Source organism: Loxodonta africana, chromosome 7 (assembly GCF_030014295.1).
Source record: "Loxodonta africana isolate mLoxAfr1 chromosome 7, mLoxAfr1.hap2, whole genome shotgun sequence".
Classification (NCBI taxonomy): Eukaryota; Metazoa; Chordata; class Mammalia; order Proboscidea; family Elephantidae; genus Loxodonta; species Loxodonta africana.
The window spans coordinates 85352596-85415017 of NC_087348.1; the positions used below are offsets into that span (position 1 = coordinate 85352596).

At 41.6% G+C, this 62422-nt stretch overlaps 2 protein-coding genes and 2 pseudogenes across 2 annotated transcripts; 2 read left to right on the plus strand and 2 right to left on the minus strand.

The window, feature by feature from the left end:
• The first annotated feature begins 9715 nt into the window (after positions 1 to 9715).
• Positions 9716 to 10755, plus strand: LOC100661601 (olfactory receptor 52P1-like). The gene has a single exon (XM_064289266.1). It carries the CDS (start codon positions 9716 to 9718, stop codon positions 10661 to 10663), a length of 948 nt encoding a protein of 315 aa, XP_064145336.1. The 3' UTR covers positions 10664 to 10755.
• A 9484-nt stretch (positions 10756 to 20239) lies between these two features.
• On the minus strand, positions 20240 to 22393 carry LOC100664433 (olfactory receptor 51G2-like; annotated as a pseudogene).
• A 15600-nt stretch (positions 22394 to 37993) lies between these two features.
• On the plus strand, positions 37994 to 46561 carry LOC100663011 (E3 ubiquitin-protein ligase TRIM21-like; annotated as a pseudogene).
• A 930-nt stretch (positions 46562 to 47491) lies between these two features.
• On the minus strand, positions 47492 to 49990 carry LOC100663294 (olfactory receptor 52M1-like). The gene has a single exon (XM_064288576.1). The coding sequence runs from the start codon at positions 49466 to 49468 to the stop codon at positions 48515 to 48517; it is 954 nt and encodes a 317-aa protein (XP_064144646.1). The 5' UTR covers positions 49469 to 49990; the 3' UTR covers positions 47492 to 48514.
• Between the last annotated feature and the right edge of the window lie 12432 nt (positions 49991 to 62422).

Consider the following 62422-nt stretch of genomic DNA (forward strand, 5'->3'; position numbering starts at 1 on the left):
AGTGTTGGCAAAGTATATTGAATATGCCATGGACTGGCAAAAGGGCAAACAAGTCTTCCTTGGAAGAAGTATAGCCAGAATGCTCTTTAGAAGCGAGGATAAGGAGACTTCATCTCACATACTTTGGACATGTTATCAGGAAGGACCAGTCCCTGGAGAAGGACATTATGTTTGGTAAAGTAAAGGGTCAGCAAAAAAGCAGAAGACCCCCAAGGAGATGGATTGACACGGTGACTGCAACAATGGGCTCAAGCATAGCAATGATTATAAAAAAAAAGATGGTGCAAAACTATGCAATGTTTCGTTCTGTTGTACATAGGGTTGTTATGAGTCAGAACTGACTGGATGGCACCTAACAACAGCAACATTGGACATGTCCACTTAGATGTCTCACAGGCATCTCAAACAAAATACGCCCCCAAACAGAAATCATATTATCTACTCACAATTTTTTCCTCCCCCATGCACTGTCCGACTCAGTAAATGTTACTGCCAACTGCCCGGTAGGTAGGTCAGAAACTGAAAAGTTATCCTAGATTCAACCCTTACCTCATCCTTCACACCCTTTCTTTTTTTTTTTTTTTGGTTTGGATCCCTACTCTTTTTCTTTCCCCCTTTAACTGCTCCTATTTAAGTCACATCATCTCCCAGCTAATGGTTATATTCTTGGCTGCCAACTGAAAGGTCAGCAGTTTGAATCCAGCCAGCTGCTCCGTGGGAGAAAAGACCTCATGTTCTGCTCCCACAAGGATTACAAACTAGGAAATCCTATGAGGCAGTTTCTACTCTGTCTTATAGGATCGCTATGAGTTGGAATTGGCTCAACAGTACTCAAGAACAACAGCAACATCTTCTATGTGGACTACAAAAGCCTTCTAATGAGCCTCTGTGAAGAATCTTGGACCTTTATAATCCACTCTTTATACTGGAGACAAAAAAAAAAAAAAACCAAACCCGTTGCTGTCAAGTAGATTCCGACTCATAGCGACCCCGTAGACAAAGACCACTTCAACAGGAAAATTGTATCATGCCAGGCCTTGCTTAAGATCTTTGTGGACTTATCATTGCACTTTGTATCTTCCCTAATTCACAACTCAACATCTCTTAACCTGCATCAGTATAAAAACCTCCTCTTTAGCTTTTCACCCCCCTACTTCAATCCATGCACTACAGTGTGACAGAACACGTATTTTACTTCCCTGCTGAAAACCATTTACGGGATCTCATTTCTACCAGAAAAATAAAAACCACTAGACATGTTTACAAGCTTCTTCCCTCCCTAAATCATTGGCTTCATCTCCTATCAAGTAGTATCACATCTTGCCTGAGTGTCCCTGTCTTCCCTACTTCCCATGTGCTCCTGCTAAACATCATCAGCCCTCCAGTTTATTTGCCCGTGCACCTCAATCTCACAATTTACCTATTCTGTTTTAGATGCCTAATGATTCATCAGTCTTCGCTCCTTCATTGTCCTCTGTTTTCCTGACCCTTTCACACCATCTGTGCCCTGAGGTATTCTCACCCCTCTGCATGAGGCTCAATTTTTGGCATTTTCCATAGGTTTCAGGAATAAAAAAAGCATGCAGTGTTCCTCTCTTAGTGAGAGAAGGGTGAGAAAGAGGGGTTTGGAAAGGGAGGATCTGGCTTTATCCTCATAATCTCTTACTTTTCCCAAAAGAAAAATAAACAGCAGCTCCCATCCATGAGGAAAAGAAGGACCTGGTCTCTTCTCCAGGGGTGATTCTAGGGTCCCTCTCTGCCCAAGTCTTCAGTCTTCTGGGACTCCTGACCCAAGCTCCTGCGTCTACTCTCTCCCCATTTTATGGCTTTCAATCATGCCTCCCTTGAGGCAGAGTTTAGTCTGCTCTCAGGAATCATTGAGCTTCTCTCCACCTTCGCCTACCTTCCTTTCAGTGCCTGCTGAAAAATAGAGCCTCCTTAGAATACACAAATGGATGCCTGTTTTGTGCGCTTTCTGATTGTGATTTGGAAAGGTGGGGTTCAGTCATAACTAGTCAAGGCTATCTATTATCTATTAGTTTTTGTTCTGTCTGATTTGTTTTGGAGTTTTGATGTTTTGTTTTGTTTCATTTTCTGTTTACTTAGGTGTGACATATGAGACATAACTGTGGGTGAAGGTTATGGGTGGGGATGTAGGCTGAGTCCCATATATGACCTTGGTGATGCCTTTAACCTCTGCACTCCTTGGACTCTTCCCTTGTCTGTTAAGTGGGGTCAATAATTCTGGTCTTGCCCATTTCACAGGATTTGGGAGAGGATCCAGTGAGATACTTGAGGATCAATGTAAATAATATTAATTATTACTCAGTAATACTGGGTGTGGAATTATTAATCATTAATACTAATAGTGAAGGTGGATACTTTCATCCCACAACTGATCTCAGCACCTCCTGTTCTGCCAGGTCCTGAGAGGGGAAGTCAGTTTTCACAGGAACTCTCTATGTGCTTTGACCTGAACTACTCTTCAAGATACATCCCAACAGCTCCTGTTGGGCCTGTACCTGGTCACTTCCTCCTCCCTTCCTACTTCCTCCTCTCATCCCACAGAGACATCCAGATCCTGCATTAGATTGCCGGCTCTTCTCCTCAGTGATAAGCTCATCTGTCTCACCTGAAGACTGGATCACATTGGGTTGATGTGGTGCTTCTTCACAGGGCCTGTATTGTTAATGTCTGAGTTAGGCTGGGGAGACACACACTATGTGGCAGTGGTAGTCTTGACTTGAGGTGCCACAAGCTGGTATTGGGAGCAGTCAAGATAGAAGATACCCAGGTTGGGTTAGGGAAAGATTCTGACAAAAGCTGAGAAAACACAGGCTGGCTTGGGCAGTTTATGGTTGACATTAAAAGTGATCCAGGTTTGGATCGTGTGATCAAGAGTGAGGGTGAGGTGACACAGACTGAGGTCATAGGGGCCTAGACAGAGTTGAAAGAGAACAGAAGTGGCAAGAATAAGTAAAGGCTGTGGTTCCAAGGAGTGTGGGCCGAAAACATAGGCTAAGGTAGGAGATATATAGCTAGGACTGAGGGGTACAGTCTAAGGCTAAGTGGAAACATGGTCATTTATTTTGCTGCTCCTTTTCTTTTGGATAGGCATCAGCAATGAGGCATAGTTTTCAGGGTTAACATAGATCCCAGGTCTACATCTAAAATTCAATGATCTGTTCTATGTTCTTTACAGATGGGGATTTGCCCTCATTTTTCCTCATCACTACATCCTATCCCATCTTGTTGAAAGCACTCCATATCTCTGGTCACTCTTCTTCATCCGTTGAAGATTTTAACAACAGACTCACTTCTACTTCTGCCTTCCACTTCTACTCTGTCATCATTCTCAGTGATTTCAGTATCCATGTAGGCAATCTCTGGTCTCTCAGTCTCTCAAGTTCTTCATATCCAATTATCTTCTACCTTACCTCAACCACCTACTGCCACTGTCATGCTACTGATATCATCACTACAAATAACTGCAGCACCAAGGTTTCCGATGACCACAGTGTTAACACACCCAGTAATCAATTCTTAAATTTCATCGTACTCAACCCTGTGGCAGTACTTGGCAGAGTGGAGTACTCACTATTTCCTAGCTTCCTGAACAACATTCTATGTAGGCTTTCTTTCTACTTTACTAGATCCTTCTTCCGAATATCCTTTTCTGACTACTTCATCTGTTCCCAACCTCTGATGTCAGAGTCTCTTCTCTATATTCATTCTTTAGATTATCTCATTTTTCAGGACTTTATCTCTTATTTGGTGACTCACAAATTATCAGTTCAGACATCTACTCTGAACTTCAGCTTGGTAAATATAAATTGCTGACCAGACATCTACTCTTGCTTATCTAACATACATTTCCAAAATTACATGTCCAAAACAAAACTCTGATTCCCCTATCCTTCCATCCTTATAAATCTACACTTCCCTAAGGGTTTCCCATGCAGTAAAGCTCTTCTACTCACTCATTTGCTCAAAACGAAGCCTTCCTTGAATCATATAATATTCTCATAACCCCACATTTCAATCATTTTGTCAGAAAATCCTGTCTGCTGCACCTTCAAATCATATCCCAAATGTAATCACTTCTCATTGCTTCCACTTCCACTGTTGCCACTCCAAACCACCATCGTTTCACTCTTTGACTGTCACAATAACTTTCCAACTAGCTTCCCACTCTCCCTTATCCCCCTACATCCCTATCGAGAACCCAGAGTGAATATTTTAAAACTTAAATCACAGCATGACAGAACCCTGTGCAAAATCTTTCAGTAGCTTTTCATCACACTTCAAATAAAATCCTGTCTAAATCATGTTTACAACACCCTTCAAAACTTAGACCTTGGCTACCCCTTCAAATTCATGTCCTACTCTCTCCTCTCAATCACTCCACTTCAGCAACGGGCTGATGGTCTCTCACATTTACCAAATATATTCCAGGTCTTAAGGTCTTTGGCATCCGCTCCTCCCTCTGCCTGGAGAATAGTCCTTCACATAGCTGCATGATTTGCTTGCTCACTTCATCCAGATGCCTGATCAAATGTCACCTTCTCAGAAAGGCCTACTATGATCACCCTGCCTAAAATTGTGCTTGCCGTCATTTTCTACTTCCTATCCTGCTTTTTTTTTTTTTTTCCTCCATGGCACTTTACAATACCTGTTTTATGTTATGTATTAATTTTTAATGAAAGTCTGTCTTACCAGCATAGAATTTCTGTGAGAATATGGATTTTGTCTTCTTCGTTCTTTGCCACATTTCCAATACTTAAATGCTGGAACATAATTTAAAAAAAAAAAAAAAAACCTGTTGCCGTCGAGTTTATTCCAACTCATAGTGACCTATAGGACAGAGTAGAACTGCCCCATAGAATTTTCAAGGAGCACCTGGTGGATTCAAACTGCTCATCTTTTGGTTAGCAGCCTTAGCATTTAACCACTATGCCACCAGTGTTTCCTGGCACATAATAGGTGATCAAAAATTATCTGTAGAATTTATGTTGTTGGCTGCATAAAATCTATCCAGTGGTACCCCAAGTTAACACTGAGCAGCCATGTCTGTTTCTGAGTCCCATCGGAATATTGGATAATCTAGGTTTGGCTCTGAGCACTGTGGGGCTGCTAGAAAACTTGAGTCATCTCGTTGGTCTGTGATTGCCACTTACCCTTAAATTTCGTCTATTAGAACCGGTTGTGTCTCTGGAAGAACTAAATGGGGTGGGGGCCATAACCCAGGATTTCTGAAACTTTTAATTCCTGAAGTAGAAGTCCTCTGTGAGGTCACCAGGGAAGCTAAATGCTCAGAGAACAAAGCCCTTTCCTTCTTCTTTATCATCTGGTCCATGCCAGCCCCCACTAGGTCTTCTCTCACCATCTTTATTTAATGCTCCTTAAAACCAAGAATCTTTTCAAATATCTTTATCTCCAGGACAATGTCAGGTACATAGTAAGTCACCAATATATATTTATTGATTTCTGATTGTCTTACATCAAGCTTCCTGGCCTACATTTGATTAGAATTCCATCAATTCATTCAGCATTCTTCCCCCAATTCCTAGTATCATGATGATCATCTTCTAAGCATTATCGGAGAAAAATTAATTCATCTCTTCCTTCACAAGTTCCATTGTGTAGGAAGCCAACTGAAATATAATAATAATAACAATCTACTGAAGACCTGAAGTCCCTGGGTGGTGCAAATGGTTAACATGCTCAGCTGTTAACCTAAAGGTTGGTGGTTTGAGTCTGGCCTAGTGATACTCTTCTGAAAACTCAGTCATTGAAAGTCCCGTGGAGCACAGTTCTACTCTGACACACTTGGGGTTGCCATGAGTCAGAATTGCTCAAAAGCAATTTTTGTTTTATCTGAGGACTTACTATGTGCTAGGCAGTATGCTAAATGCCTTTTATGTAATCTCTCATACGATATCTCTCAACAACCCCACAAGGTAGGTAATACATGCCCCGTTTTTACACATGAGGAACAAGAGGCTAAGAGCTATTACTTAACTTACACACCATCATTACATCAGCAAAATTTAAAGTGGACTGTAGCACAACAGCATTTGATAAGATGTGGTGTGGGCAAGAGGAGAAAAAGGATAGCCATCGGGGCTCAGAGTATTAGGAAAGATTTGTGAATATTTTGACTTTGAACTGGACTCCGTTGGTTCCCAGAACATTCCCATTGTCTCTTGCCTTGCACATGCTATCTCCTCTCTCTGGTGTGCCCCTCCCACCAAGTCCACCTTATACTTCTAAATTCTAAATCCTTAACTCTCTCTGACAGACTTAACTCTTCCTCAGACAAATGAGCCTCTTTGTCTTTCATATATCTGCATATAGCTCATTCAATTGTAATTAGTTTTTATATGTCTGCCCATTTCTCCAAGCCCAACTGTGATTTCATTAGACAGGGACACAATCCTTCATCTCCTTGCCCTAACATCTAGTATAGTTCTTTGCATATAGTAGAATGATCGCTGGGTTGGATAAAATAATAAAATAATTCAAACTTTTTATTGACTGCTTGGCGTACACAAGGCGAAATGGTACATGCTTTGCATATATCATCTTATCTTTATCACCTTCCCATTTCACAGATGAAGAGCTAACGTTCAGAGAAATTGAGTAGTTTGCCCAAAAGAAACACAGGGAAGCAAATATGTGGGGTGGAGAGAATTAGCAAAATATCCCAAATTAGGAAAATATCCCAAAATTTGTTCCTATGCTAAAAAGCCTTTTAGATTATTTATGCTTAGGGAATCTCTCTGCCTACCCCCTTCCTACCTGCACTAAACTTTCAAAGATCTTCTTTGCTATCTTATCATTCCCTCCCCCATCAAGGCCCAAAGTTCCTGGCCTCACTTTGCTAACTCTTTCCAGCATCCGAGAGGTCTTTTTTTAGTGTCCCCAGAGAATCCCCACTCTCAACTGGGGCCTTAATAACAGGATAAATACTCCAGCTTTTTTACTCACTCCAACTCTAAACCCTGCAGGACCTGAGACTCCACTACTACTCCCTGGTCCTAGATATAGTAAGTTTGTCTGTGTGCTCAACCCTACAATAGGCACACTGTGAGCAGACCAAAGACCTGACCACCACTAAGATAATTTTCTCACTGAGGTAGTCTCCCCTTCACATAAAGGGAATTTAACAGATAAATTATACTTTTTACCACTGCTGTGTCCCATGTAATGTGATTGGCTCTTCAGATGAGCATCTTCCATGATAATCTTCATACGGAAGTTCCTTGATAGCCTATGAAGTAAGAATAAACCTCTCCAGATCACAAGTAATAAATCAGGTTGAGAGAGAGGTTGAGCGAATTGATCAAGATCACACAGCTGGAGAGTGATAGAGCTGGGATTTGAATTGGTTTACCCTTGGTCTTCCATTAATAAATGCTGACTTCTTGGCAGGTGGTTTCTGGGTGCTCATGAACACATATGGGAAAGTGATGAAGAACTTCTTCATTTCCTTATGAGGCAGCCTTGTTCTTGGTATTTCAGCTCCTATTATTATATATTTTAGCTAAGATCTTTCCTATACCAAATGCCAGGATGTGAAGTAGCATTGTTTGGTGAGAGTAATCTGTAGAAGTCTGGGAGTCTTTCCTTGTCTGATCTCCAGAGTTTGTATAGGTATAGGTGAGAAAGTCAGAACCTCAAAGTCCTCACTTCAACTTCTTTTATGGGCATATCCTGCTCAACATGTGCTCTTCCAAATTCTGTTTTCCCATCCGTACAAATGGGGCTAGGGCAAAGGGAGTTTATGGCTCCCAGATCAAGGAGGGAATATAAGTTCCTTGAGTGGCAGCAGGAGCTCAGGAAACCTGATTCAATTATGGAAATACAGAGGTAGAGGAAGAGAAAGGAAAGGAAACAATGCATGGTTGTCCCAGGAATGACTGCATTATTCAGCTCTCAATTCTCTACGCCAAAGGAAGGGCACCTAGAAGCCCATGCTTCCAAAATCATGACTCCAAAAACAATGCTCACCTCCCCTATGGGGAGCTTTGAACCCAGGCTGGGTGGTAGAAACTCAGGGGGGAGCCTAGCACAGAAGGAAAAACAGGAAGCATGTGGCAGAGGGGATGATGAGACAGGAAGTGGTGAAATGGTTTGTTTCAATATCCCAGTGACAGCTATAGTAGACACCCAGCCAGACATCCTGATCCGGAGTTCCTTCCCCACATCACATTACAGTCCTTTCTCTTTCCTTTCCTGCTTCTGTCCCCAAGACAGTTTCCTGTGATCTTCGGGTATGGGCACCTGATGCTAGGCATTACAAGGAGTATTGAAGCTTAAGATAAGGAACAGAAATACTCTGTCTTCATAGGGTCCAATTGGTTCCACAATCTCCGTTTCAATTGGCAACTAGAACCCAGTCACATCCCATTAGAAGCCCTTGGAAGAAATGTACTTTTCTCTCTTTCTCTTTACTTTTCTACCCTCTTCTATGTGTTTTCTGATTCTTGTTCTCATCTTTCCTTTTTATCTTTGTCGCCTTTCCATTTCCACTTTTTCTTGTTTACTCTTTCCTTCTCTCTCAAATCTTCAATTACTGACTGGCTACTGGACTGGTGGCACAGTGGTAAAGAGCTTGGCTGCTAACCAAAAGGTTAGCAGTTCAAATCCACCAGGCGCTCCTTGGAAACCCTATGGGACAGTTCTACTGTATCCTGTAGGGTCACTATGATTCAGAATCGACTTAATGGCAGCAAGTTTTTTTTACTGGACAACGGACAAATGAGAAGGAACAGATGTGTGAGGGGAAGATCCGGGGAGATAGATTGTGTGGGTAATGGACAGAAGAGATGGGGTAGAGATATGCTCAGTACTGTCATTTGACCAGTCTTGGTCTCTATATTTGCTTACAGGAAATAATTCTCTGTTCCCAGTGACTAAAATTCCCTTTCATCCCCTTTTTGACAGACCTTTGTACACAATCATCTCTCAATGATTTTTATCAGATAACATGACCAGATCAGCCTGACCCCTCACTACTTGACCAGGTATGCACGATTCTACCTGCTTCTACCTATCAATATAGGGCACCTGCGGCAAACACAGAATCCTAGTACTAAATATAAGCCAAGCAGTCTTATGATTGTGGTAGACTGCAAGAGACTCAGCTCCTCACCATGTACTTGACTCTTCCTAGTCAGAACCCAGGTTCTGGCAATGGCATGAAAAATTCTTCCAAGATTTTCTTTCTTCCCCTCAGTTTTGATCTGTCCACATTGGAGCCTGACACCCAGCATGCCTGACTTTGATCATTACCTTATCCTTATATTGTCACAAAGGTATATGAACCAGGAGAAAATAATACTAGAGTTTACAGGCAGAGAGAAAAAAGCTGCATAGGTCTCTAGCCCCTCACCTTCTCCATGGAGAAGTTTCTGCGGCCATCACACATACACGCTGCCTGCCAATCTAGAGATCACTGAAATAGAATTGGCAAGGGCTCCTTTGAACCTGTGTGATGGTAACCCCACATCCTGCCTTGCATCATTTGCCAATGTCCTACAATCTTCTCATTCTGAATGTTTTTCATGAGGTCTAACTCAAATATTTCCTTCTGCCATTTTAGTTTCAGTCAAATCATGAGGATAAATCCCAGTTATTTCATATCTCAGGGCCTCCCAGGGCTCAGAGCAAGGCAGTAAGGTCTTCTCTGTTCACTTGCTTTGGCCTAGCCATGAAACACACAAACCACAGCCATCAGAACTCAGCCTCCTTCCTGCTCATGGGAATTCCTGGCCTGGAGTCATCCCCCTTTTGGATTGCATTTCCCTTCTGTGCCATATATGCTCTGGCAGTACTTGGCAACACGGCAGTGCTGCTGCTGGTACGCTCAGAGCCTGCCCTGCACCAGCCCATGTACCTGTTCCTATGCATGCTGTCCACCATTGACCTGGTGCTCTGCACCTCCACCATGCCCAAGCTCCTAGCACTCTTTTGGGCAAATGCTGCCGAGATCGCCTTTGGGGCTTGTGCTGCCCAGATGTTCTTTATCCATGGCTTCTCAGCTGTAGAATCTGGCATCCTGCTAGCAATGTCCTTTGACCGCTACTTGGCCATCTGCTGGCCTTTGCACTATGGGTCATTATTGCTCCCAGAGACTGTGAGCAAGCTGGGGGCCACCGCTGTGTTTCGTGGCCTGGGGCTCATGACCCCACTCACCTGCTTACTGGCACGGTTGAGCTACTGTAGCCGAGTGGTAGCCCACTCCTACTGTGAGCATATGGCAGTAGTAAAGCTGGCTTGTGGGGACACAAAGCCAAACAATATCTATGGCATCAGAGCTGCCACACTAGTGGTGGGCACTGACTCCATCTGCATCGCTGTCTCCTACACACTCATCCTGCGGGCTGTGTTAGGCCTCTCCTCCAAGGAGGCAAGGGCCAAGATCTTTGGCACTTGTGGTTCCCACCTGGGTGTCATCCTACTCTTCTACACACCAGGACTATTCTCATTCTACACACAGCGTTTTGGCCAGCATGTGCCCCGGCACATCCACATCCTCCTGGCTGACCTCTACCTCGTCGTGCCACCCATGCTTAACCCCATCATCTATGGCATGAAGACTAAGCAGATCCGGGAGGGAGCCATCCGACTGCTGAAATGGGCCCCTGCTCAGTCATAAAGTCTTCAACCCAGCCCTGGGACTCTCCTCTCTCCTTCCCTCAGCCTTGGACAATGTTTGAGAGACCTGTGGTTCCCAGCATGACTAGAAGACAGAAACCCACCTTCAGTGGAGACATAGCACAAGTCAGATGGGGGAAAAACCCACCAAGTGATTTCTCCTTGTGAGGTAGATATGGGTGTAACACTCAAGAAACCTCTGTCTAAGGGATAGTATGGCCACCAGCCTGATGGTAGCCCCCTAGAGAATCCTACCGTGCTGTTCTGATGTGTCTCCCACCTTCCAGGAGACTTTAGTAAAATGAGAAAAACATAGCTACTGGTCTGACAAAATAACCTCTCATCCATAGGCAGGTATTCCCACTCTTATAGGGATACATGGATACCTTCCTCAGTGAGCACAGAGTCTGACTAGGATTCACACACAAAATAAGACAGACAGAGACAGAACACTAAGTTATGGGCCATAGAGACAACAAGAAATGAAGAAGAATCATGGCAAACTGTGCAAAGGAATAAGAAACAAAGTGTAGTGTCACTCTGGGAAGGTTCTCTGGAAGATGAATTTTGATGTATTCACTGAGCATGTACTGTGGGTCAGATATTTTGCTAAAATCTAGGTGTATGGATTTGATGAGGCCAAAAGTCCTCCTCTCAAGTTGACCACTCACTGTTAGAGAAAACAAACATATAAGGACACAGTGGCCAAGCAGAATTAAATTACTATGATTAGGGTAAGCACAGGAACTGTGGATATAAAGACACCTAACTTGTTCAGGAGAAATGAGATCCCAGGGCCCACCTTGCCCTGTCCCCCCTTTGTAAAGGTATGAAAAGCCACCTTCTCCGAGATTACCTAACCTGAAGTCATCGAAGTGATTCTTCCTTCACTCCAGGGCTCAGTGCACATAAGATTAGTAGACTCAATTTTCTCAGGTTGCCAGACAATCCAAGGCCACAGATCGGCAAATGAAGTCTACTCCCCAAGATAGTTAACCCAAACTATAGAAGGAGTCAGGAAAACTGGCTACATCCTATTTGAGACTATATTTGCTATGGCTTTAATTTTTTCCTAAACCACTTTTTTTAGTGAGGTATATGAAATAAAATGCACGTATGTTAAGTATCTATTAAGTGTACGAGGGGCCCTGGTAGAGCAGTGCTGACCAAAAGGTTCAAACCCACCAGGAGCTAGGAAAGTCCTAGCCATCTGCTCCTATAAAGATTACGTCCTAGGAAACCCTATGGGACAGTTATACTCGTCCTATAGGTTCTCTATAAGTTGTCATTGATGTAACGGCACACAACAACAACATTAAGTGTACAGACTGATCACCTCTGGCACATGTATACAGCAGTATAACCACCACCTCAGTCAAGATGCAGAATATCTTCACAGCCTCAGAAACTTCCCTGTGCCCCTTTCCATGCAATACTTCTGCTCCTCCGCTGTTTGATTTCGATCACCTTGGATTCAATTTGCTGTTCTAGAAGTTCATATAATGAAATGATATGGAATGTATTCTACTGTGTCCAGCTTCTTTGGCCCAACATGTTTTTGAGATTCATTCACGTTGTGCGTATCAGTAAAATTTCCAAAAAAAAAAAAATGCGTTTTCTTTTTATCTCTCTCTGAGTAGTATTCCATTAGATTGTATGAATATACCAAAGTTTGTTAAACCACTTACCTTTTGGACATCTTGGCTGTTTCCCACTTTTGTCTACTCAGAATAAAGCTGCTATGAATATTTTTTTAACCTAGAAGTAGAATTACTGGATCACAGGATAGATGTATGCTTGACTTTAAAGGACTCTGCCAGATGGTTTTCCAAAGTACCATTCTGTACTCTCACCAGTGATGGATGACTACTCCCAGGTTGTCCAATATCTTGGCCAACCCTTGATGTTGGCATTATTTGTTCATTTTAATCATTCTAGTAAGCATAAAGTTTTTCATAGTGATTTTAATTTGCATTTTTCTGATAGTTAATGACAGTGAGCAACTTCTTATATGTTTACTGACTGCATATAGCTGCTTCTGTGAAACGTTTGTTCAATTCTTCTGCTCATTTTCATTGTTTTCTGTTTTTAATGACTTGTAGTAGCTGTTTATATATTCTGAATACAACTTATTTGCTAGATATATGTAGTGAAAATATTCTATCTGATTTTTAGCTTGCATTTTGATTTTCTTACTAGTATTGCTTGATAAAAAGAAATTTTTAGTTTTAAGTCCGAATTATCGATTTTGTTTATAATTAGTACTTTATTTTATAAATACAGCTTATAATTTCAAGGCTATGACCCAAAAGAAATGATAATTTTTTTATGGATCACAATTTAGTACAGATCAATGTTCCTTCTCATATAGGTGTGCAGTTGTTCAAGTATTGTTTTGTTTAAAAGCCATTCTTTTCTGAATTAAATTGCTTTGACAACGTTGTCAAAGATCATCAACTCTTTATGTGTGGATGTACTCCTGAATTCTGTTTCGTTTCATTAATCTATTTGTCTACCCTTATGTCAATAGTACATTGTCTTGATAATTATAGTTTTATAGAAAGTCTCAAAATGAAGTATTGTAAGTCTGCCAATACTGTACTTTCCGCAATGGTTAGGGCTATCCTAGGCTCTTTACATTCCCATATAAATTTTAGATTCAATGTGCTAATTCCTAAAAAATAAAAATAGATTTTGAGGTATGATTTTTGGTTTCTTTTTCTTGTCTTATTCCACTGGCTGAGACCTCCAACACAATGTTGAAGAGAAGTAGTAAGACAGACATCCTTGCCTTTGTACCTCATCTTACAAAGAAAGCATTCAGTCTTTGATCTTCAAGTATTATTTAACTGTATGTTTTTCATAGATGTCCCTTATCGGGTTGACAATGTACCCTTCTATTTCTAGTTATGGAAAGTTTTTATCCAAAATGCTGTTGAATTTAATCAAATAATTTTTCCAACTATACTTAGGTAATCATATGATTTTTCTCCTTTATTCATTAATTCTATGAATTATATTGACCTAACTTTTAAATGGAAACCCTGCTGGTGTAGTGGTTAAGTGCTACGGCTGCTAACCAAAGGGTCGGCAGTTCAAATCCTCCAAGCTCTCCTTGGAAACCCTATGGGGCAGCTCTACTCTGTCCTATAGGGTCGCTATGAGTCGGAATCGACTCGACGGCACTTGGTTTGGTTTTTGGTTTTTTGGTAACTTTTAAATGTTAAACTCCCTTGCATTCCTGGTATAAATACCACTTCTTGTTGTTGTTGCTTTTAGGTGTCATTGAGTCGGTTCTGATTCATAGTGAGCCTATGTACAACAGAATGAAACACTGCCCAGTTCTATACCATCCTCACAATCATTATGCCTGAGCCCATTGTTGCAGTCACTGTGTAAGTCCATCTCCTTGAGGGTCTTCCTCTTTTTTGCTGACCCTCTACTTTACCAAGCATGATGTCCTTCTCCAGGGACTGGTCCTTCCTGATAACATGTCCAAAGTACATGAGACAAAGTCTCCCCTTCCTTGCTTCTAAGGAGCATTCTGACTGTATTTGTTCCAATACAGATTTGTTCATTGTTCTGGCAGCCCATGATATATTCGATATTCTTCACCAACACCATAATTCAAAGGCATCAGTTCTTCTTTGGTCTTCCTTATTCATTGTCCAGCTTTCACACACATATGAGATGATTGAAAATACCACGGCTTGGGTCAGGTGCACCTTAGTCCTTAAAGTGACATTTTTGTTTTTTAACACTTTCAAGAGGTCTTTGGCAGCAGATTTTCCCAATGCAATGCGCTTTTGATTTCTTGACAGCTGCTTCCATGAGTGTTGACAAATGAAATCCTTGACGTCTTCAATCTTTTCTCCACTTATCATGATGTTGCTTATTGGTCCACTTGTGAGGATTTTTGTTTTCTTTATCTTGAGGTGTAAACCATACAGAAGGATATAGTCTTTGATCTTCCTCAGTAAATGTTTCAAGTCCTCTTCATTTTAGCAAGCAAAGTTGTGTCATCTGCATATCACAGGTTGTTAATGCATCTTCCTCGGATCCTAATGCCCCATTCTTCTTCATACAGACCAGCTTCTCAGATTATTTGCTCAGCATACAGATTGAATGAATATGGTGAAATATGTGCAAACCTGGTTGCACACCTTTCCTGACTTTAAACTACACAGCACCCCTTTGTTATGTTCGAATGATTGCCTCATGGTCTACATACAGGTTCCTCATTAACACAATACCATTTAGGCATTATATATTATCATATTTATATATTGTTGTATTCACTTTGTTAATATTTTGATAAGCATATATGTATATCTTCATGAAAGATATTGGTCTTGTGATTTTTTTTCTTGCAATTTCCTTATCAATTTTGTATATTAGTATTTTGCTTGCCTCATTAAGTATATGGGAAAGTATTCCCTTCTACTGCATTTTCTGAAAGTGCTCATGTAAAATTTGTTTCATTTATTCCTTAAGAATTTGATAGAATTCCCCAGGAAACACATCTGAGCTTGAAATTTACTTTGTGTTTTTTATTTTAAGTGTCAGTTTTTAATGGATATAGTTCTATTCAGATTTTGTGTTTTCTAACAATCTTACCATTTCCTCTAAATTATCAAAATTACAGGCATAAAGTTGTTCAAAATATCCTACTTATTATCCTTCCAAGTCTGTAGGATCTGTAGTGATATCATCTCTTTTATTTCTGATATTGATATTTGCATGTCTTCTCTCTCTTCGTCCTGTTCCATCATGCTGGGTGGAGGGGTTTAATTTAATTAATTTTTAAAAGGCCCAAATTTTGGCTTTGTTGAGTTTTCTCTAGTTCGTTTTTTATTTGTTCTTTCATTGATTTTGTTCATATCTTTCTATTTCCTTTCTTCTATGTACTTTATAGTGTGTCCTTCTGTTTCTAGCTTCTTAAGGTATAAACTCAAATCATTTATTTTAAATTTTTCTTTTTTTTCCTAATATAAGAATTTATACATATCTGGCTACCTTTACTGAACATTTTGATCAAAGAGTCTATAGAAGAGTCCCGATCAAAAGGGGAAAAATGTAGAACAGAATTTCAAATTCTCATGGGATCCAGACTTTCTAGAGCCATGGATGATAGATGAGCCCCTAAAACTATTGCCCTGAGATAACCTTTATATCATAAACCAAAAATATCCCCTGAATTCCTTTTAAAACCAACCAATCGTTTAGCTTAACTAGTAAAAAATGTCTGCCTTGAGTATTATGCTCTTTTAAGAACTGCCTGTATGGAGTTAAATTGATAACAGCAACTCAAAAGATTAGACAGAAACCTTAGGGGGAGTGAGTTTATATTAATGAGGGAGGAACAACTTGGAAAAGAAGGGTTGCATAACTCAAAAAATGTCATCGGTATCACTTAATTGTACATGTAGAAATTGTTGAATTAGTGTATATTCTTAGCAACAGAAACAAGTTATTAAAGAAGATCTTATATACACAAATTTCCTTCTACACATTGCTTTGTCTGTATCCCACAAATTTTGATATATTATGCTAAAATATTTTGAACTGCTTTCTACTTGACTTTATGATTTCTTTGTGACTCATGAGTTATTTAGAAATGTATTAATTTTCAATTGTTTGGAGATTTTCTATGTATCTTATTACTATTTATTTTGAATCCATTGTTGTTGGAAAACATATGCTGTATTATTTTAATCCTTTAAAATGTATTGAAACTAGTTTCATAACCCTGATATAGTCTAGATAAATATTCCAAATACACTTTAAATGAATGTGTTTCTGCAATTGCGGATGTACTATTCCATGAATATCAAGTAGGTCAAATTGATTGGTAATATTCTTCAACTCTTGCATATTTTTACAGATATTTTATCTACTTCTATAAATTACTGCCAGAGAGAGAGGTGTTGAAATCTCCAACTGTACTTGTTAATTTGCCTATTCCTACTTCTAGTTCTGTCAATTTTTTCTTTGTATATTTGCAAGCTCTATTACTAGGTGCATACACACTTAGAATTAATGTATACATATAGATAGATACAATTTGACATGTTTAGTATTATAAAATAATCCTTTTTATCTCTGGTAATACTCTAATTTTTAAGTTAACTTTGGTGTTGTTATAGCTACTCTAGTTTTATTCTGCTTAAACTTCGCATAGTGTATTTTTTTCATCTTTTTACATTTAAACTATTTGTGGCTTTATATTTGAGTTAACTGCTTGTATAAAGCAAAGAGTTGGACCTTCTTTATACTTCTGCCACCCTTACAATTTTATCTCGGGCCTGATTTTAAGTAACCTGTTCTCTGGCTGCAGGAAATTAGAGTCTCGCTCAAAGCTACCATGGACTTCTGCCTTTTGCATCATGCTTTAAGTTAGTTAAGTTAGTTGAATGGCATGAGCTTATATTCACAAAGCATTACACCAAAAATAAATTTGCATTAATCATAACTTCACATCACTCTGAGTGAATTCACAGCAATTGTTCATTAGATCATCTTCGGTAGGCTTTCTTTTCCTTCTTTGTAAAGGACAAAAACAGCTCTCTGGCTTATAGAGAACAATTAGGAAACCACTTGCCCCATGACCAGTCCATGCACAATGTAGATTAATCAGTTTGGAGAGACTTGGCTTTGAAGGACTTGTGATATATATCCTTGTTTCTATAAGCCTTCGCCTTTTGTCTGCAACCACTCCCCACTAATCCTTTGATTTCTAGTAGCCAGGCTTAGCATAAGGTGTGCACAAATTTTTTACTTCCTAAAAATGTGTGAGGTAAGTCAGTCACCGATTCCCAGTCACCAAGAACCCCTCCTAGTTCTAGAGTATCATAGATTTAGAGTATGCTCTCCAGTTAACCCAGGACAAGTCATGGTAGCTGCATTATATATCGTAGATCTCTTTAGACCAGACTTAAATCACCCCTTTGGGAGCTAGTGTCCTTGAGAGGCTAAGTTATAAATTAATAAAGCCAAAGGTTTTATGGAGCAAGGTAACCTTGAATAAAAATTCTGCATTTGCAACAAACTGAACAACACTTGCCATTACCTGATACAAATTGTATGACAGTAATAACAATATTAATCATAACAAATGGGACTCTATTGAGTTCAATAGCATTTCCCATTTGCCAAGATTTTGGTCTTTCATTTACTCACTCATTCATTTAATGCATAAAAGGCCTATAATATTCTGGGCCTTGTGCTAAATGGTAGGGTTAGACAAGTCAGGAAATACAGATGTGGTTCCCACCATCATTGAGCCTGAAATACATAAGGCGAACAGGCATTAATAAAATAACCACACAAACATAAAACTGGTACTCTGCTGCTGGATTAAGTACTTTATGTACATTGACTAATTGAATCCTCACGACATCTTTATGAGGTAGGTATTATCCTCCCTTTAGAATGATGAGGAAAGGGAGGTTCAGAAAGGTGAAGTAACTAAATAACTTAAGGTCACACTGCTGGTATGAGTTGGAGCTGAGATTTTAACTCAGGTGTTTTGCATGGGTAGGGGACAGGCTGATTAGTATAATGATTAAGAGTAGAGGTTTTGGATTGATGTACACAGACTTTTTTTTTTTTTTTTGACTACTGATGTCAAGTTCTAAAAGCCATTGTATATCACTCCTTGATAATCCTTAACTGGGTAAACTAGTAGCAAAGCTTTTTAGAGGCCATCTCAGGACCCTCACTTGTGGCAGGCTAAGCTACTTCGGTAGCTATCTGGCCTGTGAAGCATAGGAAGGCATAATGAGACATGCTGAGATGTCTGCTGACTGATGGTAAAGTTGTAGAGACATACATCGCTAGATCCCTTCTAGCACTTGACTTCAGTGCAGCCAAGGAATGGCCAACAGTAAGAACGGCAATGCTATGTTGATGGTATCATGGAGGGAGAAGGCTTCAAGCTCAGAACTGCTGAGAAAAGGCAAGAATGATGAAGCAAAAGGATCCCTGAAGTCTTCAAATATGTATCTAATATCCAGGCTTTATCCTGTTAATTCTCAGAATAGGAATTTTTCCAGCTCTAGGACTCTATATACAATGTTTGTTTGGTTTTTGTTTCCTTGTTTATTTTTTACTTCCCAAGGCTGCTTGTGGTTCCAAATACTATACCCTCATCCTAGTGTTTCTGATCAAGGCTGATGAGAGCCTCAGAGATATACTGGTTCCTTGATCAGAATCTTCTTGTTACTGGAGTGGTGGGTAGAGTAGACAGAAGGAAATGGATGACATGGTGCTTGTTCAGCCCAAGTCTTCTGACCCTGATGGGAGACTTTCTTGGATAGCAAAACCATCTTTTGAAAGTCCCTCATCTTCCAAAATGTGTCATCAAACAGTTTTTGGATTTACTGAAACCATTGGTTGGCAGCCACTAGACATGATGTTCTAAAAGGATATTTCTGAACACAGGACTTATTAGCCCTGCCTCTTGGACTCTATGGACAGGGCCTGGCCATCTTCAGATGCATGTGGCTGGCAATAGTCTCCTATTTACTGATAGGCACAGGGTTCTGAGTTCCTTGAATCCCATGCTTCAGTGCTTGTGTAAATACAATCTGGTAGGGAAAACAACCTTTCCAATTAAAACTGCATGCCCACCCTGCCTTCTTGCCTACAAGTTCCTCATCCTCTCTTGTTGCGGTTCATGGAAATGACACAAAAAAATGACCACAGTTGTTGAATTCCCAATTGTCTGGATGTGCATAGGGAAAGCACTTTTTAAGAGCTTTTGCATGGCTCGTTCTATTAAATTTGAGTAGTAATTTTCCACCAGGAATATTCCTATTCCAATGCATTAAAAAGTTTATGAACATTTTAGGATTTAGCAGACCAAAGGCAAAGCCAGTGATGGGGTGAGACATCCTTCAGTTTCTAGGTAAGTCTCCTCCTGAAAGTTGGGAGGCAGCTTTAGAAAATGCTCCACAATAAGCTTATCTTCCCTCTGAGCTCTGCCATTAGAAACCATCTTCTTGACCATGTGGCACAGGGAGAATCATACCTTGTCCCAAGGTGTCTGACATCCATCTTTACTTCATTCTGCTCTAGCCAATCAATTGCTTGTTACCCTCATATCCAGATATTCATCTCTCCCAATCCTCTTTCTTTCTGAGGTATCAGCTGACAAGAAACTTCTGTCCCTTCATCCTCCCTACTCAATTGTTCAACAACACGCATTGGACACTTACTATATTGTAGGCACAGTTTTTGGAAGTTGGGACACATCATTGAACAAAACAGCCCCTGAATTCCTACCCTCATGGAACTTGCATCCTAGTCGATTGGCTGATTTTCCCACTCAGAGATGAGCAGCTATTCCACCCTTACAATTAGTCCTTAAGAAACCAGTGCTATATAAATGTTATAGGGAGCAGCTTTCCTGGCCTTGGCAGGACCAAACTTTAGTTCACAGCAGGGACACACACAAAGAAAACCAAGAGGAAACTATCACTCCTTAGCTGCAAATAAGTGCTTGATAAATTGAACATGAGCAGTGTTGTTGTATGTATCTCTCCTTCCCTCTCCCCTTCCCACTTTTCTACTTCTTAGTAGATGAGCTGATTAATAATAATTTGGGAAAAGAGGCCAGTACAAAGGTAAAAATAGTTTATCACTTCTTCTTTTCTTTAGGCTTAAAAATCAAATGGGAAAACAAACAAACAAAAAATCAACTAGGGAAAGAAGAGATATACACACTGTTAGTGTGGTTAAGTCCCCTAGGTAAGGAGATGTCACAGCATATGTGAAACTAAAACAGTTGGGCTCTAGTCAGACAGAGCAATGAGAGGATTATCAAGGTGGTATTATGATATCCTTTCAAATTCTCAGTCTCCAAAAATTATAATTTTTTGGAGTTTTGGAGTCTCAGTCTCTAAAAACTGTAGAGACTGATAATGCCCCAGAAAGGGCTCAACAGTAAAGGTAAGATCATTCAGAAATCTCAGAAATTAACTCTTCACCACTACTCTCACTCCCCTATGAATTCCAAGGTGCCCTTGGTCCTTCTGCTATTTTAAGAGACATCAACTGTCTTCTGTTGGAAATGCTTTAAGAGGCCCTGGCGGATCTGCTTAGACTTGATGCAGTAGACAATGGGGTTCATGAAAGGCGGGACCAAGAAGAGCAGGTTGGCCATGAGCACTGCTAGAGCAGGATAGCTGTGCTTCTCTACTCGGTGCAATACAGACAGCCCCAGTTTGGGCAAATAAAAGATGAGAACAATGCAGAGGTGTGAGACACACGTGTTGAGTGCCTTGAGCCGTTCCCCAGGTGATGCAATGCCCAGCACTGTCTGTAGGATCAGTGCATATGAGAGCATGATAAGGGAGGAGTCAAGGCCCAGTGAGAGGAGGATGGACACCAGGCCAACCAGGCTGTTGACCCGGGTGTTTCAGCAGGCCAGCCCTACGAGGTCACAGTGCAAGCAGTAGCAGTGTGAGAGTATGCTGATCTGGGGAAAGAGCAGACGCCGCAGGAGGATGGGTCCTGGAAGATTGAGCAGAACAGCCCTCACTAGAATGGCAGCCCCCACTTTGACCATGGCTGAGTGGGTAAGGATTGTGGCATAGTGCAGAGGGTTCCGGATAGCAATGATGCGATCGAAGGCCATGGCGAGCAGCACGCCAGATTCCGCATAGGTGAAGGCATGAATGAAGAACATTTGTGCTACACAGAAGTCAAAGGGCAGTTCACGAGCACCTAGCCAGAAGAGCCGCACCATGGTGGGGAAGGTAGAGGCACAGAGACCCAGATCAGATGCTGCCAACATGAACAGGAAGATGTACATGGGTTCGTGTAAGGCTGGGTCTGTGTGGATCAGGAAGAGGATGATACTGTTGCCCAGGATGGAAACCACAAGGATCAAGTGGATGGGGATAGATACCCAATGGTGAAAGGCCTCCAAGCCTGGAAAGCCAGTGAGGAGGAATGTACGGTGTGCAAAAGTGCTGGTGTTGCACAAGAACATAGCCATTCCAGGAGGGAATTATCCACCCTAGGGATAAGAGACATTCATTCATTTGATCATCATTTATAAAGTCCCTACTAAGTGTACCCCAAGGGGCCCTCATAGCACAGTTGTTAAAGTGCTCGGCTGCTAACTGAAAGGTTTTGTTGTTTTGTTTTGGTTTTTTATGTGTAGGCTGTGAAGGAAGATCTGCCCCATGCCCTTTTAACCCATGAAAGAAACCTACTTCTTCTTAGAATCTCTATTTCCTTCCATTTTCTGGCTAATCTTCTCTTTGAGTAAAGAGGTATTGAGTAATTTTTCTGAGTTGATCTAACTGCTTATGGTTATTTCATTAGTCACTCAGATCTTTACTAAGTAACTATATTCTCTTTGGTCTAAGCAACCTCCTTTTTCCACATAACAAAACCAAAACCAAACCCACTGTCGTTGACTCGATTCCAACTCTTAGCAACCCTACAGAGCTATAGCTAAAAACCTACCTCCCCCAGAGTGTCTTCTCAGAGTAAATAATGAAGAAAAGAGAGTAAATTTCTGTTGAAATTTAATAGCTTTTAGTGGATTCTTTATGATTTTCTACATAAAATGTCACATCATCTGTGATTGGAGATCCTTTTACTTATTTCTTTCTAATCTGGAAAGCTTTATCTTATTTACTTTCCTAAGTGAGCACCTTCGTGTAACAAGCATCCAAATCAAGAAATAAAATATTGGTGTCAGCACCCCAGATACTCCCTTGTGACCCCTTCCAGTCACTTCTTCCATTGGAGATAACCACTGTCCTGACTCCCAGTGTCACAAATTCATTTTGCTTATTTTTGAAATTTGTATAATTAGAGTCATACAGTATGAACATTATGTGTCTGGCTTCCTTTGCTCAACTGCATGTCTCTGAGATTCATCCTTATTGCCGCATGTAGGTGTAGTTCATTTACTCTCATTGGTGTATAGTTTTCCATCGTGTGACTATACCTCAATATATTTATCCATGCTACTGTCGGTAGACATTTGAATAGGTTCCAGTTTGGAGCTAGTATGAATAGTAGGCGCTGCCATACACATTCTAGTACACGTCTTTCGTGAGCAAATATATGCATTTCTATCAGGTATATACAGTTGATTCTCATCATTTGCAGTGGTTACAGTCTATGAAATCTCCACAAACACTGAGTTAGTGACTACTGAACCATTTTCTAAGGAGCCCTGGTGGCACAGTGGTTAAGTGCTCAACTGCTAACTGAAAGGTTGGTGCTTTGAACCTACCAACCTATCAGCCACTCCTCAGGAGAAAGATGGTGCAGTCTGCTTGCATAAAAATTACAGCCTTGGAAAACCCTATGGGGCAGTTCTATTCTGTCCTATAGGGTCGCTATGAGTCAAAATTGACTCAAAGGCCATGGGTTTGGTTTTGGGTTTGGGAACCATTTCTCTAAGGGAATTATAGGGTTAAGTTTCTGTGAGCCTCTGGTCACAACATTTTCACCAACCAATCAATACATAACCTTGTTTTATGTGTGTTTCTGTTTAAAGACACATTATTTAATATATATTGTTAATTTATTAATGTCGAACTCATAGCCAACAGCACTATAAATCACGCCTGAATGAAGCTCATCTAACACGAATTTCTTCTGTAAGATCTTCTCTGTAGTGTCCTTGGTCTTAAGAAAATTAGATAGCACTTTGGCACAATGTTCGTGGGCCATTTTCAACAGTGAAATTACCTACAAAATGTGAAAAACATGGCACTAAATGAACTGTGAAAAGGACACTTGTTTACACTATGAGAGTTGAAACAAGAAGGCAGAAGCTTGCCTTCTTCAGTCTCAGCTAGAAAAGTGCACATTGTTTCATTCCAATCTTCGCCACCCTGCGTATTGTTGGAGAACCATAATTAAAAACAAAATCTCCTGTTGACCCAGACAAGTTCTCTACAAAAGTAAGATAAGGAAAGCAATCTTATCATTAAACAAGCATTGAACCAGACTGTGATGCACAGCACAAGTAATTTACTAAAGCGATTGCTAAGACAGAAAGGAATTTCATCCTTTTATATAGCCAGGCAGATGCAACCCATAACATGCATGTCCTCAAGGTAAATCATAATTATTCCTTAAGTAAGAAGACTTCAGCCTCATCTGCCATCCTAAAATCACCTGGTAATTGGGATAGCCACCTGTGTTTGCCAATTGCCTTTATCCAAAGAAAAATAATGCATTTCTCATACCTTTATGGCCAGAGGCAGGTTTGCCACTTGGAGGCAAGTGTCAGCTGAAGTTAGACTCCTGTCCTCCCAGGAAACTGGGAGATAGGGATGCTGTCTTCCTTGATTGATTACATTTCACAAAGATGACTTCCATGCCCTTGAGGAAACATTCCTGGGTTGTAAAATTGGCAAGAGGCTTATTTTGCCTTTCAAAAGATTTACATACATTTCAAAGAGGCAGAGAAAGAATTTACAACTACAAGTCTTTCAAAGGAAATGCTCTAAAGAGAGGGTGGGGGAGGGGTGCTCTTCCCTTTTTTCCAACATGGAAAATTAGCATTTTCCCTTTTTATTCTTTCTTTCTTCTAATTTGTATTTGCACTTACAGCATGCCCATGAAAACCACAAAAGCTCCACAGGAGCCCCTAGTGGATTCAAACTGCTGACATTTTGGTTAGCAGCTGTAGCCCTCAACCACTCTACCACCAGGGTTTCCTTCTGTATCAAAAAAAAAAAAAAGGCTGTGAATACACTCAGCTTTAGTAAATTCTTCCAAACAGCTTTCCAAAGTAATTGTTCCGATTTACACTCACCCCAGCAGAGTAGGGGAGTTTCATTGTTCTGTATCCCCATTGATATTTGATTTTGTTGATCTTTCCAGTTATAGCCACTCAGGGTGCCTATAGCAGTATTGGGAGCCCTAGTGCCACTAAAAAGTAAATAAATAAACTAAACCTTTTTTTAGTGGCACAGTGGTTAACAACTTGGCTGATAACCAAAAGGTCCGCAGTTCAAATCCACCAGCCACACCTTCGAAACCCCATGGAGCACTTCCACCCTGTCCTATAGTCGGAATTAACTCAAAGTCATTGAGGGATTTGCTTTTTGTTAGTTTGTTTGTTTTGTTTTCAGCAGTATCACATTGTGGATTTAATGCACATTTCCCTGACTGCTAATAAAATGAGTACCTTTGTGTATGTTTACTGGCTATTTGAATATTTTCTTTTTTGAACATTTTTCCTATTGATTTGTAGGAGTTCTTTAAATATTCTGAACAGTCACTGTGCAGTTTTGTGCTTTTCACTGGCTTGGCTATTTTCTAACTGCAGTTTTGTAAAAGTTAAGTCACTTCACAGAGCCTCTGCTATCCTGTCTGCAATATCTGCGTTCATGAATCAGCCTGACGCTGTGAAGTTAGACGGCTAGCAAAGCACCTAAGACATAGTATTTTCTCACATAGTTCCTTTCCCCATATTAATGAAAGTCTAAGACTCTCTCAGCACAATCTTCCTTGTAATGTTAGTTCAGAAAGATAAGCCCCTGAACTATACCCAAATTCCATTATTCCCTCCTCTGCCTCTGTTCTTTGGAGGTATCTCTTTGGTGAATTGTAAGGATAGAACTGGTAGAGGAAAGGTTCATAGAGGGAGTCATTTCATCCTTCCCAACCCTCCATACAATCTCCCCAGGCTGAGTTTAATACCTACATGTGTCCAGCAGGGATGAGTTCACCACAGTCTAATCACGTACTTATTATACATAATATGAGCAACTATCAACGTCAGGACCACCACTCTGTACGACTGTAGGGGTCACCATTCACATTTTAATCTGTGTGAATAAGGCCCTGGAATTGTGGTTCTCACCCTGTGGGACCACAGTAGGTGGCCCTCATCGTGAGCCAGAAATTGGATTGCTAGCTCAGAACTGGCGAGGAGATAGTAATGCACGCTAACAATATTTTGGAAGAAAGCACTGAGTATGATGATACACTCACAAAAGGAAGCCGGAGAGACTACTTGGCTGGCAGGCAGGGGACAGGGGTGGGGAGACGATACCTCCTTCACAGAGCTAGAGAATGTTTATCTTTAGTACCATCGTGCCCCCAGAACCTAGCACAGGATCTGGCACAGAATGGAACTAAATAAATGTTTGGTGAAGGAATAAACAGCTGATGTGTTTTACAACCACGGTCTTACTCGCTAAACTGAGTTTCTGCTGTGTATTGTGTTAGACAATGGGTGTACAGCAATGGAAGCTAAATATACTCATTTATTCCACGCTGAGTGTCCACAGTTATACCAATTAGTTTGTGATAATGATTATTAATAACTATAATAAGAATAGTTGAAAAGATTTGTCTATGTGTGATCAAATTCACAACAGCATCTCGAACGGTTAGATGAGAAGCTTAAGGGGCAACGAGTTTACGTTAATGGTGGTGGAATAATTTGGAAAAGGATATTGAGAACAGTTACACAACTTGAAGAATGTAAGCAATGTCACTGAATTGTACATGTAGAATTTGTTGAAATGGTGTATCCCTTGCTGTGTATGTTTTCACCAAAAGAAAATATAAAGAGTAGTTGCTAGCACTTATTGACCATGTGCCACACACTGAGCTAAGGATGTTACCTGTCAGTTTGGAACGGAGCCTCGGGCTGAATAACTTGCCCCAAGTCAAACATTGGTAATTGGATGAAACGGGTCTCAGCTCAAGACTGTCTGATTCTCAGGGCCATGTGCTAGATTATGGACCGAATCTCCAACTGTCAGGCAAGAAAGGCATGATCTGACAGGTCTGAGCCCAAAGGGAAGGGCTTCTGCTCTACATACAGCTGGGTTCATACTGCAAAATAGCAGCTAAGCCGACATCCTATGTGAAATTCTCACAATAAATGTGGCTTGTGGCCCATATGGGAACTATGTTGTCACCAAGTGCCGTTCTGCATAGTGTCCTCTGTGGGAGGACAGACAAAACCTTCTGTGCACCGCAGGGTTAAACCACAGCCACGCATCCACAGTCCCAGCTGAAGTAAGGCCAGAGAACTGCCTTCTCAGGCACTTGGTAACTTGGATGCTTCCTTCCTCTGTGGTTCCTACAGACTCCTAGATCCCTGTACTAGATTAAAGCTGCCCTGGCCTGCCCCATTTTTCTCCCCTATTTACCATGCTTTCTGGTATTTTCTTACTAAATAATAGTAAGAGTCAAAAAATAACATTCATCTTATGTACATATACTTTACACATATTACCTTCCTTAATCCTCTAGCCCTGTGGGATATTTTCTGATGAGGAAATCAAGCCTCAGAGAGGTGAAATAATTTTCCCAAGGTCGTGAAACTAACTGATGGAGCCAGAATCCAAAACCAAGTTTGTCTAAAGACAAAGACGATTCTCTCAATTGCTTTAAATAGGCAAAGAGCAATTGTGAGTCGTGGCACTTCAGGGTTATCAGGTTCTTTGCGCACAGGGTAATTTAAAGACCAACTTTTCTGTCCGCTACCTCCAGTCCCTTTTCTCTTTAAAGCAGATGCAGAGGTTTGAGGGTAGAACGAGGACACCTAAGAGGAGCAGTCTTCAGACCAATCCTGCTGGGCCACCCTGCTTCCCAATACTCCCAGCTGTTCTAACCTTTCCGCAGAGATTGTGGCTCCTCTGGACGCAGTGCTAAAGTTACTGTCCACACCTAACGACACCCAAGAATCAAGTAGTGTCTGATGCAAGGAAGGCTGCATCCTTCTCCTCCTGTTTCCCTAACACTTGAGGGTGAAAGGAGAGTTTACCAAAAAGTTACAACCTCAGCATGTAAAAAGAAAGGACAAGAATCTGACCTCACAATGTGACTGTAAACATAAGAAAGAATATAAACCATTTAGCACCTAGTGGGAAATTATCTCCTTAGAAGCAAGGATAGTGAGACTTCCCTTTGCATACTTTGGACACATAAAGTAGCAGGTGGGGCGGGGTGTGGAGAGAGAAACTCCCCAGGAGGGGGATTGACACCATAGACGCAACAATAAGCCGAAGCACACCGATGATTGTGAGGATGGTGCAGGACCCTGCAACGTTTCCTTTTGTTTTCCGTAAAGTCACCACGAGGCTCAGCTGACTCAACTGCAACTAACAGCAACAGGAATTTATTACATCATAATAGTAACCAGACACCACCCTGGGCTTTCACACCCGTTACCCATGAAACCCCTCGCCTTCCAAAGCTTGCGAGTAGCATCCTAACCCTTCTGTAGACAAGGAAACAGAGCCTGGGAGGTGAGGAGACTTGTCAATGACCACACTGGAAGTAAACGGAAGCACAGTCCCTTTGACTCCAAGCTCATACATCTGCCTGTTCCTCACCCATAAAAATCTTTAGAACTAATATCTTAGCTCTTGAGGTTATTGTGAGGATTAAATGAGAACACTTGTAAAACACTTCTTATGTGCCCGGCATATAATAGGCACTGAGAATAACTACAATGACTAATGCCTGTTGGAGCCCTGGTGGCAAAGTCATTGAGAGCTCAGGCTTGTAACCAAAGGGTTGGCAGTTCGAATCTACCAGCCCCTCCTTGGAAACCCTTTGGGGCAGTTCTACTTTGTCCTACAGGTTCGCTATGAGTCGGAAACAACTCAACGGTACACAATACCAGTACACAATAATGACAACAACAATTACTACCCTATAAGGTGGGTACAATTATCATCCCCATTTTGCACATAAGAAAACTGAGGCACCAAGTGCTTGGATAACTTGCCTAAGACCACGAAGTTTAGCCCACATTCTTAAGCACCGTTATGCTGCTTCTTTTTGTTAGCTGTAATGATCATTAATACCATTAATGCTGCAAATTTCCATTCTCGAAAAAGGATAAAATGGGATTACAGATTAATAGGATCTTCTCATTTACCACTCCAGCCTCCTCCCTGACTGCTTATATGCATCAGCTCTTGAGATGTCCCATAGAATAGTTCTAAGACTATTCCCAGCCCAAGTGCTTATTGTCTACTCTGGTCTTGCATACTATGTGAGTTTAATTACAAACTCATGGTTTAGGCATATATGCAGAAAAGCCTTCTCCTCAAAGCAGTAATCTCCTGAGAGAACAAAGAAGAAACTTAGTAAAAACCATATTTGGAAGGAGAAAAATGATAGGGATAGTGAGATGGAGAGAGAGAGAGAGAGAGAGAATCAATGCAGAGCAGATCCTCCTGAGAAGGTACAGAAAAAAAATTAAACTACACTCTCTGCCCCTCTGCCATCTTATTAGAGCTCCAGGAGACAAGGAACAGCGCAAAGACTGTTTTTTCTCTAATCAGGAAAGTCTTTATCCAAATGTCTCCTGACTTGAAGGCTAAGCTATGGTCAACAAGCTTAAGGAAATGACCCAACTTAGAGAAATTTAGAGGCCCTCCTCTCCCAAGATTTCTATGGCAACCAGGCTTTGTTTTCCACCACACGAGGGGATATAAGGCTTTAAACCTCTGATTTTGCCAGCTGAATCCTGGGACTGAGGAAGTCCCAGGCCTGGGGTCAAGATGGAGGTTACAGGAAATAGGCCCTGACACTGCAGCCCTAGGCAAAAAAGATAGTCAGGAGCTGGGGAAGGACCCATGTTTGCCCCAAGCCCCTGATGCTATTGTGCTTTAGCCAAGATTACGTCTAAAACTGCTCTGCTTAGAAATAAGCTCAATACCAACCTATCTAGGCTGGGCACCTGCAACTGGGTAGTCACAGATGCTTGTCTGCAGGGTCTCCAGCTCCCCCTTAACAACTCAGAGCCCCACCTCCTGCTGCTTTCCAGCTGTCTGAGGCTCTCATAAGGGTCTAGAGACAAATTCAGGAATGTGTGGGGAGATGTCCTATTCTCTATATCCCCTTGCTCCCCAGACCACATTCAAACTAAGAAATACTTGGAGAATACTGCTTTAATATTGGACTTATTGATATTAATTCTGAAAGCTATTAAGGAAATTGCAGAGAGACCTGATTAAAGAAATAAAACTGCAGTTTTCAAAAGGTTATAGTTTATCAATTTAGGATCCACATAGAAAAAAATCACGATTTCTTAAACAAATCTGATCCTATCAGGTTTTTGTTTTGTTTTTTTTACACCATCCTTTATATAATCTCTTTAAATTGTTTTTAAATAATAGACCTGCTTCAAGTCTGATTATGTAAGTCTTGCCTCATTTAGAAAGTAAGCAGCCAAAATCCTTGATTAGATTTAACTGGTCACCCCTGGCTGCTTATGAAGAAATGCCAGGATCTGGAATGCTTACAGAACATCTCTAGTATTGAATGATATAAAATTGAGAAAGATAGATAGATAGAATCAAAGATAAACCAAAAACAAAACCATTGCCATTGAGTCGATTCGTACTCATAGCGACCCTGTAGGACAGAGTAGAACTGTCCCGTACAGTTTCCAAGGAGCACCTGGTGGATTCAAACTGCTGACCTTTTTGTTAGCAGCCATAGCTCTTAATCACTCCACCACCAGGGTTTCCAGAATCAAATATAAGATAGCATAAACCTGGAACAGAGGCCTTTGTTAATAAATCACAGGTATGGGTGAATATATTGTAACCCAGCGTTCTTTGATCTTCCCTCCCAACACAGATATATCTGCTAATGGGGTCTGAGATATCTGAAAATATGATTTCTCTTTAACTTGCTTGACTGTCTTTCACAGCATAAGTAATTTGTGTCTATTAAAAGCCTGTATCTCCTCATGTCGTCATTCCAGGGGTTGGGACAGGGCAGCATATTACATATATCTTGTCCTGAGTTTGTGTCCTACACAGGCAGCACAGGATTAGAAGCGTGTGCTATAGATCCACACTGCCTAGGCTTGAAGTCTGGCTTTCAAGCTGCATGACTGTGGGCAAATTCCTGAACACTTCTGCATCCTAATGGTCTTCCCTGTAAAATGGGGATAATAAAAGTGCTGCACTCATTAAGTTGTGGTGAGGGTTAAAAGAGCTCATGAAGAAATTATTAATCTTTAATAAGCGTTACCTATGATCATTTTTTTTTTTTTTTTAATGATCAGTTTAACGTGGCTGGCAGCCTTCCTGACTTGGATTAGTTTAGGATGAAGAGTCTCACCTCTCTCCTGCTCCAACTAGTCAGAATATGCCTTCGAATGGAAGGCTAAACAGCTGGACCTCAAACTGAGGCAGAGGACAAACTCTGCAGCCCACAACAGGATGTAAGACACCTGTGAGATTTGGCCTGCACTAGGATCTTTTCATGTAGTGAAAAATAGGTGAAATTGTGACTACAGATTAGCAAGTAAGCACAAGCAAGCCCGTGCATACCCTGGTTATTGGGCAATCTGTCCCTGAATGGCATGATCAGAGCTCATCACAGATGCCTACCCAAAGCCCATTATGGTATAAGAGGGAGGTTCAGTAAAGGCCTTGAGGCTACTCTCACCTCTCAGTTTCTAGAAAGATTTGGAGAGAAGTTGCCCTGCCCTAGGCAGAGACTATTCAGTGCTGCCCAGAGGCAGACACACTGGCATAGGCCTGTGGCGCAAGGCCTTGTTGCTCAATCTCCTCACCCCAAGCCCAGCTTGCTTGCCCCAGGCCTGGCACTCACCAAAGCTCCAGAGCTTTTGTCTCCTCTCATCTGTTTGTCTGTTTGTAGAAAGCATTTCTTGCCGGATCAGTAAAGATCAGGACTTTATAATCCTCTGGTAGAGGTAGGAAAATAACAGGTCTGCTGGGATCTGGATGCAAATCCAAGAGATTTTCAGAGTTGAACTTGCTGAACCCCCTGAGTGCTGGGCCAGGCAGCTCTGGGACTCGGAAGGAAGCTACAGGCTGTACATCCTGATGATTCAGCACCAAGAGGATACTTAGGTACCCCACACTGAGCACCTGCTCTTCCCCAAAATCCCAGCCTGGTGACACAAAAAGGCAGGTGGGGACTAGGGGGATGAGCCTGGGACACATTCTGTCCTTCTGGGGCAGCAGAGGTGGTAATTAATTTCTGCTTTAGAGAGAATGAACACAGGCTTTCCCTATATTGTGGCTAAAAGAAATCAGGTAGCATAGCCAAATACATATGTGTGAGTGCTTTAGACATGGGGAAGGCGTTAGAGAGGAGAAAAGGAGCTTCCATTCATCTTTATACCTGTACCTAGGGGGTGAGGGTGTTTGAATGTGAAACCAAAATGACGAAGCCATCTCTCTCTCTCTCCCTTGGAGATCACAAATCAAGAATGATGTAGCAGAAAAACTCTGATCTATTTCTGGATCTGTCACCAACTGTGTGATAGTGAGCATATGACTTTACCCCCTTGAGCCTATATGCGTCATTTGTAAGTTTTAGGTAATGGATATTTCATGGAATCAGGATTATGAGAACTAGCTTCAGTAACTTGTCTGGAATCCCCATCACACATGATCAGAGCTCTTTTTTTTTTCTTTTCTTTTATTTAAATAATTTTAGATTTACAGAAAAGTCGCAAAGATGGTATAGAGTTCTTGTATACCCTTTTCACAGCTTCCTCTAATGTTAGTTACACATTCGTGGCACATTTGTTAAAACTAAGAGATTAACATTGGTTCACTGCTATTAACTACACTCCAGACATTATTTGGATTTTGCCAGTTTTTTCCACTGACGTTCTTTTTCTGTTCCAAGATCCAATACCGAGTTCCAATGCATTTTATTTACTCATCATTTCCCTTTCATCTTCTCTGGTCTGTAGCAGTTGCTCAGTCTTTCTTTGTTTTTCATGACCTTGGCACTCTTGAAGAGCACTGGTCAGATATTTTGTCAGAGGTTTTAATTCACCAACTTGAGCCATCCCCTCCTCCTCTCTCTCCAACATGGAGAGGAGGACATCTGGAAGTGACAGTCTACACTGCAAGACGTCTGGCTTCTCTTTGTTCCACACCAGGTCCCAGTATGTCTGCAGATTACAGAGCAGTGAATTTCAAGGTTTGATCTGCTTGAGGTGTTAGCAGTTTGTGATATCATCCAAATGGTTCTCGTAACCCAGAAACCAATCTTGTCCTCCATGGGCCCCAAGATACGCCTTTCCATATCTATCACACACCCCGATTTTCAAATTTTAGTTTTAAAAATTGCAGATTTTTATTACATTACAGGCTCTGAAAATAAGGAGGTGATTTTTTTAACGGATTCTTAACTGTGTTTTGTTCAAATACTAACTTAAGTCAAGAGAGCTTAATTTGAGAGCATCAAATCTTAAGCTTCTCTCGAACTTCATTCTAGGATCCTTTATTCCCCTTTAAACTAATAAAGGTGGTCAAGGCCAGATTGTCTCTCAACTCTGGATGGGAGAGAAAAAGATACATGGAAGTAGGACAAGTGGAACACAAGGCTGATTCTATCTGCTCACAGACAGAGTGCTCTCCGTTCTACTCAGTCTAAATCCTGTATTGTCTGGTAGGCTTTAAATAAGTCCACAAAATCAGGGTTCCTTTGGCACTGGGTTTTGGGTTACTCATGGTGCTTTACCTAGAGATTAACCAGCCCACTCAGGGTGATGTCTTAAACCAGGTCCTCTTAGGTAAGATTAAAGAACTGACCCTTTATTCAGAAGGCAATGAGTGTGGGGAATGGCGGTGGGTGGGAGGAGCGGGGAGGGAGTGAAGAAATCAGTGTAAAGGGAGAAGGAAGTGAGGCAAGAGGAAATGCAAAACAATTCAATGCAATGTGTTATCACACTGGATAAAGATACATCATGAATTTCAAGGAGACACGGTAGATCCCTCAGCCAGTGAGTTTGCTCATCAGAAGGGTTGCAAGGAGGAGCTACACCCTGAAGTAGTACACAGAAGAGAAAAGAGGAGGGTTTATTTGTTCCACTTTCTCCTGCGTCCCATGTCCCATTGGTCAGTGGTGTTTGCTCCATGGAGAGCTAACTCTCTGAACTTTTTGGTTATAAATTTGGTCCCATAGTGGTTGCTAAGAAATCTGGATCCCATGCCATGGGCTGTGATGTTTCTTCCAAATCCCAAAGTATGTGTGTGGAGTGGTGAACCAGCATTGTTGGGGTTCTGACTAAGACAGAATAAAAGAAGGGGTCAAGAAAACTGAGGTGGTACACGAGTTTAGTATCCAATACATATTATCCTGAAAAAGAGTGAAGAAAAATCTTTCCAATGGGAAGAACATCAAACAAGTGGTTGTACACTTTGCTTAGAAGAAAAGATAAACTGTTTTATCTTCATATCTTGACCATTTCAATAGTTTTGCCTTTGGTCGGGGGCTTGGAAAAAATATGATTGAAAGATTGATGACCAAAAGTTACGGGTGGAGGGTAAAACCAAAAACCAAACCCAATGCCATCAAGCCAATTCCAATTCCAACTAAGAGCAATCCTATAGGACAGAGTAGAACTGCCCCTTACTGTTTACCAAGGAGCAGCTGCTGGATTCAAACTGCTAACTTTTTGGTCAGCAGCTATATCTCTTAACCACTGTACCACCAGGGCTCCGGGAAGAGGTTACCTGTTGAATTTCTAGGAAATGGTGCAGATAAAAAAAACACTTTTGTCCTATGTGAATACCACCAGAGGGCATCCAATGCAGAGAAAACCAAAAGCCAAGCCTATTGCCTTCAAGTCAATTCCAACTCATAGCAACCCTATAGGACAGAGTAGAACTGCCCCATAGCATTTCCAAGGAGTAGCTGGTGGATTCGAACTTCTGACCTTTTGGTTAGCAGCCCAGTTCTTAACTAATGCAGAGAAGGCATTCAATAATCAGGGAGATACGATTATCCATCCAGTGAATGTTGATCAGCTCTCTGTTGCTTGTTCAATAGGATTGTGTACAAGTATCCATATCAGTAGTGGTAAATAGATAAGGCTGAGTGATATGAAGCCCACGCTTTTGAGCACAGGCAGAGCCTCTAATTGCATGAGTAAATTCTGTCATGGGCACTTGTACATAAAAGGTCAACTTTGAGTCTGATTTTTCACTATTTCTCAGAGAGTCTAGACAGTCTCCTAGTGGCAGCTTAGTTACATTGGACCAACAGCAATTTGTACTCATAGAGTAGGTACATATTCCCAAAACAGATCTGCTTTTCCCACATATATTGTCCTGCACCACCAAAAAGACATATTCCATCAAGTTAAACCATGGGGTATCCCAACAACATCACTTGCAACCATGGAACTGATTTTACAGTCAAAGAATTCTCATAATGGGCTCACCCTCTGGAATGCATGGGTCTTATAGTCTACCCCAAACGCCAGAAGCACCTGGTCCAATAGAACTGTGGGGTGAACAGCTAAAGGCTCATGTATCACACCAGTTTGAAAACCCCGCTATATGAGATTTGGAGGTTGGCATATAAATTCTGTACAAGCTTTCAATCAGCAACCAATATATAAGTATTTTTTTCATATCCAGCACACACACACTGGTCAGAGAATCAAGGAAAAGAGAAGTAGCCCCTGTTACTGTCATGGTAATAGCTCATTTACAGAATTTTTTTTTTTTTTCCATCCCCACAACATAGAGCTTAGCCAGCTTGGGGAGCCTAGCAAACAATGGAGAAGCCCTTCTACCAAGGAAAGCAAAAGTGTCCTGATAAGTTGGAATGTCTGACTATAGCCTGGATATTTGGGATTTCCTAAGCCACTGAAGACAGGGTTCTGATACTAACTGCAATGATGTATATGATTAGCAGAACTCGAGTTGCTGACACACAATAGAGACAAGGAGGGTTATGCCTAAAACCCAAATTATACACTGGAGAGATTCCTAGTTCTCATTATCCAATAACAATGGCTGATGTATTGAAAGCAATATGTGCTAACGTGTTGAAGACAGGAACATTAAGGACACTGATTCTTCAGGAAAAATGTTTGGGTCACCTCACCAGTTAAAGAATACTGAAGTGCTGTCATGGACTTAATTACGTTCCTGAAAAAATGTGTATCAATTTGGCTGGACCATGATTCCCACTATTGTGTGGTTGTCCTCCATTTTATGATTGTAATTTTATGTTAAAGAAGATGAGGGTGGGATTGTAACACCCTTACCCAGGTAACATTCCAGATCCAATGTAAAGGGAGTTTCCTGGGGTATGGCCTGCACCACCTTTTATCTCCCAAGAGATAAAAAGGAAAGGGAAGCAAGCAGAGAGTTGGGGGCCTCCCACTACGAAGAAGAAGCACCGGGAGCAGAGTGAGTTCTTTAGACCCCCGGTTCCTGCACAGAGAAGTTTCTAGTCCAGGAGAAGATTGACAAGAAAGACCTTCCTCCAGAACCGACAGAGAGAAAAGGCAGTCCCCTGGACCTGACACCCTGAATTTCGACTTTTAGCCTACTTTACTGTAAAGAAAGAAATTTCTCTTTGTCAAAGCCATCCGCTTGTGGTATTTCTGTTATAGCAGCATTAGATAACCAAGACAAGTACTGAAGCACAGGCAGTGAGTCAGGAGACTTTGGAATGAGCGGCATCTTTGATCTTGTAGCCAATTACCAAGCTGGGAACTATGCCAACTATGCATATGTTATGTTAATGATTGTGTGCATATTACTGGACAGGTACCAAAACAACCCTGTGGTAGATGCATTAATAAACCAATTGCCTTTGACTCATGACGACACCATGTGTGTCAGAGTAGAACTGTGCTCCATAGAGTTTTCAATGGCTGATTTTTCATAAGTAGATTGCCAGGCCTTTCTTCCCTGGTTCCTCTGGGTGGGTTTGAACTGCCAACCTTTAGGTTAGCGGTTGAGTGAAACCTGATTGCACCACATTGGGACCTTACATGCACTAATGTTCTTGTTGTTATGTACCATCAAGTCACTTCCAACTTATAGCAACCCTGTGTACAAGAGAGTGAAACACTGCCCAATCCTGCAACATCCTCACAATCCTTGCTATGTTTGAGCCCATTGTTGCAGCCACTGTGTCAGTCCATCTCAGTGAGGGTCTTCCTCTTTTTCACTGATCCTCTACTTTACCAAGCATGATGTCCTTCTCAAGGGACTGGTCCCTCCTGATATCATGTCCAAAGTACTTGAGACAAAGTCTTGCCATCCTCACTTCTAAGGAGCATTCTGGCTGTACTTCTTCCAAAATAGATTTTTTCCTTCTTGTGGCAGACTATGGTATATTCAATATTCTTTGTCAACACTGTAATTCAAAGGCATTAGTTCTTCTTAGGTCTTCCTTATTCATTGTCCAGCTTTCACATGCATATGAGGTGATTAAAAATACCATGACTTGGGTCAGGCACACCTTAGTCTTCAAGGTGACATCTTTGCTTCTGAACACTTTTAAAGAGGTCTTTTGCAGCACATTTGCCCAATGCAATGCCTCCTTTGATTTCTTGACTGCTGCTTCCATAGGCGTTGATTGCGGATCCAAGTAAAATGAAATCTTTGACAACTTCAATACTTTCTCTGTTTATCATGACCAATCCATGCACTAATACCCCTGCTTAATTAGATGAGTAAATTGAAGCTCAGAGAGATGGGCATCCAGCTAATAAATAGGAGGGTCCGCACTGACTGAGTCCATGTCTGCCTTATTACGAAACCTATGTTCTTCTCATACCCATTCTCTTTCCAACACAGGCTTACTCAATTCCTGCAACAAACAACAAAGGGTCTACAGTGATGTGAAACAGTCACTTTCAGGGTGTCTTTTTTCTTTGAATTTTTTCACTGTTTCCACTCTGCTTTCAGGGACTGTTTATGTTAATGGAATCAACGGAATAGGTGTAATGGTTTGGTAGATTTATCACTTTTATTACCAAACAGCCAAACAGAATGACAGGATCCACTCTCCACAGAACCCACTCACCTTCCCATTCCCCAGGCTCTAACCAAGGGATCCGTAAAAGTTTCTGTGTCCCTGACGCTCACTGAGGGTAAAAAAAAAAAAAAAATTTATTTCTGAGAGCCCGGTTCCTTCCTTATGCCCCAGTAGCTGACGTTGTCCCCACAGGCAGTTACGGAGGGACATCACACACTCCTCTAGAGTGGGCAGCTGCCGCGGAGGGGAGAAGGTTTGAAAAGGACGCATAAACCAGAGGGTGATTTTAGGTCTAGGACTTAAGAGGGAGAGCCTCCAGGGGACTCTGAGCCCCAGCTGCGCAGAGCAGGGAGGGGGAAATGGGAGAGAGGCATTACATTTGATAATGGGAGAGCGTGAGCCTAGGACGAAGTGCTGCTGAGTTTTCGTTCAACCCCAGCTTCCAAGATGCCCAAGTCTAGGGGCTCAGAATCTTCTAATACCTCTCTCACGCCAACTCCTCCTTGTCTCTTCCCGTTTGCCCTCCCACTTCTCTTCCTTCCCTACTGCTATTCCTTCTCTCCCTCCACACCCATTTCTCCTCCCCTCCCTTCAATTCTCCTCCCACTCTCCTCCCCTATTTTTGACTCGCCTTAGAGAGGAAATCGAAAGCGGAATCAGGAGTCCACCCTCGGCCTTACGAGTGTCCTGTTGAGGTGAGTGAAGCTGGCTAGGCTGGGGGATCCCAGCCTCCTCTTACCCAGATTTGAAGATTGCCTTCCACCCCTTCTCCCTAGCGGGACTTGGTCGACCCAGCAGGTCTTCCCGCGCGGGCGCCTCTGCCTAGAAGGAGGCTGGGCTCTGAAGCGACTGTAGAGTTAGCCGGCGGGAGCCAGGCCGCCCTGTTGCCGGCGCCCGTCAGGGGAGGAGGGGAGCGCGAACCTTGAAGACCCGGGATTGTAGCCCGGAGGTTGGCCCAGGGGAGCCCAGTGTGGGGCGGGCCAGCAATCCTGGAAACGGAATTTCCCTTCCCTCCTGTCTCCAATCGACGGCACTGGGTTTTTTTCCTATCTCCAAAAATCCACCTCTGAAAGTGAGAGGAACAGGGCTGCTCAGGACGTTGGACTAAGATGTATCCTGGTCCAAGACTGAGGTGGTCAGTGCTCTGGAGGAAATGAAGTCAGGAACCAGGTAGTCAAGAGAAGAGCCCAGGGAGTGCTGGCCACACTTCTGAGCGCACAGTGTCGCCTCCCTTCCCAAGCAGCTCCCTTCCCCCACTGGCCTACCCCTCAAAAGCAAAACTCCTAAATTTTTTCCTCCTCTTCCCTGTTCCTTCCTCTTTTTCATTTTAGTCTACGTAACTTTATGCAAATTATTGCATCTGTTTATTGATGTACACATGTATATGTATATATGCATGTGTATATGCATACATATATATCTCTACATTTGACTCCTGCCATTATTGTAAAGAGGAATGAATTGTCCCTAGGTGGTGCAAAGGGTTAAGAGGCTCAGTCTGAAAGGTTGGTGTTTTGAGTCTATCCAGAGGTTGGGTCTTTTAGAGGCACCTTGGAAGGCCTGGCAATCTACTGAAAAACCCAGCCATTGAAAGCCCTGTGGAACACAGTTCTACTCTTGACACAAAGAGGTCGCTATCATTCAGATAACTAGTTTAGTTTATTGTTATGATTAACTTTTCAGCAAAATCAGTGATTGATTACATGAGATGGGAGAAGATGGATGGAAAAAGCCTTGGCCCTGAGGGAAATCTTCATTAAAAAAAAAAAAATCACCAGAAGGACTCCCAAAGTGCCAGTTGGTGCAAGTGGTCCTAGTGAGAAAGCTTGAAACCCCACAGCCTCATATTCAGGCCCAGCCCTCTGACTCAGCACCTCCCACCTGAACCTCCCTTCCTGTCAAATTGGCTACTATGCCTGCCCCAACAGACAACTTGATGTATTTGAATGGGCTCAGCCCCTAGCTGGGCACAGGATTTTTTTTTTTTCCCCATCCCGTCTTCCCTTCCTTCCTTCCTTCGTTTTGTCATTTTTCCCAGGCAGTTGGATTATTTTCCCCTTGGATTGTAATGGAGACCCTTTGAAGGATTTAAGCTGGGGTGGACATGATGAAAGCATAGTTGTAAACAGCTTTACCTCTGAGATTCTGGACAATTATATTTGCCTCTTTTGGGGAGACTTAGTTTCCCCTTCCGTCTGACCAGACCATGGAGGAGAAGCCCTTGTTATTCAGATTGATGTTCTTGCTTTTTCTTGTTTTTATCCCCTCCAGTTCACCACCCCCATGTCCTCCTTTGAATCATTTTATTTTTCTCACACAACCCTTCCCACCTTCTTTCCTTTTCTCCTCTCCCCACTAGTCCCCCAGAAAATCTCCGTGGTGCTGTTTAACAGGAACACTGCCCCTATGGCCCCAGCGAAGCCCCTGGCAATGATGGAGGAGGAGGTAACATGCTGTGTCTGCCGGCATCACTTCTTGAAGCCTGTGATCATTGAATGTGGCCACAGCTTCTGCCAAAAATGCATCTCTGAGGTTGGGAAAGATGGCGGCAGTAGTTGCCCTGTGTGCCAGCAGAAATTCCTGTTCAGGAACATCTGGCCCAATCAGCACCTAGCCAGCATGGTGCACATCCTTAGACAAATGGTCCAGAGCACCAAGGAGGACATGAAGAGGGATCAGTGTAGGGTGCATGGAGAGAAACTTCACCTGTTCTGTGAGGAAGATGGAGAAGCACTTTGCTGGGTGTGTGCCCACTCACGGAAACACCGTGACCACTCCATAGTCCCTACTGAGGAAGCTACACATGAGTACCAGGTGAGGCCTTAGCACAAAGCATGAGCAGGTAAAAAGGAGATGGGCCCTGATTAGTGCTTTGTTCTCCACAGCTTGGGATAGGAGAGAGTGGCCTCTGGAGTTGAAGGACTGGGGAAAGAAAGAGTATCTCCCTCCATGTCTAATCTAAGTGGAGAGTTGCAGACTAAACACAACCTTCTCATTCCCCGAGAGTAGGGAATATGCTGTGGGAAAATCTGGCAAGGATCATGTTTCCTTGTGCCTTCCTGGTTAATTAGGAGTGAGAACGCCCCCTACCCCTGTTACCCCAACAGTGTGGGTCTAGTCTACAAGAAAACATCAGACTTTTTCTGAAGTCTTCCCATTCATCAATTCCAACCTCACTCAAGACTCCAGTACTCCAACCTTCTCTGCACCCAGGCTTTTCTAAGAACGAAGATGACCTTCCCCCACCCCATGTTACCCCACCCTACTTAGTCTGGTTAGGGATTGACTTGCTGTCTCTCTCTGCAGGAGAAGTTCCCGGTGGCATTACAGAAGCTGAGAAGAGAACGGGAGTTAGCTGAGAAGTTGGAAGTCGATACTGCTGAGAAGAGAGCAGCCTGGAAGGCAAGGGTCACACCTGGAAAGGGATCTTAGATCAGAAGCCTGGGCAGAATTCAAGTTCGTGGGCTCAGCTATACCTATCTGAATAGCTATAGGGTTGGTATATCTCACTGTCTGAGAACCAGCCATCCTCCTTGTCTCCTGATAAAGGGAAAGAAGAATGAAGGAGGCTAGAAGGAGAGCTTCCAATCAAACACAAAGATTGAGAGTCTATAGGAGAGGGGGTTGAGTGGGAGAAACCATACCCTAAAGCTCCCTGCTCCTCCGAGCCCAATCGCAGCAGATGACAGTACCAGTGCTTGGTGTCTGGGACAAATGTATCCCAAGAGAGAAGCCCAACCCCTATGCCTTGTAGGAAATGGCAAAGGCTGTGAGGAATGGGCTTAAGGGTTGAAGTAGGAAAACCAGTTTCAACAAGTGCTTGCTAGACCATGTCCAGATGGCTGGTCCAAAGTATAACAGAGAACTAAAGCTTGTTTCACACTGGTGAAGGAGTTTCACACTAGTGGAGGAGGGGCAGGTCAGGGATTAAGAGGAGTGCCAAGACCTCCTGGACAAAAAATCCCAGAAGAGGAAGATTTGAGGTGAGGGAGGGAAGAACCAGGCTGCAATAGCAAGCAGTGACTCTCCAGTTACCAGCAAAAGAGGACAGGCAAAGAATATTCCAGAAACTTCCCTTTCCTATGACTTAGAAATGATATTGTGAGCCTCTCTGTGGGAGCTTGTTGGGGGTGGGTTCAGGGATTAGTCTCTTAACAAGTCAGAGAGAAATGAAGGCCAAGGGATAACATTTGAGAGGTGACTGGGTTTTGAAAGAGATGTTGAGAAAAGTCTTGGCTGTCGTAGCCTGATACAGGTATAATTGTGGGCCAGTTTCAGTGGGCTCCCACCATTAGTCCCAGGTGCCTTACCCGCTAATCTGCCAGCAAGATTCTGTGTTTGTGTGTCCCCAGACATGACCAGAGTGTTGAATCTGCATAGGGTAGAAATAGGTACCAACACCCTCCATCCTTGAACCTTGAGTTACTCTGATAAAAACCATACCTCTCTTCCCCTTAACACTGAAGAGAAAGGTTGAGACACAAAAGTCAAGGATTCACACAGAGTTTGTGCAACAGAGAAACTTCCTCGCTAAAGAAGAAGAGAGGCAGCTGCAGAAACTTGAGAAGGGTGAGAGAGATCAGCCCAGAATCCTGGGGGAGACTGAGGCCCAACTGGCCCAGAAAAGCCAGGCCCTGCAGGTGCTGATCTCAGAGCTGAAGAGGCTTTGGGGCCCAGTACTGGTACTGCTTCAGGTGAGACCAGGGAGAGGCTACCTCTGAGATTGAAGGAGTAACTAGAGAAAAAACCGTTCCCTGGGTCTACCATTAGAGCAAATGGAAACCTGGTCCTTGGAATATTCTTAAATGAACCGATTTAGGATTCACAGATGGTTTTCATTCAAGGAATAGAATGGTACAAACTTAGGAGGGAATATTCCATGTGGCAGAGTTCCTGGCTGGTACAAACAATTAACATGCGGAGGTTCAAGTCCATTGAGAAGCACCTTAGAAGAAAGGCCTGGCAGTCTTCTTCCGAAAAAACTCAGCCATAGAAAACCCTGTGGAGGCCAGTTCTACTCTGACACACATGGGGTTGCTATGAGTCAGATGTGACATGATGACAGCTAGCTTGGTTTTTATTCCATGCAACAATGAACAGAAATGGACATCTTTGGTAAGTGCCTGACATGTACTGGGGGAGTGACTTTGAGAGAATCCTTTAATCTTTCTGAGCATCAGATTTCTCATATGTGAAATGAGTATTATGTTATATATTTCAAAGCATTTTTGTGAAAGAATCCACTAAGGTCCTCAGAGGAGTGTCTGGCCGTTGGGGAGGGTTTAATAAATGAGATATAACTAAAAATACTGAACTGAAAATCAAGAGGCAGTAGCCCAGCCCCGGCCCTGCTGTCAGTTCTCTCCATAACTCCAGGTTAAGTCATTTTCCTTTCCTGGACCTGATTTCTTCATTCGTAAAACAGCGTGGGTGGGAAGTGGACTAAATAACATGGGTACTCCAAGCTTTAGCCATAAATGTATCACCTTTATACTTTCTGCTACTTCTGTGAACTGCCTAAATGATTTTAACACAGTATTTTTCCTTAAATTGTCTCACTTTTTTAGTCTGAGTTAGTTGAGTTTAAAAGGAAATTTGTCCTAAACAATAATAGCCAAGAAATTATGTGTTGATATACTGTTGTCACGTGCCATCGAGTCAGTTTTGACTCATAGTGATGTAGAACCGCCCCATAGGGCTTCTTGGCTGTAATCTTTATGAAATCAGATTGCCAGGTGAGCTGTCCATGGAGCTGCTGGGTGGATTTGCTTTTGGTTAGTAGCCAAGTGCTTAACTGTTGCACCACCAGGGCTCCTTGTTAATATGTTACTTATATTTTATTCTAATTTATTTCATAACAAGAATAATAATAACTGCAAGCTCTTGAATAGCACGTGTTACATGCCAGGCATATCTTTATGTCAATGTAATGAGGTGGGTGCTACTATTATCCCCATTTCATAGATGAGGACACTAAGGCACAGAGACAGTAAGAGTCTTAATGAAAGACTAAAGCTAAATAACTTGACCAAGTCCACCCAAATGGAAAGAGGTAGAGCTAAGATTAAAATAAGTACATAGCTATTTTTTAAAAATTCATCAATGCCTGATCCCACTTATAGTAAATACCCAGGATAGGCAAATGCATAGAGATAGAAGGTAGATTAATAGATACCACTGGCTGGGGTAGGGAATATGGGTATGCGGGTATGGAAAGTTAATGCTTAATGGGTACAGAGTTTCTGTTTGGGGTGATGAAAAGGTTTGGAAACAAATAGTGTTGAAGGTTGTACAACATTGTGAATATAATTAATGTCTCTGACTTGTATACTTAAAAATGGGTAAAATGGCAAATTTTGTTTATATGTATTTTACCACAATTTTTAAAAAGTTCATCAGTGAACATTCTACTTAAAATCATCTTGCATCCACCGTATGTCTACCTTGCTTTGGGAAACCACGGACTAGATGGCCTCAGAAGTCCCTCTGCTCTCACATTCTACACCCACTTCTCACTGATCAACATGGTTAGGTTCCAAAGACCAGGTCATTATGTGAAAATCAGCATTATGTAAAAATGGAGGATGACCACATCAGATCACAAAATGCAGGATGACTACATTGTTACAAAACTGCCAAATTAGATCATTACATAACTGCCAACCCACTGAAAATGATGGCCCAGGCAAACTGACACATAACCTGAACCATCACAGCCAGCGTTACTCTCTCTCCACCTGGGTGTCTCTTACGGCCAGACATACTTCGTTAATGTGTAAAATAGTCGGATAGTAGATTTTTTACTCTTGTTGTAAATACAAAATTTTGGATAACGATATCATCAGTAAGAGAGCAGTAAGTATACAGTTCTTCTTTTCCCACACCTTTTCACTCATTGTCAGATGTGGTCATGAAGCCATTTCTTTCTGGCTTGTGCAAAAGGGCTGATCTGATTTGGTTGACCTGACAGGTGCTCTCTTCCCATTATCCAAATCTTGTTTCTGCCGGATATTGAACTGAGCTTTCTGGTATGGTTTTGACTAGGCCTAGGAGCCTACCAACTCCCATGTGAGGGCCCCAAACTCCCTGCACGGGAATATTCTCAGATGATTTGATTTTACCTAATGAGGGGCAGCATTAAGTACAGCACAGGATAGAGCTTTGACCAACCAGCCCTTCTTCCCCAAACAACTCAAGCCCACAGATGAGATAGAGCAGTTTCTGGGGATCCTGGTTTAGACATTCTCTCCCTGTGATTCTCTCTAGGCTTCAGCCAGGACTGTTTTCCCTCTGCCGCCCTGGATCTGGGCTTTCTCATTCATTTTCTGAGTCAGACTCCTTAGACTGAAGATCTTTCCTGTAGCTATAGGTCACACCCATGCTAGGTTCCTGGTTACCCCAAAACCACCCACACTCGAAGCTGGTCAGAAATGGCTTTCTGCCCCTAGAATGGGGCAGAGCAGTGCCCTAGGACCACAGGTTTGTGTCACATCACCCTGAGAACCAAAGTCTCAGTGGTGAACCAGTAACTCCAGAACTTACTCTGTCTCTTTTCTCCTCAGGAGGCTCAAAGTATCCTGGAAAGGTAAGGAGAGGTTTTCTTTGTCAGGGCAGGGGGTGACAAGAAGCATATGCACCTATGAAAAAGGTTCTTGAGTTAGAAAAACATGTGCTGAAGTTTTCCCCATCCTCTTCCCTATTCTCAAGGACCTGATCGTCCATGAAATATTTTCTAGTCTCAGAAGGCTAATTAATGGGCGTCCCTGTTGGTGAGTTGCCCACAGTGATTGGACTATACTGTCTTCACAAAGTGAAGCCATAGCAAGCAGAAAAATTCTGGGAAGTTCTGAGTCAACAGCCTGCTGGGATTCCTTTTTTAAATGGAATTTAACCAGTTACAAACCCCCGAGAGCCATGAGTAAGATCCACAGCATGGACGAGACTCCTTGAGTTCTTTACAGAAGTGATTCAGCCTATGTCAGCTGGCCTTGCCTGTAAAATGCAGTAGAATGTGCTTAAAGGGTGATCAGGCTTGGAGAGGAGATAGCGACTATCTGAATGCTGCGGAGGCTCATGTAGTCAGGAACTCCTGGATAGGAACTCAGTCCCTCCCCCCAACCCCCAGGGACTGAATAAAGATGTTTGTAATTTGGGTAGAATTGAATTATCACAGTCATCCATGAGGGAGGTTATGCATTAGGGTTCCAGAAGGATGTGACAGAAATTGGAGATGGAGGTCTCAAATTCTCTTTCCCTCAGGAGTGAGGCCTGGAACCGGAAGGAGCTAGGCGTTGCGTCCCCAGACCTGAGGAATGAGTGCCGTGTGCCAGGGCTGAAGAAGATGCTGAGGACATACGGAGGTGAGGCACGCTCTAGGAGTTGTGGGACTGGCCCACATGGGGAGCTGAAGGGTACAGCGTGGATGCGGAGCCGATGCCCAGGGTGGGGGAGAACAGCAGCATCTAGGAGAGATGGCAGGTTCGAGTAGGTGGGGCAGCATGGAGATAGTGAAAGTGGTTCCCTCAAAGGTCAAGGCAAGGGCCAGAGTTGGCTGGGGTGCCGTTTCCTCACACGCTGAGGCTCAGGGTCACTCCCTTGTCCTCATCCCAAAGTTTAACACATGCACAGGCCACTGACCATCACTGCCCCCAGCCACCCCACACTCTCCAAGCCTGACCATGGTCCTCTCTCTACAGTACACATCACTCCGAAGCCAGACACAGCCAGTCTGTGGCTCAGCCTTTCTGAGGATCAGAGAATAGTGAAGCTTGGAGACACCTGCCAGAACGTGCCCTGTCCTCAGTGCCCAGTGCTTCGACTCTGGAAGGCTTTACTGGGAGGTAGACATGACCGGAAATGAAGCCTGGGACCTGGCTTGGTGAACTATCCACTCACCATCTGAGAGAGGACCAGCATTACATCTGATGCAGGAATCTCTCCTTAGTCACTCTGACAGGTGATGTTCAACTTTTGCCTAAACACTCCAGTGTTGGGGAGTTTACAACCTTCCAGTGCTACGGATTCCAAGTCAGACAACTCTGCTTGTTGGAAAGTTATTTCTTCACTTGAACCAACCTACAGATTTTTTGATTTCTCCTTTTGACCTCTCCATGTTCACGGATAATCCTTCTCATTAAACACTTTGGATAAGACATGTCCTTGACATCTCTTTGTACATCATACAACTGTTTTTTTGCACATAGACATATTTTATATCTTCAACAAGGATATGAGTTCTTCATTTAGTAATTCTCCACTAAATATTGAGCATTAAGAATGTGCTAATTCCTTGCTCAGTACAGGTGATACACAGGCTGCTAAGGCAGGGATGCCACACCTATGTTTCTGTTCTGAGACAGAGAAAGAAATGATAATCACAGTGCATTGTGATCTCTGAACTTCCTACCCAGAGGCCCAGCATAGTGGAAGAAATGGTACGGAAAAGCAAATGGGAGATGGGAATATTGACATGTGTTTTTCTCTTTCTCATGCAAAACCAGATACTAGAGAATTCTTAATGCTGACAAGTGCAGCTTTACTGCTCACACAAGCCCTCATACACCATCTTCCACAAGTGCATTCTTCTACATTTATCTTGTGACCTTTTTGTTTGCACAGAGACTACTGTTTATAAGTTATAAACTTATGTCTATGTCCATATGTACATCTATATCACCTCTCTATTTTATTTAGCCTTGAAAGATGATCTCTAAGCCCGTGTCAGCTGGGGTGTAGAAATTTGGGAGCTGTGGAAGCTTAGGAGGTGAAGGGAGTGGCAAGAACCTAAAGTTCTCCTTTCCCTTGTTTCCCACCTCTGTTCTCATGATTTCCTCTGACACCAACACAAATACTCCAGGGTAATGATACTCTACTTCTAGCTCCTTTGTAGTCACAATCCCTTGCTTGTTTCTTCTGTGCATAGCTGGGGCAGCTTGGAAGCTTATAAAGCCTTTACATACTAACAACGTATAAGCATAGTTGTTAGCTACCGTCTAGTCAGCCCTCGACTTATGGTGGCCTCACGCACAACAGAATGAACCACTGCCCAGTCCGGTGCCATTCCCATGAATGCATGTGGATCAGACTGTTGTGAGCCATAGGGTTTTCTTTGGCTGATTTTTGGAAGTGGACCATCAGGCCTTCTGCCTTTCTTCCTAGCCTGTCTTAGTCTGGAAGCTCTGTTGAAACCTGTTCAGCATCATAGCAATATGCAAGCCTCCATTGGCAGACAGGTGGTGGCTGTGCGTGGGGTGCACTGGCCGGGAATCAAATGTGAGTCTCCTGCATGGAAGGCCAAAATTTTGAAAAAGTGAACAATCACTGCCCCCTGATTTTCAATCCTTTACCCAGTCTCCTTAATATCAATATTTCATGGTTACCTTCTTCCCTCAGTTTCACGTATGCCATTCAGATCCTCTGAAATGAAATTTCCTAAAGTCCTTCCCTTGTCTCCTCCTTCCTGCTCCCTGTTAACCCTATTATTAGAAGGAGATATGGGATATTGCACAGCCATTTGTCTATTTAGATTGGGGAATAACCTGGTTTAAGGACTTCGATTCCAGTGGACAGTAAGGTCTCATTCCAAAACTCATTAGATTAAGATTTATCACATATTGCCTCCATGTTTTTCTGGGGAAAGTAAAAGGACTGGCAAAGCTTGCCAACACAATTGAAATTTTCCAGACCTTTACTAACAGAATTGTAGACTGTCTTCAAGAAGGTGTTAGAGTATAATGTACCTTCTGGAAATTGTGCTTTATGACACTCTCAAAGAGACATTAGAAATTATCTGCCAAAAGGGTGGAGGATAGAAATCTTACTTCTTGTGATCTGTATGCTTGTGCTTATTATGCTTAGTTTTATGAAGTTAAATAGGTATGAAAAGGGATATTGTAGTACAAAACTCATGCCCTGATTTTCCCTCTCCATTTCCTGAAGTTGGGTCTACACCACACAGAAAACTCATGATCAAACAAAATAGGCTCTAGCATTTCACTTAGACTCTTATCCCCACAGATCAGGTAAGACCCAGGGATTGCAGAGGTTTCCACAGTCAAGCCTTTTCTGCCATTACTAAACATTTATATGTGCCATAGATGCAGAACAGTCACCTGGGTTGAGCTCCTGCCTTAACAATATGTAGAAGTCTCTCTCGGATCTGCTTGGAATGGACAGCATATACAACTGGGTTAAGGATAGGTGGGATGAGGAGATAAAAGTTGGCCAGAAGGATATGGATATGGGGAGGCACATGATGGCCAAAGCGGTAGGTGAGAGAGGAAAGAGCAATGGGGATATAGAAAACAAGGATGGCGCAGATGTGAGAACCACATGTCCCCAGGGCTTTAAGCTTGGCTTCAGGAGTTGCCAGACCCATCACAGCCCTGAAAATCATCACATAGGAGGCAGTGATGGCTAATGAATCCAGTGTCAATATCAGGAATCCAATTCCCATTCCATATAAGTTGTTGACTGTTGTGTCACCACATGCCAAGGTAACCACTGCCATGTGCTCACAATAAGAATGGGCAATTATTTGAGTCTGATAAAGGGACAGCCTAAGGCGGATCATCAGGGGCAGGGGTCCAACGTAAAGTAGCCCCCGGAGGAGTGCAGCCAGCCCCAAACAGCCCACTACCTCATGGGTGAGCACTGATGTGTGACGTCGTGGGTCACATATGGCCACATAGCAATCAAAAGCCATGGCAAGGAAGATGCCTGACTCAATAGTGGCGAAACAGTGGACGAAGAACATCTGGGTCAAGCAGGCGTCCAGACCAATGTTGCAGGCACCAAACCAGAAGATGGCCAGTAATTTGGGCATGGTAGAGGTTGACAGGACCAAGTCAATGATGGCCAACATGCACAGGAAGAAGTACATGGGCTGGTGCAGACTTTGTTCCACCCTTACCACCAGTAGAATGGTCACATTCCCCAATACAGCCACAAGGTACATGGAACCAAAGGGAATGGAGAACCAGATGTGCAAGGATTCCAGCCCTGGGATGCCAGTTAGCAAGAAGGAGGTAGGCGCTGAGCAGGCGTTATTAGAGGTAAACATGTTTGGGAATGTGATGTAGCCAGTAGGCAGGAGGTCTTAGTTTTAGACTTCTATGCCTGTGTAAGACACTGCCTCTGGCAACTGTAGACTAGCTTCTCATTTCTATCCTGGGCAAGTGGTGGAACCTATAATGAAGAAGATTTCTGAACGCCAACTTGAAAATCAATATTTTAAATATTTGGAAAAGAAACTGTCCATGATATCACCCCCTTGTTAAATGTAGAAACAGGCCTTTTCGTTATTTCTACTGTGAAATTGTCCTGCTACACTGTAGAAGTCCCCCAAAATGTTTATCCCCATTGACCTAGTTGATTTGCTTTGGGGAACTTTTCTTAAAGGAAATTGTAAATACATACAAGTTCTATGTTCAATGATTAAACGCAAACCCATATGATGTGCTCATCTCAGTATCTACATATACTTCTCCTTTCACTGTATCAATAACAATAATAATAACATTGATAACAAACACTGGTTAGCTATTTGCAACTGCTGATTTTTATAGCAATAAAAAGTTGGAAACAAGATGTGTTAAAAGATCATTGCTTAAATTCTAGTACATCCATTCATTGAGTTATAATTATTGATAACTTTTTTAGAGTTATGTGTTTACCTGGAATAATGCTTAGATCATATTATGGTAAGTAAGGAGATGGCAGGAGGCAGATTAAGCTATGACATAATTCCATTAAAATATATGCCTGTGTCACATAGATAGAGAAAAAAAAACACACCCTTCAATAGAAAAAGAAAGATTTGTACCAAGTTAGTATTTGTTGATTTTGGGTAAGTATGATCGTTGGTGCTTTTAATTTTCTTCCTTTATTATACATCTATAGTCTATCGTTTAGAAATGACCAAGAGTTTTAAAAATAAGCATATAAATAATAAAGCCTAGTCAAAAACATGTAAGGGGAGAATTTACTAAGGAAAATATTAAAACCAGAAAAAAAAAAAAACCTGCTGCCATCAAGCTGATTTTGACTCATAGTGACCCTGTAGGACACAGAACTGCCTCCACCCCCAATTTTTTTTTTTAGACCAAAAAAGAGAAAGAAAGAAATGTGCACGGGCTTGTTTAAGACAATTTGGGGGGGGGATTTTGTGATTATGTTCTTTCCCTCCTTATCTATCCACTAGGGTGATCTAAGATGGGCCTTGAAGGATGGGGAAAAATTGCCTAGGTAAAAACCTAGGAGGTAGGGAAGGTTCTCAGCAGAAATATGGCTGTGTGAAGAAAGAGCCTATAAAGATCCCATAAACCTTTATAGAAGCAGACCACCACATCTTGTTCCCACAGAGCGGGTTCAAACTGCTGAACTTTAGGTTAGTGGTGGAGTGTTTAACCACTGCACCACCAACCAAAACCCAAACTCACTGCTGTTGAGTCAATTCTGACTCATAGCGACCATATAGGACAGAGCAGAATTGCCCCACGGTTTCCAAGGAGCAGCTGGTGGTTTCAAACTGCCAACTTTTGATTAGCAGTCCAGCGCTTTAACCCCTGTACCACCAGGGCTCCTTGAATATCATCTTGGTGAAGTACAATTTCCCCTTTCTCTAACAGCGTTCTTACCAGTTTGCTAAGATTGTCAAATTAATTGACTTCTTCAAAGATGACCACATTTGGCGTAGGTCCTAATGTCGCAAAGAAAACCCAGGTTTCACGGATAAACAGAATGAGGAAGAATAAATGAAGTTTCTTAAGAAAAATTTACTTTAAGGAAATATTATTAAACTTTTTTGCTGAGAGCTTGAGAATCACCTGTAATTGAGAGAAGTCATACAGTAAGTACATTGTTTTATGAGCAAATCTCTGGACATTTTGCCCATTGTCTGGTAGCAGGGATTCAAAAGAAGAGACTGCTATAAAAGTCAACGAGATCTTATTAACCACAACCATCTTGGTTTCTACTCTTTAAACAGATGGGGAGGGTTGGGGAAAGGATGTGGGCATGGGGGTGGATCAGCACCTTCTTGCACTTCTGCCCTTCAGATACCTCCAACTAAGAATCTAGCAATGACTCCTATGGCTTCACTCCTTCAGCATTTAAAATCTAAGAACACACAACATAGCCTGATTGAGGCCCTCCCCGCCTCAGGCCTACCTTCCTGATCTCTCCCATCTGGTTTCTGCAGGGTCAGCAAGTCTCAGAAACCCCATACTTGCCATAGTGACTTTCTTCACACAGACATGTTTTTGTTGAAAGGCTTCTCCACTTCCTTGGTTTTCACCCAGGCAAATTTCCCCCATTTTTCAAGGCCCATTCTAGATAACTCTTCCAGAAAGCCTTCTGTATTATCTCTAGTCTATACCATAGTGGATAGGTTAAGGAGGGAAGAGAACATAATCACAAAATCCTCCTAAATTGTCTTAAACAAGCCCATGACATTTCAATTTTTTAAATCTAAGTTATAAGTAGTAAATACATTTCCATATCATGTAAGCATAACAGATGCCCTAATGTAGCCTCAAGACAAACAAACAAACCCATTGCCGTCGAGTTGATTCCAACTCACAGCAACCCTACAGGACAGAGCAGAACTGAGAACTGCCCTATTGGGTTTCCAAGGAGCGGCTGGTGGATTCGAACTGCTGACCTTTTGGTTGCCAGGCAAGCTCTTAACCACTGCACCGGTGTAGCCTCAAAAAAAAAAAAAAATTTAATTCAGGCTTGAAAACACAGTTCATGTTTTTATGAGTTTGCTTACTTCTTGGTCAGGTATTGACTAGGTACTGAAAAGGAATAAAAGTTTTGTAAACTTTAAAATGGTTCATAAGTGCTTCTTTACGTTAACTCTCACTGACTCTTCAGAAATTCCGTGAATAGGGTACTTTACTATGCAAATAAGTGATAACTTCTGTAAAGTCAGTTCCTCAGGAGTCAAACATAAGGTTATGCTGAATCTGTCAGATAAAGATGGCAAAGAAATAGAGGTCTTGGGAGGCAGCACCACAAGACAATTCAGGGCACTAACTTTGTGGTCTAACAAATCAAGATTTCCTATTTCAGATCTTCTTATTGCTCTGTGAGTTTTGTCAAAGTGTTTAACCTCTTGAAGTCTCAGCCTTTTTCATATATAAAATGGGGATAAAGGTACTGCAAAGGATTAGAATAATGACTGTATGAGATAAATGTGAAATTCTTATCACATGGCAGTAGCTTCCCTTTCCTGAATTCTTAGTGTTAAGTATGAAGATTAGACCAAAAATGTACACTCTACAAATTGAAATAGTTTCCTTGTGTTTGTTACATGGGCCATCTTAGAGGATACATCAAAAGTCCAGGAATTATAGAAATGGGGCAGGGATTTAAGGGGAACTCTGGTCAATAAACAATTTGATCACACATCAGGGGGGATGTCTGAAGTTTTCTGTAAAAATATTGTGATGGATCATAATCTTAAAGCAGAAAGGGGTTTAATTACTCAATATTCGGGCAAACCAAGGTAGTGGCTACTCCCCACAAAAAAATCAGTATCCAGAGGATAGCCTTAAACCCAGGAGCCTAACTTTGATTTGTGTTAGCCTCAGTTAAGCCAATTAAATTATAATTAAGTTATAATTATAACTGGAATGAAGAGAACGTGAGCATATGTATACAAATAATATCCACCAAGTTGACAGTTGGCACCTTAAGTGGTGGTTTGAATGTCAGAGAAACATTTTCGGCATCAACCTACTAAAGGGGATCCTTACCTGAACACTGGTGACATGCCTACTTGTCCTGGGAGAGACATTCTGAAGGTGGGTTTGAGGCTCCAGGAACAGACTTTTTGTTATGGTCAAATAAGCATGGATTAGAAGCAAGACAGACAGAGGTGCAAATACTAACTCCGCCACTTCCAGCTCTGCGACTTGAGGCAACTTAATCTCTCAGCCTCCATTTCTTATTCAGTTTCCTAGTCTGTGAAATGAGAGGAGTAATAGCACCTTAGGGTTGTTTCATGTATTAAGCAAACTGTATATAAATATGTGTGTGTGTGTGTGTATACACAGAGGGCCAAATGTTCCGATGCCTGGCTTCTGGAAAAGGCACAGTTTCGCTTCCTCACCTACTCCTCTCCTCTGTTCTTTGCCCTCTTTCACACAACACAGACGCACAATCAGGGATGGATTATCCAATACGCAAAGTAAGCACAGTGCTTATCACGCTTACCAGATCAGCTGTAGTGAACGATTTCATATTTTTTCACCACATCAAAGATTGTGCTTCTAGGTATGGCTGGCATCTGTCTCTCTCCCAACCCCACAGCACCTTCCTACAGGATCAAAGCCACTTTTCAAATTTACAGCCCTTGACAGCAAGGTATGCATAGGCTTACTTGTGCTTACTTACTGGTAGTGAACAATTTCACGATTTTCACTACATAAAAGATGTGATGAAACCCACTTATATTGAGCTTGTTTCCTATACGTTTGACTAGATCTCTGAAGATCAGTCCTGCATGGATCAAAGGAAAAATGTGGCTTCTGGAAATTGAAAACTGCTTCCAGTGGCTTTGGCCCCCTCTCTGGAATGTACTTACCCCTTGGGGTGCTGTTTACAGATGTCTAGGCTCAGTTCTTTACAGGGGTCAACTCTTTGGAGGCTCAGACACTTTCAGCTCAGAGTCAAAGAAGGCTAGGATGTTGGTCTCTTCACCACTTTCTCCTATGCCCCCTCCTTATCCAGTCCTGAAAATGGCTAGTTATTTCCCAAGGGTTGCACAGAGAAACCTGCCTCCTTCCCTCTGGATGTTTAGTTACCCCCTTAGGAGAAGCCTTCACTGTCTATCCCACTCTACCTCTCAGAACTAGAACCCAGAATTCATTCCTACTCCCTTGTGTGGCTGTTGGCTGGCCCAGGTCTCTGTCTACCCACCTCTGGGCCTGAGGTACTCAATGGCTCCAAAGAGAATATCAGGATAGAGTTCACAAGAGAAATGTGGGAAAAAAAAAATCAGATATTGGTATGACCAATATAGACACTGTTTTTTTGGAGGGGGGTTAATCATTGCTTCTAATACATATACGTATATACTCAAAACTTAGTATAAAACTAAGCTATACAAAGAAGGAGAAAGAAGACAATTACTTAAATATAACCTTTATCAGTATTGTAATTTTTCATTCTGTTTCTGCTTTTTTTCCTACTCATGTTTGCTTAAAAATAATTATTTATAACCACAAATCACAGTAGCTGTTTGTCCATTCCTGTGGTTTACTTTACCTAAAAATCCCAGAGTAGTGGGAAGGCTAGTTTGAGTTTTCCTTCAGAGCAAAGTGGCACAGACATATTTGTCAGTATTCTCTTCCTCCCCGACCTTTGGTTAGGCTCCCAGGAGGGAAATTATCAACCGTTCTGTAGGCTCAGTAATTCTGTTATCAAATTGTTTTCCCAAAGCATTTTTCCAGTTTGTTTTAACCCAGCAATAAGTGAGTTAGTTTGCCAAATTTCTGTGTTGTAATTTTAAAAATATTCATTATGTGGATTGGAAAAAAAAAAAAAGGATCTTGTATGAACACTTTTTACATTTGAACAATTTGTAGCCAATTGTATTTATTTAGTTTTAACAACTTATTTCCCCATTTTCCCTACTAAAAGAACCACACCAGCTGCTGTTGTAGCAACCCTATAAGACAGGGTAGAACTGCCCCATAGGGTTTCCAGGGAGCTCCTGGTGGGTTCGAACTGTCAGCCTTCTGGTTAGCAGCTGTACCTCTTAACCACTGTGTTAAAAAAAAAAAAAAAAATTCTTACATGAAAGTGGGAAGAAAAATTTCAGGAACTATGTCAAAGATTTTAATGTTTTCTATAGGAAGTTCTGAAATATGTACAGGGAGATACATTTAAAATCACTTTGCATGACTCATAATATTCTATCTTGATTATGACTTCCCTCAATTAGATTTCTTAATTATGCACAGAATATTTTCTCTCATCTGTAAGTTACTGTCATTGTCTTACTTTCCTCCTATTCATTCTCCTCTCTACTGCTGGAGCGCCATTTTGAAAGTGTAACATTGATTGTTTCACTCCCCAAATGTCAATTTTTGTGACCACTTTTTCCATCTAGCTATATATTTATTTTCCCACCATCTCTGGGAAACAGCTGCCTTAAGACAAATTAACATCCTCAGGTAATTCTGGAAGATTATTGCTCTCTCCCTGGCGCAGGCTCAAGCTAAAAGAGTTGTCAACACCTTAAGTAAAACTGTAGGGATATAGAAATTTAGATTCAGGATAGAAGAGTTGAATCTGACTGTACAACTCCTGCTCTTAAGTTATAATCCTTGCTTTGGAACTAACTAGTTAGAATGGTTAAGAATCATATGACCATGGGAAATTGATCTATCTTTCTAGTCCATAAAATACTTACTGTGAAAAATGGACCTATTTTTTAGAACTTTTTTTTAAGAGTTAGCACATTGACAAATAATAATTGCCTAATAAGTGTCAACGTTAATAACAAAAATAGTAAGAAGGCTGCCCCAAAATAGTTTCTCTGTTTAATCCATCACTGTCTCATACTGAGCCCTAGTCAATATTTAAATCAAAACTGATCTGTGGGTGTCCTAGTTACTTGTCCTAGCCTAATAAATCAGTCTTTATTCTCTCTGTCTGGGTGATCAGCTTGGCACATTTCCATAAAGGGCAAATGATAAATAAGTTGGGGCAGCTTGTTCTTTCTTTTGTGAATCCTTAGCTTTGGTCTTAGCCTTTACCACAGCTTCTTCAAAGCTCCCCATTATCTCCCATCATGGACTTTTTTAGAAAATTCAGCATGAATCTCTTGAAATCTGAGTCTTGATTCTTCTATTTACAAGTAATTTTTTGGATAAGTCACCCTTTCTCTTTGGGTTTTGTTAGAAAACAGGGGTACAATTTCTGTTCTACTTATAACATCAAAATAATGTTAGAGAGTATAACAAGTAAATAAATTTGTGTGTGTCATGCCTCAAGATACAAAAAAAAAAAAAATTTAAGAATAATTGTATTCAGTTTCCTTATAGATGTGTGACTTGGAATAAGGTCCTTAATCTCCAAATATTTGTTTCTACAGCTGGTTTTGAAAACCCATTTAAAAAAATCTGACACATGTTGTTGTTATGTGCCGTTGAGTTCACTCCTACTCACAAAGACCATATGACAGAGTGGAACTGCCCCAGAGGGTTTCCTAGAGTATAATCTTTACTGGAGCAGATTACCATGTCTTTTCTCCCATGTAGCGGCTGGTGAGTTCGAACTGCTGATTTTTTGGCTAGTAGCCATGTGCTCTAACCATTGCTCCAGGAGGTTCCTTATCTGACACATAGTAAAACCAAAAAAAAAAAAAAAAAACCCAAACCTGTTGCTGTCGAGTCAATTTAGACACAGCAAGTACTTCATAAATCAGAGCCTTAATGTTGGAAGTATCTGTTTTCACATTTATCTTCTATACTAGAGACTGTGAGAGCAGAGATCCCATCCCCAATGGACAGTAAAGGACTTGGGCCACGGCCGGTACTCAGGAAATGTTTGGAGAAGTGAATCCTGGTCTCCAGTTGCTGCTTTTTTTTTCCGGCTTAACTTTCAAAAGAACAGCTGTTCTCTTGTATTCAGATTCTTGCTTTGCAAGACTTCGTGACACTCTCACCCTTACCCTACACACATCAGCTCCTAAGGGCCAAATGGAGTACTTAAACTGGAGGGATCTTAGAAGCTCTTCATCCCTGTTTACTTTGATCTTTGAATGATGGGAGCTATCGTTTCAGTTCCTCCTCTGATATAGAAATATTGGAAAAAGTAGAGTAGGGTTTGGGAGAGAAATTGGACAAAAATTATCACAAGAATATCGACAGCTCCAGTCCAAACAATGGCCATAAAACCCATTCGCAGGGTCTATAGGGTTTCTGCTGTGGGGTAACGGCAGAATACGGAGACCTAGAAAAGATGGGCTTTAAACAACTTCTTGAAGCATTGGGGAGTTAATATAATAGTGAAGAATTATTAGGCTGACATCTGAGACAAGACAAATCCAGAGTGGTAAAACTGGCATTTGGGAGCACATTTCACCTGGTGGCATTTGTTAATTCTGAAGAGGTAACTGGGAGGCTGAGCTACAATTTTGACAGTCATGACAGGCTAGGGAAAAAGAATTTGGAGCCCAGGGCGTGTTGAAGAGAAAGTGGCCTTGGTAAAGATATGCCAAACCCCACTCCTTCACACACTTTAAGTTTGGATTCTTAAAGGCTGCATAGTGGGCATAAGGGTAAATTGGAAATAGACCAAGATTTGCAGGGATTGAAGCTCTGCTTCACATCTTCTTAATCTCTGATTGAGATTACTAATATCCTTTGGTACCTGGCAGAAACCAAACTAAGTTATCTCTGAAGAAAAATTACGTTATCTTAGACCTTATATCATTAAAAAAAATTTTTTTAAACAAAATATCTAGTATACAGAAAAAACAAGCAAGTACAGAGGAGAAAAGGCAACATGAACGAGAGCTAGTATGAACATATCTGCAGAGGCCCCACAAACTGAAGTTATCAGGAAGAGAATTTAAGATTTTTAGTAGTACTATTTCACATGATTCTGCTAGTTGACATTAGCTAGCCTTCATTGGTTGTCACCTTAGAATTGGCATAATGGATACCTGAGGTGGAGTAGGAGAAATGGAGACTAACATGTAAGATTCCAACTGACTGAGGCTGACTAGCTACTGCTGCCTCTTATATCCAGTCTATCAGCAATAAATTCCTGTGTAGAACCCCAGATCTGATACTATTCCTCCAGGAGGCACTTGGTGGTCTACTTTACATTGGGCTGCTTCTCTCCTGGCAAGGCCAGTGGTTCATAGTGATACATACTTATTGGTGTCTGTTTGCCTTTCTTGCCCACATAGCCTTGGCCAGCATCATTCTTTTTGGGGTCTACTGCATAGTTGGGCATGGCTAATCTACAGGCATGAATCCCACATGACACAGCATCTGACCAGGGGACCAGTTTAAAACAGCAAAGGATGTACACAGGATAGGGCTCATGACAACAGGATCCACTGATAGTACCACATACCTCACCAAGCAGAAGTTGACCTCACAGACATCCCTCCCAACCCCTACCAACCAGTTAACCTTACATGTCCAATTCCATCATGACATCTTCTTGAAGAAACCGTTCTAATGCAATTATGAAGAGAGTCTTACCGCAAAATGTTCAATTTTATTCCCCTAATTTTTTTTTTTAAAGTTAGTCCCTGTTGGAAGAGTTAATACCTCTTACAAATATAGAGCCCTTTGAGGTCTTTTTTCATATGACTCTCTCAAAGCTATTTAAAAAGAAACAAAAAACCATGTAAATGAAGCTCAGCAATGCTTTCTCTTCCTCATTCCAGGACAGAATACAAGAGGGCAGTTCTAGTGCAGATATGAATGTGAAGGATTTAGCTTCATTAAAGTGCCCTTTGAAACTGAATTCAAGGTGTAGCCTAAAGCTACAGTAGGTCCCATGACATTACCATAGGCATTCCACAAAACTAAGAATGTCCCAGGGCAGAAAAACACAGCTATAAGATAGCCTCTTGGACTGCTCTGGACTAGCAGACTGACACTGCTATAGCCCAGGTTCCTCAATTTTCCTCTGCAGCATCTTATTTTTATATCAAATATGATTATGGGTAGAGAACCGCCTCCCAACTCTTGGACCCAGAAAACAGATGGGAAAAGAGAGGGCATAAGGGATATATGACAGACTGCAAATACTCCTAGTGGAGCTTCAGGATAGAGGTTATGTTTAGTCACTCAAATGAGTTTTAATTATAATGAGGATTACCAGCCTGAGTTGTTAGGACCCCTATCCTGTGTGGTAGTTCCTCTACACAGCCTTCAAAATTTATCTACACTCAGCAAGATAACTTACTAAGAGAAGGGCCTGTTCATAAGTCAAGCTAGAAAAAAATATCACTATGTGCATGGAAGATAATTGGATTCCTACCTTAATCCATATATAGAAATTAACTCTGGAAGTATTAAGGACTTAAATGTGAAGCAAAACTTTAGAACTCTTGTTTCCCATTTAAGTCCTTTATACTTCTAGTTAATTTCTATATGTCGATTAAGGTAGGAATGCAATTATGGGTAAATAAATTTTAGGCCTTGGGTTAAACAGAGATTTTTAAAACCAAACAAAGCTGTCTACTCTGAGGAAAGTTAGAAAATTTGACTAAGTCAGATTTTCTTCCAGAAGTGCCTTAAAATGAAAAGTTACAAATGGAAAGAGATTCATGATATAAACAAAGGATCGGCACCAAGAAGGTCTAAGGAATTCCTGTAAAATCAGTAAGAAAAGCCCCAGTACCAAGAGAAAACTGGATAAAAAGACACAGTTCTCTCATAGAAAAGGAAACATTTTCAAACATACACAGGAAGAGATGTTCATCATATTTAGTGATCAGAGAAATACAAATCAAAACCACAATGAGATCGTTTTAGACTCTTTACTTTTCAGAAAAGATCTGACACGTTTTAGAGAGGATGTTAGTTCACAGCTTCTCTTATGGTACAAAATCAATACCATGACTTTGGATGAAAGTTTGGCGTTGTCTCTGAAACCTGAATATTTGTATTCCCTGCAATTTAGGTTTTACTCTAAGTATGCCAACAGAAAGCTTACAACAGGAAACATGTATGAGTATTCACAGCAGCACTTTCATAATAGCAAAGCCCTAGAAACAACCCAAACACCCATTGATAAGAAAATGAATAAGCTAAAATATTGTCACATAATGGATTATCAGCAACACACACACACACACATCTTCAAATATGTGAAGAAATACGGAAAGGTTACACAGCACGATACACCTTTTTAAAGTTAAAAAAAAACAAAAACAAAAATCACTCAGTTCTAGTTTAGGAATACATTTTAGACAAATGAAAAACATGGTTCTTTCGCTACACCTTTCCTAAGTCAGAGCTTGATTCGTTTGAACTACGATAAGAACAGACCAGCCTTGTAAAGATTATCAACGTGGGAGTTTGGCCTATTTCCATGGCGTTTCCTTGTTGTTTTTACTGCTACCACTGGCTTCCTACATCATCTGAAATTGAACTGTACTTTAGTCTATGTTTGGAGCCCTGGAGGCACAGTGGTTGAGGGCTATGTGGTGCGCTACAGCTGCTAAGCAGAAAGTGGACAGTTCAAATCTACCAGCTCCTTGGAAACCCTACGGAGCAGTTCTACTCTGTCCTATAGGGTTGCTAGGAGTTGGAATTGACTTGACAGCTAGGAGTTTTTTTTTATCTTCCCGGTCTGTGTTTACATAAGGTGTTCAAGACTAACAACAACAAGAATTCTCTGTGGTGCAATAATGGTAGAAAATTAGGCAGACTGGATGTTGTCTCTGTTTCTTTTTTGCCCTTGAACTATTTTGTACAGACTAGCTGGCATTCCTCTTAGGTATCACATATATTTTGGGCATCTTACTGGCCAAAGAGTTTTTAGCAGACAGCATTTTAAAGACACTCAGGAACATCATGAAGTCAAAACTCTCTAGATAAATTTATCTTGCTGTCCAGGTTATAAAGCTAGACTTCGGGGGAGTTTTCTTAGCAGGAATGACCTCTAGCCATGTAATTTCCTCTGTAGGAAGCTGTGTCATTGAGCAGTTAGTTTCAGATAGGGAACAGAGTTGAGAAGAAAAAAATGCCAGTTAGGATGCTGAATCGAATTGTCAGCTAGACACTACAAGGCCTTAGTATCCTAACTGTAGAATGCTAGTTAAATGTCTGGGTATCTCATCCAGATTCTCTCAGATATTGACTTAAAACCAGAATTTCTCTCCCAGACTATTCAAGAGTCTCAACTATAGGAAATCCTTTCCAGCTTGAAATGAGGCTTGCTAAGTTATTTCTCAAGGATGATTGATCTTATCTGATATTAGAAAATCTTCCACAGTTGATCCAGTATTCCACAGTGCCCCATTTTATTCTTCATACTGAATTGCAAGGAATTGTTGGAAATATCGTTGTAATTGGGTCACTTGTTTAATGATCGTACTCTGTTTCTTCCACAGTATTAAGCAGAAATTCCTTGCCAGGAGCTATGAATATTCATGGTTTGTATAATATTCTGGATGTTGCATAAGAACAAATTTGTGACTTGCATCTAGTTCCTCTTTGTTTTCTGGACACAATATCTGTATTCAGAGACTCAGGATGATATAGGGTAGGTCCATGTTTAATTGGAGCTCACAGAAAAATATCACCCTCACTGAGTTAGTTTTCTGGTTTGGGAAAAAAAAAAAACAACCAACAATTGGAGTTATTTTGGCTGACTCCCAACCTGGCTGAATGTATAATGCAGGCTTTTGAAGATGCTACAAAAATGACAAATTGAAATGTAATCTTGAGGTGCAACATTCTTCTCCCAAAGACATGTATTGCTGATTGCCCCCAGGTTACTTAGAAATTGTGGAAGTGTAAACAAAGTGCCTCCCATGAGGACTTAACATCCATGTTACCATCTGTACTCCTTAGGAACACACACAACGCATTTATATACATCAGAGTTACAGGTCTTACACAGTGTGCAGTACAGACTACACCAGACAGCTCGCTGGCCATTGAATTTTGACAATAGTAATGAATGCTTAAGAGAACTGGGAAGAGAAAAAGAAATTAAATCTTTCAGATTTAGTAAACTATTATAGTTCATACACCAGTGTTAACCAAGCCAACTAAAGTAGACAAAAGGACTTTTTAATATTCCAAATACATAAAGGAAAGAATATTGAATATACCCTGGACTGCCAAAAGAACGAACAAATCTGTCTTAGAAGAAGTACAACCAGAATGCTCCTTAGAAGCAACAATGGCGAGACGGCATCTTATATACTTTGGACATGTTGTCAGGAGGGATCAGCCCCTGGAGAAGAACATCATGCTTGGCAGAGTACAGGGTCAGCGGAAAAGAGGAAAACCCTCAACTA

What these genes read in the sequence shown, in the direction of transcription:
- LOC100663294 (XM_064288576.1), bottom strand. Translation starts at nt 49,468, where the DNA reads ATGTTTACCTCTAATAACGCCTGCTCAGCGCCTACCTCCTTCTTGCTA.
- LOC100661601 (XM_064289266.1), top strand. Translation starts at nt 9,716, where the DNA reads ATGAAACACACAAACCACAGCCATCAGAACTCAGCCTCCTTCCTGCTC.